Genomic DNA, 70,407 nt, shown 5'->3' with positions numbered 1-70,407 from the left:
TAAAATATTGTTTCCACTTAATAAAAGAAAATATGTTATCTTTATAAGATAAATATTCATTAATAAAATTTTATCTAAATATATCCATGTGTGATTTTGTTTTGAAGGATTTGTTATAAGAAATTTAATTGTGCAATCAGAATTTAATTTATATCTCTAGTTTAGGAGTTATGACTTTTTTGAATTCGCTATAACAATTTTGCATGTATAGGTGAGTAGGGCCTAGGTTGATGGGATAGTGTGTCATCGCGCAGTAAAAAAGACCACCAAAAGGATGGAAGTTGTGGATGGGTCATCTCCATAATTTTTAGTTGTAGAGATAAATATTCATTAATAAAATTTTATCTAAATATATCCACGTATGATCTTGTTTTGAAGGATTTGTTATGAGAAAATTAATGGTGCAATCGGAATTTAATTTATATCTTCGGTTTTAAAAGTTATGACTTTTTTAAATTCGTTAAAACAATTTTGCATGCATGGGTGAGTGGGGCCTAGGTTGATGGGATAGCCTATCATGACTAAAAGGGATGAGAGTTGTGGCTTCACCATAGTTGTGGTAGATGGGTCTTTTTCATAATTTTTAGTTGTAGAGATTGATACACTATACAGCCTACTCCTACATTTCTATTGTTCCATTTGCCGGTAGTTATAGCCTCAAGCTAGTCATCTAGCTTTTTTTTTAGTTAGTACGTATAATTTAGGCTATATATGTTCTATATAGGCCTGATAGAAGGCTGAAAGAAAGAAAAAAAAAACTTAATTAGTCGTCCTACTAGGTAGAGTCCCCTGAATGATGACGGTGGACGGACCGGGGAGGTGAGCTGTGTGGCTGGCCGCTGCTCCCAACCACTGGACTGGACACATTACGGGGTTTGTTCGTCCTAGATTCTTTGTCCGTCTCCATTGTTGGTTCCACCACCATTCCACGGCCGGCATGCCTGCATACCGCCACACCCTACAGTTCTTGTACAACGGACGGACGGCCGCCAGCCCAAGCTCTCTCTGCTCCGTGGACCGACGAGGACCACCAGGGGGCCCACCGTCCAGGCCTGTGGTCACCAGCTGGAGCTCGATATTTTCCGCTCGCTTAACAGCTGTCTCTCTTCGTGGCCACCCCAGGATTTTATTTTGGGACACCCGGCACCATGCATCCATATGAATGGACTGCCGTTAGGTTTTTGGAACTCTTTCTTGCGCGCCTACCCTCTCTTGGTTTCTCTATGGACGTGTCATGACACGTCGTGGACACGGTGAAAAAAAAACTCATTTCAGCGTAGGGGAATAATAGGTGGATCATTATCAATCGCCAGTTGCCGTCTGTGGTCTGACCTTTTAATTACGTACCATCTTATTATTATATTATTATTGTTATGTGAGGCATCGATGTAGTGCTGTAGCATTTTCATGCAAATGGGATTTATAGTTTAGAAAAAATATATAGATTGGAGAGCTAAGGACGTTTCGTGTGTGCTTACTGCTTAGTGCTTGCGTACACGCTTTCTGGATACTCACTGATAAAAGAATCAGAAAGGTATACGATCGTACTTCATTGATTAATAAAAAATATAGATACATAAAACTATTATATATTCTATCTTAGTGTGTTTACCATCCGACTTTCTCATTCTTATTTTTATTTTTATGACAAAATAAAAAAACTCTCTAATAGTTTAGGATCCTCCCTTCCTATCTTTCTTGACCTCGTAAAAATTTATTCCGAGTGCGCATATATGCACGTGGCTTAGGAGCGCGCATCCGGAGTTTTCCGGTCTATCTAGTAAATAGGAAAAAAGACAGGGTTCAAGGTGAGAAAAACACATAAGAGAAAGATTTGTCGGAAGGGTTTAAATGCATAATAAACAAATTCAGGTTCCTAGTACAAAATATGAGACCATGTCATAGAAAAAAGTGCCAGAGAAAAAAACTTTTAAAATAGAAATATAGGAAACTCTTGGAGATGACTTTTTTTTCCTCATACTAATTTAAGAGTTGGCAAACACTATATTTTAGAGAACAAAATATGAAGATCTCAACATACTCTTAGAAAGACGCCATCGCACACTATGCTTTTTAAGAACCAACCTTGGAGAAATACACTTCTTTTTTGTTGGCACTCTGCACCGTGAATTCACTCTTTTCAGAACGAACTTCGCAATACTATACTACCTCCACTATCATATTGTTGTTTCATATCACAAAAACACACATTTAAAAGCCTAAAATATGTAGTCAATCATGCAAATAGCAGATGGCATAAATGCCATGCGTGACTCGTTAATCTTATACCATCAAACATAAACTACTCCCTCCATTCGAAATGTAAGGCCATGTTTAAAATATGAAAAAATTTCTTTATTCATGTGTTTTTCTATGATTGTTTTGAAATTTTCATGTGATCTTTTTCTTAAAGAAACAACTGCGTCCCAAAAACATTGTGGCTAAAGTGTTTTTGGTTTTGTGTTTAGTTAAGCTTCTTTTACTTTATTCACTATCAACACATATTTTCAAGGTGTGTTTCACTAGTATAGGAAATACCTTTACTGACGGAAGACGGTATTTTTTATATTTCTACTGGCGCTTTTTATCTACTGCTAGTGTGGAAGACCAGTAAAGAACAGCAAACTTCCATTGTGAAAGGTCAGGAACAGCCACTATAAATATTTACACTGCATATACCGTAACATTTTCACGAGAAATACGCGCATATGCTTCTCTGGAATCGAGCTCAGAACCTTAGTTCTCGTGTGTCACACCTCTTATCATTGCACCTTAAAGTCATCTATGACTTAACACATAAATATACCTTTAGTATTCACTGTACCAAATTTTAAAATGGAGACTTGAAGCCCTAAACAGATTTATGAAAAACGTCTTAACTACAAAGTTTGAAAGCTCGTTGAGATCTACAATTTTGATTTTAATCGTTTTTCCAACCATTGAAATAATTAATTAATCTTAAAACATAATTTACGAGCCCTAAATGATTTCAAATGAAAAAGTATTCAACTATATAGTCGTAGACCTTTTCGAATACTATAACTTATGTTTAGACCATTTCTCCATCCGAGGGCCTTTTTTAAAAAATAAAATAAAATAAAATTATTTACAGTTGCACTAGGTTAAGAAAACCACCAGCTGACGGTAGACTTAAGAAAACAGCTGGTTTATAGCCATGGGCTCAAATTACATTTCTACTAGCGTCTATGTATTATGAACCATTAGTGAAAAAATCACAAAAGCTAACAAAAATCAATTTTGTACTAGTGCTCATAAAACTAATTTGATATTGTAAGTCATCTTGATTCAATCGTTGGTGTGGCGTACTAAGCTACACTATGCTATCGTGTCTTTAATGTGTGACACACAAGAGTACAATGTGTTATTTTTTTCATTGTGCGTACTGTATATATAGTACGTATACAGTAGCAGCTTTACGCATGGACTAGTTGATTAGTACTAGTTCGGTGGAAAGGAACAATCAAACTTTTTAGCTCATAATACATCACCGCAAGGCCCCCTATTGTATGAACGTGAAACTTCAGAAAAGCTAACGGGTCTATATGTCTGTCGGAACAGCAAACTTATTAGGAGAGTGTACTTTAAATGTCGGTGTACGTGGAACGAAGAAAGCTCAAATTTCTCCACGAGACAAGGCATACGAAAGTGAGCCAGGGCAAATATAATATTTATGCACGTTCTTCAGCACTTATCCTTAATAATCTTTAATGTCCATCAGTGGTGGATCTTATCTTCGATAATAATGCGTGACGAGGGTACAGAATGGCGTTATTAATGCATGACGATTTCTTGGATTTTGCATCTTTACAGAACACAAAAGGGAAGATTTATGCAACCTCTCCTAGAAAGCAATATAATTAAACCACATGCATTCCTCGGGAAAAAAAAATAACCCACATGCATGTGCTTCAACTAATGTTGAACAAATAGAAAAGACAATGTACTTTGCGTAGTACACTAACCTTGCGAGGTGTAGCGAAGCAACGTGCACCAGGGTTCAAAATTTAGGCAAAACTTCACCGAAATTTACGAATTTCAGTAATTTCAATGATGGCCAAAAGAAAAGTCTAAAGTTTTGTAATATACTAATACGAGTGATGCTAGATAATTAATGTCAATAACGACTCTAATCCGTTGTCACCTACTCCCTCTATCCTGTAACATAGTGTATCCTAAGAATTCTAAGACAAATTAAGAAATAACATAAAAGACACATGTGCTCTCACTTTATTTCTTAATTAGATAAAATCATCAACTTGATTAACGGTGATTGGTTGATAAATAAAAAGCATTTAATACAAAATTGAGTTTTGTCCTCTATAATGTATTATATTTGAAAACTAATTTTGAATGGTAGAATGAACTATATTACATGATGGAGGAATTATGTCCTTCATTTTAGCTATTGACCTCTACAACGCATAATCAAATTGGCAACATATGCTGATATCTAAAACCGATGTTTCCGAAGGCAACAAACTTGGGATGTCCCCTTATTGTAGATGATGCAGCCATCTTTTCCAATGCATTGGCTGCTGAATTATCTACACATAAAAAAAAAATCCTCCTCGCGTGTCACAATTTATATGACCAAAACAGAGATTTTCTCGATTCAAATGGAAGCAATTAATAGCAGTCCAACCACTCTTACAAAACTTTCTACCACTTTAGGCCTTGTTTACTTCTACCCAAAAACTTAAAATTTTTTCAAGATTCCCCGTCACATCAAATCTTTAGACGCAGCATGAAGTATGAAATATAAACAAAAATAAAAACTAATTGCACAGTTTAGTCGAAATTCACGAGACGAATCTTTTGAGCCTAGTTAGTCCATAATTGGACAATAATTACCACAAACAAACGAAAGTGCTACAGTGTCGCAAAATTTTTCACTTCATCAACTAAACACGGCCAACTTCAAGGCAAAATCTCAGCGTTTCCAGAGAACTATCTTGGTTTATCTCTTCAAACAGCTTTGACTACTGTAACACTTTTGTTTGTATTTGATAATTATTATCCAATCATAGATTAACTAAGCTTAAAAATGTGTCTTCTAAATTACAGGTAACCTGTGTAATTAGTTTTTATTTTTATCTATATTTAATGTTCTATACATACGTTTAAAAGATTCGATGTAACGAAAAATTTTGAAAATTTTTTAAAACTAAACTAGGTCTAAGGAAAATCATGGTGCAACCCTTGATTGACAAGGCTGGTAGTCGTTGATTCCTAGGATGTAAAGGAAAAATGCTGACAACACCGGGGCAAGAAACCTTGGTAAAGATTTTGTACCATCACAACGTATCTATCATCGCATGGTTTTCTTGGCTAAAAATGGTTGATTAAATAATTCAATAGCATTGGAAGGAGTTTCCTTTGGCATGGAGAAGAATTGGAGAAAGTCAGTGGTCGACATTGATCACTTATTAATTGACCAACAACTTGTTTTCTGAAGAGTGTTGAAGGGGCCTAGGGATCCCTGATCTCGAACGTTTTGCATGAGCACTAAGGTTGTGCTGGCTATGGTTCAAATGGTAGCACAAAAATAAAGCTTGGACTAATTTGGACTTTGGAGCAATGTGACTCGATAGTCCACAATCTATTCAATGTGTTGATAATAGTTAAAAGTAGGAAATTGCAAAAGAACATTTTGTTGGACATCAAGCTAGATCAATGGTAGATCAGCTAAAGACATTGCACCAACCTTATTTGCGAAAGCAATTCACAAGAATATCATAGTACAAAAGGCTCTAGTTGCTAACAAGTGGGCTGCTTAATTATATAATATAGCTCTGATTGTCACATCGACAGTGGTACAAGAATCTATAAAACTTCAAGAAGCAATCCAAGAATATAACGCGTCAAATAGATGTGGAGGATGAGATTAGTTGGAGATGGACTACTAATGGTGAATATATAACAAAGAGCACTTACCAAATTCAATTTAAATGAACCTTCACCAAGATCATGATCACGCCAATCAAGAAGGCCAGAGCAGAACAAAAATGTCATTTCTTTATTTGCAACGTAAAATACTCACAACAAACAATCTGAGCAAAAGAGGATGGCCACATTATCTAGTCTAGCCTGTAAGCTCTGCATCCACCCCAACAAACAGTATCTGAGCAGGATGCCCACATGATCTAGCCTGTAAGCTCTGCATCCACCCCCAACCCAAAGCATTTATGCAAGGATTGTCCTTTTATAAAGGAGGTCTAGTTCATCGTCGCTTGTTTATTTGGGTGATAAGTCATGGTAGAAAGTACTGTTTGCTGATTTATTGTGAGAGAAAAACACTATTGAATGGCCGACAGATTCAGCTGATTAGCGCAAGAATTTTTTTTTTGCAATTTACGCATTACGCATTATATTTGATTTGAGAAAACAATGTACTGTAGAGCAGAGAGATATAAGCCATCGAAATGGCCTTGTTTAGATCCAATTTTTTTTGAATTTTGACACTGTAGCACTTTCGTTTTTATTTGACAAACATTGTCCAATCATAGAGTAACTATGCTTAAAAGATTCGTCTCGTGATTTACATGTTAACTGTGTAATTAGTTATTTTTTTATCTATATTTAATGTTCCATGCATGTGACGCAAAATTCGATTGATAGAGAATCTTGTAAAGTTTTGGGTTTTTGGGTGCATCTAAACAAGGCCGCCGCTCGTTTGATTTGAGTAATGGTCCAAACAGAGAGATGGTGATCTTTTTGCCAACACCGTTGGTTGCACTGCACTGCACTCTAAACCTTTTTTGAGAAAATCCCCTGTGAGTTATTGTAAAAAATCACAATTTTTTGTTGAGCCATAAAAAAGTTTAATGGACTTGAGCACTATTGCTCTAATTTTTTTTTGCCCTTCATGTTACTACCGTTAGATTGGACTCTAACAGTGTTAAAAGATGAAAATATCCTTTTTGAGCATCTTAACAACTTCAAATGAAAGAACTATAAAGTTGTAGATCTTGTCGAGATTATTTTCATTTAATTTTGCAAAAAAAAAGATATGATTTGGTATGGTTAATATATATCTTAGAAAAATTATATGTTTTTGTGATATTGAATGGAAATAATTTTTATACAAAAATAGTATATCTCGATGAGATCTATAACTTTTTAGTTTTGAGTTTTTCTAGTTAAAGTTATTAAGATGCTCAAAAAAATTAACAGAATATTTAGAGTCTAATCTAGTGGCAATGGCCTAGAGGGCAACAAATATTTAGAGCAGTAAGCTTGAAGACCGTTAAACTTTTTTAGTGGCTCGTAAAAAATTATAATCTTTTATAGTCGCTCACAAAAAATTCGCTTTGTTTAAGCGACGGTCAGGTGCATGCCAGCCTTTGGCTGTTTGGCGGAGAGACAGAGACAAGGAGACCAGGAATCTCTAGGCGCCAATAGCCACTGCCACGTGGATTGCGGAGGGCCGCTAGTTTTTAGATATGGTTTAGTTGGTGAAAAATTTTATATTAAGATTTTTTTTTTAAATTACATTAATTATTTTTTATCTATAGTTAGTGGTCCATGTATGGGTCTAAAGATTTGATGCATGCTCAATTGTTGCCTTAGGCCTTGTTTAGTTCTCAAAAATATTTGCAAAAAGATTTAGATTCCCCATCACATCGAGGCTTTGTTTAGTTCCTTACCAAAAACCAAATTTTTTTAAGATTTTCCGTCACATCGAATCTTGTGGTATATACATGAAACATTAAATATAGACGAAAACAAAACTAATTATACAGTAATTTGTGAGACGAATCTTTTGAGCCTAGTAAATCTATAATTGAACAATATTTGTCACATACAAAGTGCTACAGTGCTCATTTTTTAAAAAAAATTGAAACTAAACAAGACCCGAATCTTAGGACGCATGCATGGAATATTAAATATAGGCCTTGTTTAGATGCGAAAAGATTTTGGATTTCGCTACTGTAGCACTTTCGTTTGTTTGTGGCAAATATTGTCCAATCATGGACTAACTAGGATCAAAAGATTCGTCTCGTAATTTACAGGTAAACTGTGTAATTAGTTTTTATTTTCATTTATATTTAATGCTTCATGCATATACCGAAAGATTCGATGTGACGGAGAATCTTAAAAACTTTTTGGTTTTTGGGGTGAACTAAATAAGATCATAGTTAAAAATAACAACTAATTATACAAGTTACCTATAATTTACGTGACGAATTTTTTAAGTTTAGTTAATCTATAATTGAATACTATTTATCAAATAAAAACGAAGGATTTTGCAAAAAAAAAGGCCTTAGGCCTTGTTTAGATGCATCCAAAAAACCAAATCTTTACAAGATTTCCCATCACATCGAATCTTGCGGCACATGCATGGAGTATTAAATATAGATAAAAATAAAAACTAATTACACAGTTTGTCTATAAATCATGAGACGAATCTTTTAAGCCTAGTTATTACTCCATAATTGGACAATGTTTGTCAAATAAAAACGAAAATACTACAGTATTAAAATCCAAAAAAAATTTGGATCTAAACAAGCTCTTAGGGCACTCACAATGCAAGACTCTATCACAGAGTCCAAAATACTTAATTACATATTATTTATGGTATTTTGCTGATGCGGCAGCATATTTATTGAAGAAAGAGGTAGAAAAAATAGACTCTAAATCTATATTGTTTGAGATAATAAATAACTTTAGACTTTATGATAGAGTGTGTGCCCTTAAGTCTCCGATGACAGGACGGCGAGTCGGCGACCGTACACCATCCCAATCCGACAGGGCAACCAGTTCACCAGACGGCTGCCGCAGATATTTGTGGGCAAAGCGACGATTCCCGCAGTTGTGTGCGCAGCAGCTAGCCGGTGGGCCCAATCCGCACCTGCCGACGGCAGCGGGCTACACTACAGGCAAGAAGCGCGGTCGGGAGAGGAGTTGCCTTTGGAGCGTCGCTGTCCATGGAGCCGCCTCTCCGTTGAAACGTCATCCGCTACATCATCACTGGAAGGAATCCGTATCAACAGCTTACCGGTCGGTTGGGACAACGGCGACACTTTCAGCACTAAAGATTCGACAATTCTGCCTTTTCTTTTCCGACTATTCCTAGTCACTAGTCTTCTCCAGAAGAGGAAAATTGTTTTTCGCATGCAGTAACACTAATAATTAGCGGTTAAAATTAGTAAGTGAAAATATAAACGGACTTGCTAATGGATCTGCTAACTATTTTCTTTGTCCTCTAATACAGTGCGTTCTAGGGATTTTTAGATAGATTAAGACAAAACACATAAGATACATATACTCACACTTTATTTTCTAATAATATTAGCGGATGGATCCAATCTTCCAGTAGCTAGCTAGGTAGCTAGCTAACTATTAATATTAGTGGATTCAAACAGTGTCTAACTTGTTTTTTCATGGGCACATAGCAAGATGGGACTCCCTCTTGAGGACCATCTCCAAACAAACAAGGGGCAAGAAAAGGGAGAGTGGTAACGCCTTCTAGCGACTTTCAAGTGTTTGTCCTAAAATATCACATCATGCATGCAAATCTTTCCATTATTGACGTTAACACTCTTGTGCTGACTTTTGGTCCTAGGTCAAAGGCATCTTGAAGGAAGTAGCTCGCCGATGGCTGGAATGTCGTTCCGCTTCTAAAATCGAAGTTATTTGTCCATACATGTTGCCCTTGAAAAGCTTTGTAGGGGCTGGTTGGATCGATGGTGGTGCCGATTATGTGAAGGTGATCGTTCTGCCATTGGACAAGAGGCGGTGGATCGAGACCTATTTGGATAGGGACGATGATGTAGAAAGAAGATGACAGTGGAAGATGTAGGGAGATGGCCGCTACTAGCGTGACAGGCTTATGTCTAAGCTTGATGGTGCCAGCACCACTGTGGAGCTCTAGCACGACTCTACCGCATCAACGGTAGAACAATGGTTGTCTAGGGCAAGCAAGAGCTAGGGGGTACATCGACAACAAGTTGGAGGAAGAAGACAATACAAAGCCTTTGGGTGGTGATTCAAAGGGTGAAAAAGGAAATAATGTGACAGCAAACTCTTTTGCCCGAGTGAGTAGGTGCCCTTCTTATTGGTGGGGCTCATGTTAATGTTCATTAATCTAGCATACGGTTGTCATCTGCATATGCGTGTCCCTCTCGTGCAATAGCAGGGGAAAGACCAAGATGATATTTCTATGCAAGAATCTCTTTTTTTATTCGAAACTCTTCTATGCAAGAATCTTGAGAAGGCAAGTTGATGGCACGTATCGTATCGACATGTCCGTGAGATTGCAAGCGGAGTATTCTCGGTCAATTGCGTGCTTGTTGCCTCCTATCTGCCATTGGTGGGCTCGGAGGCTGCATAATAAGCATGTCCTTGAAGCGTGATAGCTGCACGGCTCACCTTTCAGCATTGCGTGTTGTGCGGGGCACTGCAATAAACCGCTAGTGAGAACTACTCCCTCAGTCAACATATAAATGCACGTCTCGCTTTTCAAAGAGTCAAACTTTTTTAATTTTAATTAAAAATATATTAATATCAATATTTATATTTACAAATAAGTATAATATAAAAGTATATTTCATATTTAATCTAATGATATGTATTGAATATGATAAATATCAGTATATTTTTGTATATATTTAGTCAAATTTAAAAATATTTGACTCGTCGAAAAACGAGATTGCATTTATTTATAGACGGAGAGAGTACTCAGACTCAATTAGGTTTGGACGTGAACACATCTACAACGGGCTCTACATGCCAGCCAGACACAGACAAAGACACAGGAAGATGATTCCACCAGTGTGTGTGCGGCTGGCGACCATGCGGACGGGATCGGGAATTCGGGATTGCTTGCGAGATTCCTCCACTTGACTGCCGAGACTGGCCAGCGATCTCCAATCCACCAAATGACGGCAACTGACAACGACACGGTTTGAAGAAATTGTGAAAGAAACTTTGGATGGTAACGCCGGTTACTGATAGTTGATGAAATGAGAGCCGTCATTCGGGAGAAAAGAAAAATATGTTGCGCCAAAACAAGTCGACGAGCTGTCACGGGGCCCAATCGTTGATCGCTATAGCTCGCCTTGGCCCCATTTTCCTGTGTGTTGTGCTGATCCTCACCTCCAAACCTGTCCAAATTTTCTTTTTTGTGATTTGTACACTCTGACAACGATGCCTTCGTGCTAATTTATCTTATCTGGGGACACACAAGTCACTAATGTCCACTGGCTGATTAAAATACGTAGCAGAGTAAACTTCTCGCTTTCAGTGGGTTGAGTGAAGAAGGGTACCGAGTAGTAAAGGTGGATGTGGATGGCACCATCTGCCCAAAAAATGGGGGAAAAAATGTCAGCAAGGGACTCAAACATGAAATACTCCAGAATTTCGAAAGGCGGTTTCCTCAAACCATTATCACAAGAATTCCACTGAATTTCAGCCCCTCGTGGCCTCCATGTTTATAAATTTCGATGCCTCCAGGTTTATTCTTTCCTGCCATTTTGTTCTTCAGATCGTCAGGGGCTGGGTCTCTCAGAGTTAAATTTAACTACCCATGCCAAACAATAGCAAAAAAGAAATTGAGATGCACCATATAGTTTCAGAGGAAATAAATGTTGCTCCTCTAAATTTTGTTAGCTTGATTTTCTTTTCGTGCAGCTCATATGTGCTGCTTGATTTTTTTTTGGAATATAATGACTACACCATACGAAAATTGATAGGAACTAATGATATGCTTTGGTACCTGAAAGTCTTGTCGCCTGCAACAAGGGAAACATGTCTCACTCAATGAATATAGCCGAGTATGACATCTTTCTGCACTGCAAAATGTCTCGATGCAATGAACTCCCTTCGGTGCTTCAGTGCTACTTGCAACCAAGAGGACCGCATGCTACCAGGTATCATCAACATCAACGATTCAAGGAGATAAAAGGACAAATAGATGGCCACATGCCCACATCATTATGAAGGTTAGACATGCAACAAGATTCTGCAAAACTGGTCAAAACTGTACGCGAAGGAATCTTATGTGTTCGAATATATGTGGACTCAAAACTTATTGGATGATATTATTTATTCAAAATATCCTGCGGCTGCTGATGCTTAGTGTAAGTTCAATCATAGAGTCCCCACCATTCAGCTAAGCTCAAACAGAATATCTCAGAGACAAAACTGACGCCTAGCATAAGAAAAAATACTCAGGCTCTCTGCCTCAGCTAAAATATTGTACAGCAGGTCAGCAGCTATCTGTTCATGTCACTGTTTATCAGTTCGTGCCATAGACGCAACTCTAAAAAGGACATCCTATATAACCATCAACAAATAAATATTGTCAAACTGAAGCACGGTTCTTTCTCCAAGTTCACCTCAACACTGGCACCAATTTAGTGATAAAGACAAACAACTTGAAGCCTTTCAATAGAGATAACAGATAAACATTGACTGTCTCAGGTCTCAGCATGGCTACAATTTACCTGGGCTGCAAAGAAAAGGAGTTTCAGAGGCTATAGTTCGTAGTTTCACATGACTATCCTACAATAACAGGTCTATAATGACAATTCATCCTCTAAAGGATACAAAACTGTTCCAAACTTTGTTGCATAAAGGCACAATAGTATGTAATCCAATTTTCCTAAAAGGAAAAGGAGGTTAGTACAAACATATTTCCTCACTTGTTTAGGACAAAAAACCACATGTCTGATACCCTGCCTGTATGTACAAGGTGAAATCAACCTTCAAAGCAACCTTTTTTCTCCAAACTAACTAAGTAATCCCTCCATTTTTAAAATATACGATGTTTAGGACAAGCTAATTAGTCATTTTTATATATTTGTATAAACGGACAGAATACTAGTTCAATAATGGATGGAAGCTTGTGCTACTTACAATCAGAATTTACAGTTCTGAAAAATATTGTGCAATTATTAACTATTTAATATTAGCTGACATAGCTTCCTGTGAGATGCAATCTAAGCATGAACTGGTCTTTTACTTCACAAAAACACAGTGCATTGGATTGGTGAAGCACATGTTCCTTTCTTTGGAATTTTGGATGGCCAAGATGTTTATTTTCTTGAATCCTTCATTTGTCTTTTGATTCTTATTATTCTTTTTTTAGGAACATGTGTGTGCTTTTATCAACCTTTTCATTGTGATATGATTTGCCAGTACAACAAAGCAACAAGCAGATGACAGGTCATATTCAGAATAAAGTTTCAGAGTTTGATCAAAGCATGCTTATTTGGTTTCAGTTCAAATAGTTTAGTGCTAGTATAGTACAAAAACTTTTGACTGCATTAGAACGTCTGGTAACCCTTTTTACATTTATTGCTCAGAAACCTGTTAAGTGCATGTTCAAGATGCGCACAATACCTTGTACAATTGTCAACAAAACTAAATCTGTATGCTGCTGTATAGGTACAGTGACCGAAACCAGGTTGAATGCCATATGCAAAATCCTCTAAAACCAAATCAAATTGTCTCTGCTTTAGTTGTATGGAAATGTATTGAAAACTTACTGTAAGCCTCCAGACAACACATAATCTAACACACATATAATTGCAAGCAAGGGGGTACTCCACTCCCAGCTTTACTGATGTCTCCTGGGAAAGTTCCTGGCCACAACAGACATTACGTAAGTTTAGCCGTGAGATGTTAGAGAACTCAAGTTGATTCAACATATACCACATACCATAATCTGAAATCCTAATAAAAGTTGGTTTGCAGCCTACGCATATCTGCACATTAGGGTGATAACTGATATCTTGTCTCTTACTGATCCCTCAGAGGACAGTAAACTGATCCTCGGACAATCATGGCTTATCAAAGGAGGTACCTGGATGGATATGAACAGCTTATATATACAAAATCTTTCCTTTATCAGTTTTTGTGTCTTTGGCCAATATTCCTTGATGCTGTCTGCTGCTTCGAAAGGATTTCTGCTATAATTTGTTTTTGGCCAAAAAGTTGTGCATTCTTCAAAAGCAAGTTCCTTGATGACGAGTCTACAGAATAGCCTTGTCCAATCATCCAGTCCAAGAGGCACACCAGCAGCTGCTTCTTATCAGGCTTGCGGATGTATCTCTTGATTGCTCTCCCAAAGATGTCCTGCAAATGCAATGGTTGTGTTCAGTGTTGGAGGGAAGTTTAAGTTACCAAGCTTACTATAACTGTTCATATGTGGGGCAAGGACAGGCCTGACAAAGCCTGGTACTGCCAAAGCCAATCCTGAATGAAGTCTAAGAGCTTGACATATCAGGCCCAAATCAGGGAACAGGGGAATATAACACCCAAAGCACGAACAAGAAAATTTTGCAGTGGACAAGACCGGTGACTCTGGGAGTAAGAAGATCATCACAAAGTTATCAGAAAATGAGGCTTCAGGTACGAGCACATAACAAGATTTAGTGAAGAAATCAAATTCAACAAAATACAGAGTAATAGTGTATCAGAAGTTCATATCAGCCTGTGCAGGTAGTAGAAATAAAATTGCACCATCATAAAAATTTTCCTCAAAAGCTAATCAGTGCATTGCTACTGTCAGGAATGCATCAGAAAAAGAAGCATCATCAATCTCTCTTCTCCAAAATTAAGATTGTTTATTCTATTGAAGAAATTGAACAAAGTAAGTAAAGAATACGACATGCAAAGGCTAACCCAGCCACACGTTTTTCTAGATCATATAAGAAATCAGAACGAGATGATTAGGCAGGAAGCAGCAGCACAGGGAAAGACCATAAATAAGGCCAGCAGACTTGTGGTCACAGGGAAAGAATTGAGCCCGAGCCGCTAGATTGCGGTGGGCCTTCACAGTGTTTGACAACATCCTCTCTGGCCATCAATTTGGCCCAGTGATAAAGCAGGAGCCAGTGGCAGCCAAGAGAGCAGATAGGAGGATTCTTCCATCAAGATGATGAAATGCAGATTCAACTTTGAATATGGAATGTGGATCTGCCAATCTGGGAAATGACACTAAAAATATGGCAGCTGCGACTAACTGTACTTTTGCTAAAAGTTTCACTAACTTATTTAGTCTACTAGAATTGAATCTTCAGCTTCACCTGAAAACTTATACAGGTCACAAAATAAGTTTCCAACTGGTCCTGAGGAACACAATTAGCCTGGGAGAAAAGGTATAGGCCAGCTGTTGATCAACCAGTAAATGCAAGCTACCAAAAGAGAACCAAAAAAAGAGAACATGTACTGAACATTGTGGTGAAGTCTATAGAAACAAATTCTTATGTATGATAATTTATAAAGAGGGCAGAAGCAATTTCTTAGCCATCATTGTTTTCAGCCAAATCTAACATGCGCCAGTTGTTCCCAAAACCACCTAGTTAATGTTTTTTTAATCCTGGTTCTGAGATCTTATTACTCTGGTTTCTAAGATCCCCATTCACAGCAAACCATCTAGTATGATTACACCATTTTGAAATCCGCATTAAATTTAAAACAGGTACCAAAGGACACTATAGGTACAGAACCATCACCTGGCTGATACGCCATCCGGAGCGATTTAGGGCTTTCATGACATCATTAATTAGATTTATATTTCCTGATACCATGAAAGATTTAGCAAACTTCTCCAAAGAAGCAGGAGATATCAGATCAGCATTGTCCTGTCAATTCGATTTGCTTAGTGGGGACACAGAAAACAAACAAAAGAGATTGCCGTAGCAAATGTCAAAGCAGTAGAATTTTATTACCTTAACAACTATATAAGCTTCCTTGAGAAGTTCTGCTGCAACTAAGATGCCTAAGGCCTTCTCATGCAGAGATTTGTGTACTGTCCTTTTACTGTATCTCAACATATTATACAAAGAAAATGCTTCAGAAGGAAAACCTCCCTTTCCTAGCTGTACCATTACATGAGAACAAAGCTCCTGGAAAAGATATACAGATTTTTTTTATCAACTACATATAGGTTTCCTGCAATAAAAGGTTGAGTTGAAGTATATTATAGGAAGTTGTGTAATCATCACTCACTCTTCTAAAAGGGTGTCATGACTCAAAACAAGAGGCATACTCATTTTGATTCAATGGTTCAGTCAGCAATGGTAAATGGTTAAACATACGATAATGTGAAACTATTCGACCAAGCCAAAGCTATACTATGATGACAACAAAATTAGCCAACCAAACTACAAAAACCATATAAACCTATCATCTTGTTGCATTCCCACTTAATCTGTGCAATAAAATAGGAACTATAACCCCCCATGTGGAATACAATATGAGCAAACAAAATAATGCAAAGAAAACAAAGAAAGTTATGATTCTAATCAAGAATGGACAGAGTAACAAGGATGTGATAGCTGAGGTTTGATCCATGATAGAACTCACAAATGATTAGCGAGAATCAAATACCTCATTTAATTGATGACCCTTTGTATGCATATCTTCAACAGTTTTGTATGCTAGGTGATAAACCTTTGAATTGCAGAAGTACCTTATCAAGGTATTAAATGTAATATTATCAGGTGATATGTTCAATTCATCCATTTTCTTTAGCATCCTCATTACACTCTCCATATCATTGGTGCTGCAGTAAGTGCGCAGTGATGTATTAAGCATAACCAGATCATATGATGCATTCTCAGACTCAAATTCTTTTGCAAGCTGTTTTGATTCTTCATGATGACCACCTCTGTGTAATGCTGAAATCATGATACTAAATGCATAACCATCTGCAGAAACAAGAAGATAGGGCCACAGAAAATGTCAACAAGACAAATAGTTTATAGTGGAATCAGTAATACATAGCAATAAGACATTTACATGTGAGTGCATGGGAAAGCTCTAGAGAATTATTACTTCCTCTGATTTTTTTTCGCGAACACACAGGAGAGCTGAGTATCATTATATTAAGAAGAAAAAAGGGGCAAGAACCCTTACAACACATACCTGAGCACACTTGGTTTCAAATATAGGTCGGTTAGGGCAACGACAGTCACCAATGTGAAACTTTGACTTCCATTTTTTGTTGAAATATACCATTCTAAATAGTAAAAATAATATATTCTGAAAGTACTTTCCATGATGAATATGGTTTACATCAACCATGTGTTGTGAATATTTGTAACTCTCCATATATCGATTGTCCAAGTTAAAAAAAGTTTCACTGGATAAAAAATCCTAAAACTAAATTTTGGAATCAGAGGAAGTATTACGCCACACTACGCCACATAATAATAGGACTAGGGGTCCTACCAGAGTTGCTGTGGAGGGGATGGAAGAGCGGAGGACGAGGGCCAGGAAGTGGTGGCAGTGTGTTGGCGCCGTGATGGCTCACGGCGCTTGGAGAAGAGGGCGGCTAGGGCTCCCAGGGGAAGCCGGCAACTAAATTGTTGCTTCTGCTTAATTCCTTCAATAATGTTTACAATATATATATATATCTCCCCTCTAAGAGTCCCTATTTTAAGAAATAGCTAACCTATTTGGGGAAAATAGCAAATAATGAAACACAAGGATAACTGGGCTACTAGCCCATCTAATCTGAGATAAAACTTAAATAAAATCCAATGTGCTTATTTGAATCTAGTCCCCCTCCCTGGAGATTAGGGTTACACTAGTAGATTGGAATTTTCTTTTATCCATGGCGTGAATGTAAAATATTTTTATGGTGGGTGTGTGGTGTGAGTTGTAACAGGGCTCTTGCCCCACTTTCTTCTTCTTAATACAATGAAGCGCAGCTCTAATGTGTTTTCGAGAAAAATAATAATAATAATTATAGCCTAAAAGATTATATTATGAAAAATCATATCAATACATTTGCAACTAAAAACTAGAAAAAGAGAGTTTAATCTGTTATACAGCTATATTCCATACCAGATTTGACGCCTTTTTCTTTCATTTCATTAAATAGAATCTTTGCTTCCTGTATCTTCCCACCTTTGACAAGCCCATCAATCAATATGCAGTATGGCATCTGGATACAGTACAAGGATTAAGGAATCATGATAGCATGTAAAACCGGTTAGTTTCAAGGGATCATGGAAGTATGCACATTAAATACTTCTGTGTAGGAGACCACATGTTTTACCTCATCCTGTGCAAAGCCTGAGGCTTCCAGTTCAGTTAGCAGTTCCTTAGCCTTCTCAAAGAGACCGCCTTTAGAATACACCTTTAACAAAGTGGTCAATATAACCTGCAAGTGCAATGTAATTTTGAAGGTACTCCCTCACTTCAAAAATACAAGAAGTATTGTTTTCAAAAAAATCAAACTCTGCATGCTTTGACCAATAATTAATCAAATCCTAGGTATGTTCAGTGTATATACTATACAATTAGATTATTAGATCCATATTTCAAAGTTCTTTTTTGCACTAAATTGGTTTCGTAGCAATAAAAAATATATTTTGTGAGAAACCAATGATCAAAGTCTGACTGAAAATAAAATAACCCTATCTTTTCCCAAATACAGGAGAGCTGCATATCATTGCATTAATAGAAGAAAGAAGTCGTACAAGAAAGACTCCACAACCTAGATACACATGTATACAAGGTAAACACTAAACACCTTGAGTACAGGTCTCAGCTTTCCCACATAGAACTTCAAGAAAGAAATAAAAGATAATTGCAAATTTAAGAGGCTATTATAGAAACATTTAGGAGCACCAAGCATCAGTTTTCTCAATGACACTATAATCCGGTCTATAGATATGTGTCTAGGTTACAGAAACATACAGGAGCACCGAGCACCAGTGCTCTCCATGACACTATAATGCGGGCCGATCCAAGTCTCGCTCAACAAATTATGTATCATGCAGAAAATTATGATTGCAGCTAGATGGGATTTGCAGACACTTCCCCTACTTAATGTAAGAATATCCTTTGGCATATTACAAAAGAATAAACATTCAAGCTAATTAATAAAAGGACCAACAAACAAGAACAAGAAAGATGACCTTGTTTGGTGTTAATCCAGAGGACCTCAGATCTTTCATCAATAGCTCAGCTTTTTCATAATCAGAGTTTTCTGAATATGCATTCAACAGGGAGCTGTAATGGAACAGGTTAGGACAATGGCCTTCATCTTTCATTTTCTGAAAGTATACTTCAGCCTCCTCACAGTAGTTATGAGATGCACATATTGCCAGAAGAGTGCCATATATCACAATATCCATCTGAAGACCACGGGATTTCATATCATTGATCAATTCCATTGCCTTCGTGTAGCCCTGCTTCAACTTCATACACCCTGACAGCAGCTGGATGACACAAGAGAGCTATTTCAAAATCATGCCCTCCTAGCCGAACAAACAGGATTCATGTCACAATGGTAACAGATAAAGGGAAAGGGTCAAAGTCTCATACGGTGCTGTAGGTGAATGGATCAGGAGATAGACCTTCCCGTATCATCTCGTCATAGAGCTTGAAGCTGCTGTCCAGCCTCCCATTCTTCACCAAGCACCCGAGAACCGAATTACAGACGGAGACATGGACCTTCATCGTTTGGTCTTTGATGGCACCATACACTTGAAGCGCCCTCGCAGGGTCACGGCTTAGTCCAAGGTACTTGAAGTAGCTGCTATAAGATGCAGCGTTGGTCATCTCGCGCTCCTGCATCCACTCGAAGACCTGAAACACGCTAAGTTCAGTAGCTTGCTGTCTGTCTGTCTGTCTGTCTGTCTGTCTGTCTGTCTGTCGGCAACTCTCCTCGCTAGTCCCACAGTCCCACAGCATCAATTCACCAGAGAATGCAAAGACCCCAGACAGGCAGATGTTACCTTAGAGAGGTCATCCCAACGCCTAGTGTCCCCGCAGTGGCGCAGAATTATGTTGCAGTCTTGTGTCTGCAGTACCTCCTCAAACCTGCACACGGAGGGCGTAATTTGCAGGGTTCGGCTTCAGTTGAAATCGATGAGCACTGAACTACTGACCGCATCCTAACATCCCTCGTCTCTGCCACTGGAAGCAGAGCGCCAGAGCCAGCAGCGAACTGTGCTAGGGAGTACCTGTTGAGGGCGGCGATGGGGTCCGGGGCCCCCTTGACCTCAGCGACGGCGCTGCGCCTGGGGGACGGCCGCGGCGGTTTGGGCGCCTCCGGCGCTTCCAGCGTCTGTGTGGCCGCGCGGAGGAAGGGAGCGGTCCGCCGGGGGCATGTTGGCGCCAGCAGCGGCGGCAGAGACAGGAAGCGGGAGGCGGCGAGCGTTGGCAAGGGCGAGGCTTCCATCGCGGCGACGCGGGATGCTATCTGTTTGGGTTCCCGACTCGCATTGGACGGGGCCGAGATACGGAGTACTATACTAGACGGAAGGCCTCTCTCACTTGGCCGTTGTGAGTTGTGACTGGGAGCGGTGGCCACTGGCGTTTTTTTTCTTTGGACAACAACGCTCCTTCGTTGTTCCGCTTCCTCAATTGCCCCATCATTCGAACACAAACAACGAAATCATCAATTTACTCGAAACAACATGTACACATACGACGGTGATAGCCCTCATTGTCAAAAAAAAAAAAAAGGGACCGTCCCGTCAAATCTCGTCTCCAAACCAAACATGAAATGCATAGGCATCCTCTCTCACAAAACGGGAAAAAAAATATGCCAAAAATTGAAATGAAAATAAAACCCTCCCTGCTGTGTCAGCCCCTCTAGAATCATCAATTTCTAATACAAACAAGAACATAAATAGAAGAATGGGATGTTTCAAACAGCTGTGGTGCCCTTTGACATCACAGCTTGTACACACGCTCGCCACTAATCAAAAAATGATGCACAAATAGTCACTGAGGTTAAAAATTCAAGTTAACACACCATGTAAGATGTAAGAAGGTACCTCTACAACTCTGCCACTTAAAAAAACGAAAAATGGCCAGAACCTGTTCCACATGTTACACAGAAGCAAGGGAAACTATACTCAGAACTACAAGGCCTTGAAGTTATACATGTAGCTTCTCAATGTGCTGATATCTTGCATTGACTCCAGCAACACATGGTCCACATAAAGGCTCAGCGCACCAGCCCTGCATAGTAGCACATATATACAAGACAATAGTATGTTAACAATTATTCGTGAGTAGTCGCTGAAAGACTATTGAAGGGAAATTCAAGTCCATCATACATCAAAGGGCCGAGTGGGAGCCATGCAACATCCCATCGAATTCTTGGCAACCTACAACACCGACACCAACAGTCAGAAGAAGACAATACCTAGAATTGCTTGCTGTGTGTCAATGTAGCTGCAACAGCTAGAATAGTACTGTCATGATAGAAAATGATTGAGATGCTAACATTTTAGCAAAGCATTTGATTAATTGACGCAGGAAGGACAAAAGAGATGAATAGTTGACTCAGATGATATACCTTAATATGTAGTATGTCCAAAACATAGCTACCAAAATGCCAATATAGCACGAATACCACATCCATTTCTTTGATGGGCCTGAATTCTGTAGTAATCCTTTAACAGCAAATAGGCATGCTAGAGCAGCTATCCAATCTGCAATTTAACATGTATGTATCTTCAGATCAAAGTGTTGGGAGAACTATTTTGAGTTGGGTAATATATGCCTTTGTGCCTATCAGGCTATGAGCACTGTGTTCTCCATTTTATATGGGGATCCTAGGACAAAATGGGAAACCAGATGGAATAAGTTACTAACAAGCAGGTACTGGCAAGGCACCGGTATCATTCTTTCCCTAGCCTCTTTCAGACTCCTTAGTTACAACTATCTACTAGCAATTAGGATACTAATAAAATCGTAATCATGAACACTTGCTGAGAGTTAACGGCCTTTTGATGCAAATGACCAGGGAAACCCTGAAAGAACTAAGATAAGAAATAAGCATTGTGAATAATACAAATATGCAAAGTACATCCCTATATGATCAGCAATATTGTACAGTACAATGAATATGTGGTCTATAAATACATCTTCTGATAACATTGAGAAGCTCACAATTGTTTTGGGTGGTCAATGAAATTGTAAGTACTTAACACCATAGTCAACTTTGACTAAACAACAACCAGATCCAAAATAATTCAGTTAGAAGCATTAACATGTGGTTTGTTTAGAACTTTGCGAGCTCAAACTAAATAGTTGGAGATACCAAACCTGCAATTATGACCATTGGTGCAGGCAAATCTTCCATGAAGTAAGCATGGTACCGCTGTTAATTTGAGAAGCACAGTTTAAGGCAAATAGATAACTACACCAATAAGGAAAACTTGATTCTTTCAATAATAATGATTCTTCCTAGTGCCAAGCATACATCACTGACAAATTATTTTCAATATTGCAAGCATTTCAGTTATCAGGATGCTTAACGTGATATTTATTTATGATCCTAACATAAAAGGAACTCATTGTGCGGTGCCTGAATTAACTTGGGGCCCCAATTGATGGCAGGTGTACATCAACAATTGGGCATAATAAACGACCACTAAACGTCATTAGTTGATAGGAGTAAAAGCAACCAACCAGCTCCCAGGGAGACCAAGCGTGGTGGAAACTGGAGTAGACAAGGAAGGCCGCGTAACCTAGGAGGAACCCCGCGAAGACGCGCTGCGCAAAACAGTAGGTGATGTGAGCACGAAATCGCCAAATCTAGACACAAACCAGATCCCTGCGCCCACGGAAGGTCTCTCCTCCCATAACGCCAGGCCGAAGGAATCGGGAATCTGAAACGCACCCTCCAACGGCGGCTCTGCTGCGCCTGCTTCGCCTCCAGCGACCGGACCAGCTCCTCTTGCTCTGCAAAACGCATCGTCGCAGCAACAATTATTCGATTTTGTGGCGTCAGCAGCGTCTAAAACCCCAAGGGCGGCGGGGGAACGGGGAGGTGAGCGCGCGTGAAATTGAATCGTACCTTGGGTGTCCATGGGAACGAGGTCGTCGGGGTCATCGTCGCCGCCGTCGTGCCGCCTCCACCACCGCCTAGTCGCAGTCGTCGCCATCCTCGCTTCTGATTTCTGAATTTCTGATCGGGCACGAGGGCTCCGTGCGGAAGAGACGACGCTTCGACGGTTCGACCTTTCTTGCGCTCGCTGTTCCGGTGGGGGACTTGGGGCTGCGAAATGGAAATATATAATTAAATTGGTAATTATTATTACTCTGCTAATTTTCAGCCATTAAATTTGTAGCGGAGAAATTTGGAAATTTGTCATGAGCATCTGAAATCGCCTGAATTCTTGAGAGAATGATTTTAAGAGATTTGTCCAAATTTTGGTCGCAAAATCTACTCTCTCCGTCTTTAGAAGAGCATGATTATAAGATTTGTGCAAGTTAATAAAAACAAACACAAAAAAAACTTATGTTTTAGTTGAGTAAACAAAAGTTGAATCTCAAATATTGCGACACAAATTCTTTACAGAAGCTTCATATACAAAGGGCATGTTTGGTTCCCTTGCTAAATAAAAAAAATTTAGCTACTATTGGGTGACTAATAAAACTAAACTATTTTAGCTCTTTTTTAGCCAATATGTTTGGAACTTTATCTACTAAAGTGACTAAAGTTTAGCTAGCTAAAATTTAGCGAAGAAAACCAAAGAAGACCAAACTACTAGCTACATCACTTTAGTTGGAATAGTTGGAAAGCTCATAACCTTATATCATTCGTCTGTTTGGTATTGTTTGGACATTTCTTTGGAAGAGGCCCTTAGGTGTTGAAACCCTAGGGCCTTGTTAGTTCACCCTAAAAATTAAGAAAATTTCAAGATTCTCCGTCACATCAATCTTACGGCACATGTAGGAAGCACTAAATATAGACGAAAACAAAAACTAATTGAACAGTTTGCCTGTAAATCGCAAGACGAATCTTTTGATCCTAGTTAGTCTATGATTGAACAATATTTGTCACAAACAAACGAAAAATGCTACAGTGTCGAAATTCAGAAAAGGCCTGTTTGGTTCCCTTCTCATCCCAACTAGGCCAGCTCTAGGGAGCCAGGCTGTCTTTGGCCTGGCCGGATGCATGCATGAAGCCTAGTTTGGTTACATGTATATATGGGCATATATGGAGCCACACTCTGATTAGATGTTGTTTGGTTGTCTGTACGAAGGTAAGCTGTATGAGATAAAAATATTATAAGATTATGATTATAATTTTTATTTTTGTACGAATACACTCTACAGGTCTTATTTTATCTAATTATATCTTAATCAACTTTAAAGTACACTAATATCACTTGATATTTACTAATCACGCACTAATACACCATTAGCCACGTAAACGGCTGCATCTGCCTAGCCTGGCTGGCTAGGAACAGCCGATGCATGTATGGTCTCATGCGGACAACCAAACAGATCCAAACTTTTCACAACTAAACAAGGCCTAGCTTGAGCTATACTTCATTTTTTTTACAATAATGCTATACTTCGTTTTATTTCCTGTGACTATGTAAAGCATATACTCAGGATGTATAAGGCCTGGCAACTTAAAATACATGTCACTGTCATTTTTACCTAGCACTGAGCCAACAATAAACCTAACACGAAGCTGCAGTGCTGCTTCCTCTTTTCCAAATTATAAATCACTTTCATTTTTTTTGGTACATCAATTTTGCTAGTATCTAGATATAATGTGTCTAGATTTATAGCAGCAAAATATATGTACCAGAAAAGTCAGTGATTTATAATTTGGAACAGAGGTAGCAGATGCAAAGCCGCACTTTCTTTCTTCCTCAGTAAGTGTCGTGAAAAAAAAAATACATTATACACCCAAAACTTATATAACCACGATTTCCATTAACCATTGAATTCAGGCCCAACACTGGTTTCACTGAACGCAACAAAATCTCTATCACAGCAGGATCACGAGGATGATGTTTAGGGGGATAATTGCTACACTGCAGTGGCAGTTCATTAGTTCATACTCATGCTCTTGCAACTATGTGCCATTCCTTTGGGCCTCACAACTCATGATGAGGCATAACCTTTGAAATGCTTCAACTTTGTGGTTCTCCTTCGTGTATCTCTCCCTCTTCAAACAGATCGTCATAAGCAACAGGAGCACGAATTCTGTCCGCCAGTGGTTTGCGTTGAGTTCTATTGTCTGATGCAGGTGGCTCCCCCACATCATCCAACTGCTCAGGATCATCCAACATTTCCTTTTGCTCTTGCGCTTCAATTTCATCATCGATTAATGCACTGCCCTGTGAACTTGCATCTTCGTTTCTGCTAATCTGTGGTCGTTTTGTATACCTAAACTGCTTCTGCAAAGATGAAATAGGTATACCAGTTAATTTCATACAACAGATGCCAAAAAAGACCAGTGAATTAGTAAAAGGATCACCAAAACATGTATTTACTGACAGATGTCAAAAGAAAAATATCAATGCTAGTTAGTACAATGTTCAAAATAGTGTCTTGGGAAGAAAAGAAAACAAAGGAAAAGGAACAGTAATTTAGTCTCAGTTCTCAACAGGTTGAAGTTGTATTCACATCGACAGATTGGTGGGGTGGGGATGCCAGGGCTTAAACTCCTTCAATTATTTTTATCACTGCCTGTGTGAATTCTAGTCCACACAGGCAGTGATACCAAATGATGGGCATGCACAGTGAGTCCAAAGTTGTTTTGAAAAGGTAGAAGAAAGTTGAGGAAAATGACAAATTACTTGATATGAAGACAAGTTACTACATTTATTGCCTGTATATAGTTGCTAAAGCATATCTAGGTTATTTCTTTTTCCACTTTTGTGGGTCTTGTCAGGTTTCATCTATAGCCTACACCAGCTTGCTTGGGACTAGATGACTTCGTACCTGTTTTTATTGTTATTTTCGTAGTATAGGCATCATACACATAACTAATCCCTTCATAATAATAAAAAAGTGTACCTCAAGTTCCTTCCCCTTTGCCATTATTTCCTTGTAAGCCTTGGGTTCCCGTGACTTTAAGATGTTCCAGAGAATTCCACCGCCAGTGCGGAAACGGCTTCCATCAGCAATAGTCTGCCCACCACACTTCTGAATAGCCTCCACCTGGAATCAAATATATTTAGGATAACTATGGCAGAATAAACATACAAGTATCACAAACTACACATCTACAAACCAAACACCAGTTTTAACACAACTGATATACTAACTCCTAAAAATGAATGTTAATGACCTTTGCTTTTACATAATACAGAGTATGATATATACATATATGTTAACGTTAAGGAGTTCATAACATGGTAGCAATGAAATAGAAACTTAACTGCAAATTGATTTGTCACCAAATCAAGTATTGTAGATGGTAATATTTTTCAGAGATTCTCCTGAAATAACTCCAAATCTTTCAAGTACACAAAACAAACAAATCCAAGGAACTGCAAAAATAACCGACGCAGTGATGCTTGTAAGAGCAGTGGGCAACAGATCTCCAATGAAGGATAGGAAGACTACTATACTGGTCTACCATTGAAGTGCCAGGCAAAACAAAAGGTCAACAAAGGCTTAAAATACAAATATTCAATGGCATTTATACTGCTTTAGTAGAAAAGAAATAAGCTACTTATTAGTTAAAACTATTTCTTCGAAATAAACTTTGTTCAAAATAAGCATCGCATACCTCTCTAACAAGATCAGTGACAGCAGTGACACCAAGGCAGCCAACAGCATTCCAGACAAGGTATGACTTCTTCTCCTTCAAGCGCTTGCAAGTTTCAAGGACAAATCTGCATCAGGGATAAAAGGAGTTTTGTGAAATTCAGCAACCTAACATATACTGGATGCAAAAGGAGAACAGACTTTCCTGGGCCAAATCAGTGGTAACTGAAAGCACATTTTAAATATCAATACATGATAAAAAAAAATCACGATTCAAATAACTACAAGTCGTTTTTCAAACAAAACAGTCTGCCAAGAAGACATCTCAAAAGCTAAACTCTACCTCTTCAGATCTAAAGAAGTGTTGCCATGTAACATAAGGCACAACAACCTACACCATTTTTTTTTTCTCGAACATGCAGGAGAGCTGCATATGATGCTGTGGAACTTGATGCCTAAATTAGCAGACACATTTTTCGAAGGTTCTGTTGTGTGTGTTTATTTTCATTTTTGGCATGTTTTATGCAGCAGAAGTGCCCCTTGTGATGGAGTACCTGCATATGCTTGGAGTGGTCTACAGAGACCTAAAGCCAGAAGACGACCATGTCATGTTCATCCTCGTGAGGGAAGATGGCCACATCATGCTCTGACATTGTGTGTAGAAAGATATCATGTTATTTGCAGAGAGAAGATTGGGTAGTGAGAGGTTGAGTTTTCTGTGAGCGACAGTGACATCAATCTTGTTGTGTATACAGAGCAGTTGCATTTGGAAATACCATATTTCCAATCATCCAAACAATGTTTGAAATTGATTCTTAGAAAAGGATTCCATGTACATCTAAACAAGAAAATTGAATCGTATAAATTTCTGAGTAATTCTAAATTATTTTCTTGTTGAGTCTAATCTAATACCTAGAATCTAATTCCAAGAATGGGTTTCGATTCTAGGGATCCAAACAGGCCCTAACAGTTTTTAGTTCGAAATGTCCAAATCGTTTGCTGGGCTTGAACAAATTCTTCTAGTGCTATATGAACCCCGATAGCCATAAACAAAATACTACCAGTCGGTATCCAACCAAAGTTTGCATCCTCAATTCGTACATAGCTCAAAACACAAAACCCTAGGTGAGTAGTGCAAGGGGTTTTACCGATTAATGCCAGCGATGGTGGTGGGCGCCGCATCCTGCCTCCCTTTGTTCTTCTTCCCTTTGTTCCTCTTCTTCTTCTTCTTCTTCTTTCCCTCCGGTCCGTCCTTCTCCGCGTGCCCGCCACCACCGGCGGCTCCTCCAGTTCCAGCGGAGACCTCAGCTGCTAGGGCTTCCTCCGTGTCCGAGTCCGCGTCGGCCATCTCGACGTCATCGCCGTCGTAGTTTAGGGTTTCCTCGCCTATAGCGGCGTCTCCCAGGGCGCATTCGCCTCCCCCCATACCGAGCCCCACCCCTGGATGCGGTCGAGCCCTCTCGCTCCCGCTTCTCCCCTCTTCCGCAGGATGCGAGGAAAGAATGGAAAGCAGCGCAAGAGGCGGCGAGCAGAGCGAGGACAAAGGAGCCCGGAAGCTGGCTCACATTCACAGGTCTTTGGCGACTTGGCGAGGGAGGCGCCTAATAGCCTGGTAGGGGAGGGGCTCCGGCGAGGGAGGGTGAGTGGGTCGGCGCGAGGCGGCGGAGGAGCGGCGCGAGTGAGGCGGCCGGGGCTGGGGCTGGGGCCGGGGCCGGTGCGGGGCGGTGCGGAAAAGCTCCCTCGCACGGGCTTTCGGCTTCTCGGAGGAAGGGAAGAGAAGCCCAGTAGGCCGCGAGAAACTTTCCGTTTGGCCCACCAAACAGGCGCTAGGAGGAGGATGAATCGAGAGAGTTCTTGACTTGTGGGACCCATGGACAGCATGGAAGGTACCGTAGTGCCACGCCTACTCAGCTGAGAGTAAAATTAACGATTTTTAATGTGACTGTCAGTGGGGTTTCACCAAGATGTCATGCATATTTATTAGAGCGCCATGTCAGTAAAATTGCACTTTTTGTATGAAACAAAGAGGAGAGAGAAGAAAGTAGTTTCACCATGGTGAAACCCGGCGGACGTTGTTTCCCACGCGGTGAAATGGGATGAAATTCCCACTGAGAGCTAAATCGTTTCATCATCTTGCATGTGATCCAATAATTTTGTAGTAATTAAATACTTTGCCCAGCCTAGAAAACATCAAGGTAAAACTCATGCATTGTGGAGGTTGTTTCATTATTCGTTTCATTGATGCTCTGTCAGCGAATTTATTTTGGAAACAGTGCATTGAAATGGGCCACTGAAATTAGCCTAAGTAGTTGGAGACTTGTTTGACATAACTTAACTTTACTAGTATTTTTTTACTTTAGTTTTATAGTTTTTTTTCCTAAGCTAAAGTTGTTTCGGTGAACCGTTTAACAAAACAGTTACGTATGTAGGTCTTTTTTAAAGCTTGCTCTAATAGAATTCTACATTGGGCCTACAAGTATGAGATGAAGGCTTAAAGAGAATGACTTAAAGAGCTTTTATTATTTTCATCAAGAAGCTGTGAAACTATTATTTTTATTATTTTCACCCATCTTATTCCTATGTGGGCATGACTTAAAGAGCTTTTATTGGTGAAGCTGTTTGAAAAGAATTATTTGACAAAAAACAACTTCAAGCAGCTTATAAAGTCGGTGGTGAAGTTGTGCTAAGTAAATCCCGAGTACAAACATCTGGTAGTTAAATTGCTAAAGAAAAAAACAAATCCAAACAGGGCGTTAAACCCTCTAGCTCCATGGTCGTACTTTTTAATGTGCCTTATTTTGAGCTCAAGTCTATGTTCATCACTCCAAAACTTTTTCAAAAGCATTGGGTGGTTGAAAGCCCTAGTTTGGTTTTGGATAATTGATGAAACCCTAGTACTAACCTCTATGCTAAGTATGTGTAGACTTAATGAGGTTGGTACATGCCAAGTGATGAAGCAAGAGATGATCATGGTGATGATGGTGATGACCACAAGATGATCAAGTGCTCAACTTGGAAAAGAAGAAAGAGAAAAACAAAACCCTATGGAGATCAAGGCAAAGGTATTGCTTAGGGTTTTGGTTTTGGTGATCAAGACACCATAGAGGGTGTGATCACATTTAGGATAGATAGCCGTACTATAAAGAGGGAAATTCTTTGGTTAAGCGGTTATCAAGTGCCACTAGGTGTCATTGTTCATGTGCATGCATTTAGAACCTAGTGAACTAACTTATCTCCTTCAAAGAAAATGATTGTGAAAATGCTAACACATGTGCACTTGTTGGTTTACACATCGTGGTGTTGGCACACTTTGAGAAGGAGGTGGAGTTTGAAGGATAGAGAGAGGATGGGTTCCTCTCTCCCTCCCGCCGAGCTTGCTCGGCGGGATTCGGCGCTTTTCCAGAAAATGAAGTGCATATTTTCTATTACGCCGGTGGGAATTTTGGAGAAGTCACGGGAGTGTTTCTTCTCGCCGAGAAACACTCACCGGACGCTGGCTCAGAGGCACCGGACGCTGTGTCTGAGCGTCCGGTGTGCAGGCTGCCTGGCCCAGCTAGGGTAAGGCACCGAACGATAGGCACCGGACGCTGGTCTGTGCGTCCGGTGGTCCGTGTCCGGTGTGAGGTCCGTTTTGCAGACCTCTCTGGGTGTGAGTCCGGTGAGCACCGGACGCTAAGGGTGCGTCCGGTGGCTTGTGTCCGGTGACCCTGCGAGTTTGCGGAGCTCTTTGCGCATGAGTCCGATGTGCACCGGACGCTTGCTCAGCGTCCGGTGCACTGCAGGTGACCGTTAGACTCTGACACGAGCGTTTCAAAAGGCAACACGTGGCTGTTGTTGGAGCACCAGACGCAGGTGTTGAGCGTCCGGTGCCCCTTTAAGAGCGTCTGGTGACCCCGTGTTTCGCCCAGTGAAAGAGCCAATGGCTCTATTTGTTTGAGGGGCTATATATACATGTTTTGGCCGGCTTGAGGCTCATACTCTTGGCATTTCTAACATACTTGACATCCTTGTGAGCCTAAGCAAACACCTCCCTCTCATCTCCTTCATAGATTATACATCTTTGTGAGATTGGGAGTGATTCCAAGTGCATTTGCTTGAGTGATTGCATCTAGTGGCACTTGGGGATCGTTTTGGCTACGGTTTTCTTGTTACTCTTGGTGGTTGCCGCCACCTAGACGGCTTGGAGCAGCGGAGGAGGATTGGCACGAGTTGGTGATTGTTCGTGGCCATCTCCCGGTGATTGTGAGGGGTCTTGTACCTTCCCCGGCGAAGAGCCGAAAGGTAACTCTAGTAAAGTGCTCGTGTCATTGAGTTACCTCACTTGTGGGTAGGTTCTTGTGGTGTCCTAGTGAGGACGAGGTTCGTGCTACACCTCTTAGCCACCGAACCACCAAGTGTTGGTCGACACAACGGGGACGTAGCGTGCCGGCAAGCACGTGAACCTCGGGAGAAAATCGTGTGTCTTCATTGCGATTGTGCTTTGGATTTCTCCCGGTGATTGGACTTCATATTATTGATTGGTTCATCCCCTCTACGTGGTGGTATAAAGTTCAAACTATCTCTCTTACTTTCTTGCAAACTAGAGTAGCTTACATACTTGTATACAAACTTTAGGTAGCTCTCTAGTGTAAGTAGAGACATAGCTCTTGTGTGCCTAGTAATCATATCAACTAGAATTGTTGGATAGGTGGCTTGCAAACACCCCTTTAGAGCTAGAGCAAAAAGCTTCGCTTTGTTATTTACTAACCTCTTGCTCTAGTGATTTTGTAGAATTTTTAAATAGGCTATTCACCCCCCCTCTAGCCATATTAGGACCTTTCAAGTGGTATCGGAGTCGTGGTCACCGCTTTGTGAAGGCTTAACAACCTCGGTGCTCAAATTATGGCTCAAATAGTGTTCAACCATGTTGGGGGCAAACCACCATTCTTTGATGGCACAAGTTCTTTTGACTATTGGAAAAGAAAGATGAAAATGTATCTTGGATCAATCAATGATAGAGTGTGGGAAGTCACCGAAAATGACTTTGTGATTCTTGATCCGGCTAACCCCACCGACAATGAGAGAGCAAACAAGCAATGCAACACTATGGCTCTCAGCACAATTTATAATGGCATTGATTCAAAGGTATTTGAACAAGTCAAAGATCTTGAGAGAGCAAGTGAAGTGTGGACAAGGCTAGAAGAAACATATGAGGGCACTACAACGGTAAAAAGTGCCAAATTGTATATGCTCAAGGACAAGCTATCCAACTTCAAGATGAAGGATGATGAGTCTATACCCGAGATGTTCTATAGGCTCCAAGTCATCATCAATGATCTCAAGGGCCTTGGTGAGAAAGTGAAGGATGAGGACTTCATTCACAAGTTCTTAATGTGCTCGCCCAAGAGGTTCAAGACATTGAGAACAATCATCTTTAGAGGTGGATTGACCGGTGTATCTCCCAATGAGGTACTTGGAGATGTCATGACCGAAGATTAATACAATGACAATGATGATGATGAGGTCATGAAGAAGGATGAGGATGATAAGAATAAGAAAAGTGTAGCATTCAAAGCTAGCTCTTCATCCAAGAGCAAGAACAAGGGCAAGGCCAAGAAAGAAGAATCAAGTGATGAGGAGTGCTCCAATGATGATAGTGATGATGAAGCACTAGCACTTTTTGTCCGCAAATTTGGCAAGATGATGAAGAAGAAGGGCTATCACACAAGAAAGAGAAGAGATCACTTCAAGAACAAGGAACATGTGAGGCTATGCTACAAGTGCAAAAGCCCCGATCATATTGTGGCGGATTGTCCTTACAATAGTGACAATGATGAGCATGACAAGAAGAACAAGAAGAAGAAGAAAGAAAAGAAAGAGAAGAAGATGGTCTTCAAGAAGAAGAAGAAGGGTGGATCCTATGTTGTGACATGGGATAATGATGCTTCTTCGGATGATGATTCTAGTGATGATGACAAGGCATCCAAGAAGAAGGCGCTTGCAAGCATTGCTATCAACAAGCCATCACTCTTCGACACTCCTTCATGCTTCATGGCCAAGGGCCACAAGGTACAATATGATGAGAGTGAAAGTGAAAGTGAACATGAACATGATAGTGATAGTGATGATGAAAATGAATTCACTAATGAACAACTCATGGACATGTTGGAACAAGCCGATTCTCTCATTCAATCTAAAAACAAGAAGTGCAAAGAATTGGCCAAGAAGTTAAAAGCTCTTGAGCAATCCTTTGATGAGCTCAATGCTAATCATGAGAGGCTAGTGGAAGCCCATGAGAAGCTTGGCAAGGCTCACACCAAGCTTGAAAAAGCTCACTCCTTGTTGTTAGAAGAGAACAAGGAAAAGGTTGTTGCATCATGTGATGTGGGCACAACATGTGACTTAATTAAGGAATCACCCAACCCACCTATTGTTGTTGCCACTAACTCTTCTTGTAGGTCTTCATCCACCACCACCAACTCTACCTCTACTTCTAGTGTTAGTGTCACTTGTGATGCTTCACTAAAGATTGAGAATGAGACTCTCAAGAGAGAGGTGGATGAGCTCACTCACGCCCTAGGCAAGGCCTATGGTGGTGAGGCCCGCTTGCTAAAGTGCTTGGGTAGCCAAAGGTTTTCTCTCAACAAAGAGGGATTAGGCTATACCCCCAAGAAGGGCAAGAAAGCCTTTGCAACTCAGAAGCCTAGCTTTGTGAAGAGCAATGGTCGGTATTGCAACAAATGCAAGCAAGTTGGGCACCTAGAGCTTAATTGCAATAAAATGAACAAGAACAAGAAAATTGCTAATGTACCTTACATTCCTTTTGATTCTTGTTATGTGCTTATGAAGGATGAGAAGGGTGTGCATGCTAAGTTTGTTGGTACACCAATTGTGGGTCCAAAGAAGAAGGCCATTTGGGTACCAAAAAGCTTAGTCACTAACCTCCAAGGACCCAAACAAGTATGGGTACCTAAGAAACATTGATTTGTTTTGTAGGTAAACTATAAAGCCGGAGGAAGGCATTGGGTGCTTGATAGTGGGTGCACACAACACATGACCGGTGATTCAAGAATGTTCAATTCAATCAATCCAAATGATGACAATGGTGTTGATAGTATCACATTTGGTGACAATGGCAAAGGCAGGGTCAAAGGGCTTGGTAAAATTGCTATATCCAATGACTTGAGCATTTCCAATGTGCTACTAGTAGAGAGCTTGAACTTCAACTTGCTATCTGTAGCTCAACTTTGTGATCTTGGTTTCAAATGCATATTTGGAGTTGATGATGTAGAAATCATAAGTGTAGATGGCTCAAACTTGATATTCAAAGGCTTTAGATATGAGAATCTATACTTGGTTGATTTCAATGCTAGTGAAGCTCAATTGTCAACATGCTTGCTCACTAAATCTAGCATGGGTTGGTTATGGCATAGAAGGCTTGGTCATGTTGGAATGAAACAATTAAACAAGTTAGTCAAACATGATCTTGTTAGAGGCTTGAAAGATGTTACATTTGAGAAAGACAAGCTTTGTAGTGCATGTCAAGCCGGAAAGCAAGTTGGCAACACTCATCCAAAGAAAAGCATCATGAGTACATGCAAGGCATTTGAGTTGTTGCACATGGACCTATTTGGACCAACCACATACACAAGCATTGGTGGAAATAAATATGGATTTGTGATAGTGCATGATTTCACAAGATACACATGGGTATTCTTTCTTAGTGACAAGAGTGATGCTTTTGCAACCTTCAAATCATTTGTCAAGAGAATACACAATGAGTTTGAAACAACCATCAAGAAAGTAAGAAGTGACAATGGAAGCGAATTCAAGAATACAAGAGTTGATGAGCTTTGTGATGAATTTGGCATTAGGCATCAATTCTCGGCCAAGTACACTCCACAATCAAATGGTCTTGTTGAAAGGAAGAATAGAACCTTGATTGACATGGCAAGATCAATGTTGAGTGAGTACAATGTGAGTCATTCCTTTTGGGCCGAAGCAATCAACACGGCTTGCTACTATAGCAACCGACTCTATTGTCACCCAATGATGGAGATGACACCATATGAGCTCTTGAATGGAAGAAAGCCCAACATTGCATACTTTCGGGTTTTTGGTTGCAAATGCTACATATTAAAGAAAGGCACTAGATTAAGCAAATTTGTAAAGAAATGTGGTGAAGGCTTCTTGCTTGGTTACTCCACTACTAGCAAAGCTTATAGAGTTTGGAATTTGGCTAGTGGTACTCTTGAGGAGGTGCATGATGTTGAGTTTGATGAAACAAATGGCTCTCAAGAGGAAGATGAGAATCTAGATGATGTGAGAGGCACTCAATTGGCCGATGCAATGAAAAATATGGATATTGGTGATTTAAGGCCTAGAGAGGTGATTGATGTTGAAGATGACAAAGATCAAGTGATTCCTACCTCTAATGTGCAAGCTAGTGGTTCTCATGATCAAAATCAAGCTAGTACAAGTGGTACACAAGTGCAAGATCAACAAGCTAGTACATCATCTCATAATCAACCAAGTGCAAGCAATCAAGTGCAAATACTCCAACCAACAAATATTGCAAGAGATCATCCATTGGATCATATCATAGGTGATATTCAAAGAGGAGTGCAAACTAGATCAAGATTAGCATCATTTTGTGAGCATTTCTCCTTTGTGTCTCACATTGAGCCAAAGAAGATCGATGAAGCATTGAGAGATGTTGATTGGGTAAATGCTATGCATGAAGAGCTTAACAACTTCAAAAGAAATCAAGTATGGGAATTGGTTGAGAGGCCTAGTGATCATAATGTCATTGGTACTAGATGGGTCTTTCGCAACAAGCAAGATCAAGATGGGATAGTTGTAAGGAACAAAGCAAGATTGGTAGCACAAGGCTATAGTCAAGTTGAAGGTCTTGACTTTGGTGAAACATATGCCCCGGTTGCAAGATTGGAAGCAATTAGGATCTTGTTGGCCTATGCTTGTGCACACAATATCAAGTTATATCAAATGGATGTGAAGAGTGCATTTCTCAACGGCTATATCAATGAAGAAGTATATGTTGAGCAACCTCCCGGTTTTGAAGATGACAAGAAACCCAACCATGTTTACAAGCTAAGAAAGGCATTGTATGGTTTGAAGCAAGCACCTAGAGCATGGTATGAGAGATTGAGAGATTTCTTACTCTCTAAAGGTTTCAAGATGGGCAAGGTTGACACCACTCTCTTCACCAAGAAGATTGGCAAGGACTTGTTTGTGTTGCAAATATATGTTGATGATATCATATTTGGATCAACCAATCAAGAATTTTGTGAGGAGTTTGGCAACATGATGGCTAATGAGTTTGAGATGTCAATGATTGGAGAACTTAGTTACTTCCTTGGTCTTCAAATCAAGCAATTGAAGAATGACACATTTGTGAGTCAAGGCAAGTACATAAAAGACATGCTCAAGAAATTTGGTATGGATGATGCAAAGTCAATTAGCACTCCAATGGGAACAAATGGAAGCCTAGATAATGATACAAGTGGAAATATGGTGGATCAAAAGTTATATCGGTCTATGATTGGAAGCCTACTTCTATGTGACCGCATCAAGACCGGATGTCATGTTTAGTGTATGCATGTGTGCAAGATTCCAAGCCTCACCAAGAGAAAGTCATTTGAAGGCAACAAAGAGAATATTGAGGTACTTGAAGCATACACAAAATGTTGGTCTATGGTATCCCAAAGGTGCAAAATTTGAACTTGTTGGATATTCCGATTCGGACTATGCGGGATGCAAAGTTGAAAGAAGAAGCACATCAGGCACATGTCAACTATTGGGTAGATCACTTGTCTCATGGTCATCCAAGAAGCAAAATAGTGTTGCACTATCAACCGCCGAAGCGGAGTACATTGCGGCCGGTAGTTGTTGTGCACAAATCCTATGGATGAAGGCAACTTTGAAGGACTTTGGAATCAACTTCAAGCAAGTGCCATTGCTATGTGACAATGAAAGTGCCGTGAAGCTCACCAACAATCCGGTTCAACACTCAAGAACAAATCACATAGATGTCCGCCATCACTTCATTAGAGATCACCAACAAAAAGGGGACATTTGCATTGAGAGTATAGGCACCGATGATCAACTTGCTGACATATTCACCAAGCCACTTGATGAGAAGAGGTTTTGCAAGCTAAGGAATGAATTGAACATACTTGACTTCTCAAATATGTGTTGATGCACCCCCATTGTATGACATGCCTCTCCTTCAAGCAAAGCAAGGTAAAAATGTTTGACATGTCATCCATCTTTGGTAAGGACTTGTTTAGTGCATCTAGTCATTTCTTACATGTCCTAGGATCATTCATGAAAATCAAATGAATTTGATGCTTATATGGTACCACTATTGATTCTATGCTTGACTTGATCTAGTGGTAGCATATGACATGTTTTTGGGCTTGCAATCCTAGTGTTTGATCTAGAATATGAGCTATAAGTGTTTAACTCAACATGGTACAAGATAACCCTTATTTGGAGGTGTGAAGAAGCTTGTCCTTGGATCAAACCGAGTTGAAAGGATCAAGATGCCCAAGAGGGGGGGTGAATTGGGCTTCTCTAAAAATTTAAGCAACCTATAAGCTCCAATTCAACCCCTTATGCCTAGAGTGTCCTAGAGAGCTACCGGATAAAAGTTTTGCAACCTAGTTCCAATCCTATTCTAGCATGGCAATTCTAAGAATGTAAAAGCACAAAGTAAATGCTAGAATGTAAAGGAGTAGTGGAAGAAAGTGCTCGGCGATGTTTTGCCGAGGTATCGGAGAGTCGCCACTCTCCACTAGTCCTCGTTGGAGCACCCACGCAAGGGTCTTGCTCCCCCTTGGTCCGTGCAAGGACCAAGTGCTCTCTACGGGCTGATTCTTTGACACTCCGTCGTGGTGAAACGCCCAAAACCGCTCACAAGCTTGACACGAGCCACCCACAAGAACTCCGGGCGGTCTTCGTGCCTCCAATCACCACCGAACCGTCTAGGTGATGGCGATCACCAAGAGTAACAAGCAAAGAACTCTTACTTGACCCAAACAAGGCTCTAGAGAGTGGTGGATGCACACTTGACTCTTGGAACTCACTAGAGGAGGATTCTCTCAAGAAATCACTCAAAACTCAATCCTCTCTAGGCTCTTGCAACTCTCTTGCTCCACAACAAGTTTCTCTGATGTTCAAATGGGCAAGAGACCTCTCATGGACGAGGTGGAGAAGTATAAATACTATCCACGAAGTCCAAAGGTCGGCCAACCGTTTTCCACTGAAAACGGGGTCACCGGACGCACATTATGTTGCACCGGACGCACTGCACCGAGCGTCCGGTGCTACATAACGGCTAACTGTACTTCTCTCTGACAGGTCACCGGACGCTAACTTCCAGCGTCCGGTGCACCGTCCGGTGCTCGGGGAAACATTACATGCTCCCTGCGCATGGGACCGGACGCTACCCGGTGCGTCCGGTGCTAGCGTCCGGTGCTCGGGGAAGGCTTGCAACCTCCCTGGGTATGGGACCGGACGCTGCCCGGTGAGTCCGGTGCCAGCGTCCGGTGCTTAACCCTAAGCACGGCACTGTCCCAACGACTAAGGACCTCACCGGACGCACTCACAGAGCGTCCGGTGTAGCGTCCGGTGCCCCTTTGGGCACCCAAACTTCGTCGAAACGCGATCGCTCCAAAACGAAGTTGGTTCCTCTCGATCTAAGGACTATCTCTGAGCTGCCTAGTGCTAGGTTTACCAAGTGTGCACCACACCTAAACCTAAAGCCTTGCCTAAGTCAAACTACTAGATCAAAGCCCCTCTTAATAGTACGGTCAAAGGAAAACAAAGTCCTAAACTACTCTAAGTGCCCTTCTTCACCATATGGCACTTAGACCTAGTCTAGTCTTGACAATGTCCATCCATCCTTTGAAAACCAAAATGATTTCCACTATTAAGTTGGCATATACATCCCTGTCCATCGAGTACCTATTTACCATGACCTTACCTATGACTTTGCCTCTGCAAAACACACGTTAGTCATAGTAATCAATAATGTCATTAATCACCGAAATCACTAGGGGCCTAGATGCTCTTTCAATCTCCCCCTTTTTGGTGATTGATGACAACCTCGAGTATGAAAAGAGTTGAGGTTTTTAAGGAGACTTGGTTTCAATAAGCATGTAGCAATAAGAGCAAAGGGATTAGTCATGCTTATATTAACCAAGTTCAAAACCCTGCATCCAAATATGTGAGTGATATACAACAGGATATAAACATAAGGCTCATAAGTACATCGGAGTACAACGCGGAAGCAAAGGTAACATGAGCCAAAACACATGACATTAAGAAATCATAATAACCACAAGTCATGTCTCACAACCATAGTATCTCACACAAGTGCAATGCATGAAAGTAAACATGATGTATGATAAAGAGCACACATAAAAAGTATCTCAAAAGAATAAACTCCTAAACACCCTCTCTAGCTCCCCCTAACTCCTAACTCTCATACGCACTCTCTCCCCCTTTGGCATCAAGCGCCAAAAACCTAAGAAGTCGGTGGAGGAGGCGGAGCAGTGGAGTCCCTCGGCACGGCCACGAAGCAAGCTGCATCATCTGAACTGTCGGCCGTCGAGGCAGAGGAGGTGGAGTGGCCCTCTGAAGCTGCAGGAGCTGGTGAAGCAGTCCGGGTCTGCTCTAGAGCTGTCACAGGCTGTGCTGGCTGCTCGAGTCCGGCTGACGAAGCAGGCATGGGCTCGGTCGCGGTAGCTGTCGTCTCTGGAACGGTGGAAGATGGTGCAAGCTGCTCGGACGACGCTACAGACGACGACAGAAGCTCTGTAGTGGTAACTGACGATGTAAAGACTGCAGGAGCCTGCAGAGGAGGAGGCGTAGGGTCACCAGTCAGAGCACTGTAGGTGAAGCTGAGGTGCGGATCTGTCTGCGAATCCCACACAAGCTGTGACGCTGACGCTGACTGAGGAGTGAAGCCTGAGCGGAGAGGAGTAAACTGAGGTACCTGCTCAAAGCCTGAAGAGATAGCACCCTGAGAGACCTGGTGTTGTGGCGTCGAAAACGGCTGACTCTGAGCTGGTAGCGGGAGAGGCTGCTGAGACTGGCTCTGAGTTTGGGGCGCTGGAGTAGGTGGCCTGACAGTCGAGGTGCCTGGGAGCTGGATCTGCGGTAGCTGAATCCCGGAGGCGGCCATGAGAGCGGCCATCATCGCTGTCTGCTGGGCCTGGAAAGCAAGCTGCTGCTCCTAAAAGGTGAGAAATTGACGCTGGAGCTCATCCTGCCTGGCCTGCACTGCTGCATTGATGGCAGCCTGGTCCCTGTCTCACCTCGCCTGCTCCTCAGCTGCACGGCGCTGATCTGCCCTCGTACCCTCTAAGATAGCAAGAAGAGCTGGGTCTGAAGCACTAGAAGATCCCCCGGCCTCGTGGTCGTGAGCTCTAGGAGGGAGGTCGGACGCTGGCGGATGATAGCTATCATCCAAACTGTCTGAGGCGAAGTCAAACTCTCCCTCTGCCTCTGCATCTGCGAAAGCTCCAATCACTATGTCCTGCTGCTCCTCTAACTCTAGTACAGCTGCTGTACTGCGAGTGCCCCTAGGAGAAGGTGGGGGCACTGGTCCACGTGGTGCACGGGGAGGAGGTGCAGCTCAGAGGTCGTGGTGTGCTCGCAGCATCTGCCTGGGGTCGTAGTGGGGGAAGACAATGTCTGACTCTGTCAACTCTCTCTACAAGTGAGCTGGCAGGGGCAGTGGCCTAGCACGGAGAATAAGCAAGGTAATCCAATGTGCATACGGCAACTGATGTCGTCCCCTGAAGCTCTCTGAAATAGTATCCTCAATCTCTGAGACGAAATCCCACAAGTCGAACTCCGTCTGTGAGATGAGGTGAGCAACTAACCACTGCTGGATGCGAGTGAATCCATCTCTATAACCTGTCCTGGGGAGAAGAGTCTTCCTCAACACAAAGTCAAGGATCCTAGCTGGTCGTGTCAGGTCTCCCACTGTCCTGCTGGAGCCCTCTCCAAACGGTGGATGGAAACACGGAGCCACGAAGTCAACTGGTGGTATCTCACCACCATGAGGGCGTCGGGGAGGGTCAACGTTCCCGTAGCACAGCTGGTGAATCCTGGTGGGAGAGGCTCGCAGTCCAAGCACCTCTCTAGCCCTCTGAGCTGTCACTCTGTAGTCTGTCCCTGCCAGTGCGTAATGGATATAACTGTGATATGGAGAAACCCACACTGACATGTAGAACTCTCTGACCCACTGCTCACAGTAAGTACCAGGAAGAGCTAGCAACTCTGGGAGTCCGTGGAGGTAGGTGAAGTACTGACGGATGTCTGCTCCAACCACGTTTCCCAGAATCTCAAGGTCAATCACTCTGTCCTCCCTGAACTGTGACTGAGAGCGAACCAGTGCCTCGTAGATGTCCTCCTGGACGACTGTGTAGAACCTGGCACCGGCTCTGGGATCTCTGGCAGCTGGAAACCAGGTGGGAAACGGAACAAACCGCAGCTGCTGGATCTCTCTGGCTGACACAAGAGTGAGATCCCTGTGGATCCTGACTGGCCTATGTCGTGAAGCTGGAGTGCCTCTGGCTGGAGTAGCACGAGCAGTAGAGGTAGACTGACCCTGCGTACCAGTCCGAGGAGTGGCCTGGGTACGAGCACGAGTCGACCTCCTAAGTGTCTGCTCCTGCTCCTGTCCCTCTGCTGGACCCTCTGCCTGGGTCAACTAACAAGCATGCACATGATATGAGTTATAATTCAAAACTTTGAAAGTAAACTAAAACTTGTCAAGTTTGATCCAAGGTTAAGCTTTTTCAGACACACAAGGGGGTTATCTTAACCATGTTAGACAAGCCCTACATGCAAGTTGTATTTTAGATTTAGTATGCATGATATGCAAAGCAAAAGTTATTTACAAGTTTCAACACACAACTTTTATCTTTTAGTGAAGTTGGATAGGTCAAGCACATTAAGTTCATTTCTCAACATACAAAACCTAGCTTCATCTAGGGGTTTTGTGAAGATATCCGCCAATTGATTTTCCGTTCCCACATTCTCTAGGGATATGTCACCTTTAGCAACGTGATCCCTAAGGAAGTGGTGGCGAATGTCAATATGTTTTGTGCAGGTGTGTTGAACCGGGTTATTTGCAAGTTTTACGGCACTTTCGTTGTCACACAACAAAGGTACTTTGTCTAGCACTACTTCATAGTCTAGCAAAGTTTGTTTCATGTAGAGTATTTGTGCACAACAAGCACCGGCGGCAATGTATTCCGCCTCGGCCGTTGACAAGGCAACACTATTTTGTTTCTTTGACATCCAAGAGACAAGTGATCTACCTAGGAAGTGGCACCCTCCGGATGTGCTTTTTCTATCAATCCGGCACCCGGCATAATCCGAATCGGAATAGCCTACAAGTTGGAATCTTGCACCTTTGGGATACCACAAACCTAGGCAAGGTGTGTATTTTAGATACCTAAGAATTCTCTTGACCGCAATCAAGTGAGATTCCATAGGCATTGCTTGATATCTTGCACACATACACACACTAAACATGATATTAGGCCTAGATGCGGTGAGGTAGAGTAGACTTCCTATCATGGAGCGATAGAGAGTCTTGTCAATTGGGTTACCTCCCTCATCCAAGTCGAGATGCCCATTTGATGCCATGGGAGTCTTGATTGGCTTGCAATCCATCATCTTGAACCTCTTGAGAAGATCTTGAGTGTACTTCTCTTGAGAGATGAAAACTCCTTCCTTCATTTGCTTGACTTGAAATCCTAGGAAGAAGGATAGCTCGCCAATCATGGACATCTCAAACTCCTTGGACATCAAATCACCAAATTCCTTGCAAAAATCTTCATTAGTAGAGCCAAAGATAATATCATCAACATAAACTTGGCAAATGAAGATTTCCCCATTCATTTTCTTGGTGAAGAGTGTTGTGTCAACTTTTCCAATCTTGAAGCCCTTCTCAATGAGGAAGTCCCTAAGCCTCTCATACCAAGCTCTAGGAGCTTGCTTGAGACTATAGAGAGCCTTGGACAACCGGTAGACATGCTTGGGGTACCTAGGGTCTTCAAAACCGGGGGGTTGCTCAACATAGACAAGCTCATTAATATAACCATTTAAAAAGGCACTTTTCACATCAATTTGAAATAACTTGATATCATGACTAGATGCATATGCAAGTAGGATACGGATTGCTTCAAGTCTTGCCACCGGTGCAAAGGTTTCACTGAAGTCAAGACCTTCCACTTGTGAAAAGCCTTTTGCCACAAGTCTTGCCTTGTTGCGCACCACTTTGCCTTGATCATCCTTCTTGTTCCGGAAGACCCACTTTGTTCCAATCACTCTTGCATCTTTGGGTCGCTCTTCAAGTGTCCATACTTGATTGCGCGAGAAGTTGTTCAACTCCTCTTGCATGGCCATGATCCAATCCGCATCACGAAGAGCTTCCTCTATAGTCTTTGGTTCATCTTTAAGAGACACAAAAGCGTGATGTTCAATAAATAAAGCATGTGTAGAACGAGTAGTTACACCACGTGATGGACTCCCGATGATGAGATCTTGAGAGTGATCTTGGAGGAGATGTGATGTTCTTCTTGGTGCCACTTGAGGGGTTGGTTGGGGAGCATCAACATCTTGTGCTTGTGCCACCGCTTGCTCATGAGTGACTTGAGTGTCTTCATGAGCATCTCTCACATCCTTGTCTTCATCTTGTGGATCTTGTGAGGTGGATGGTGGCTCAATGACTTGCACATCATCATCATCTTCTTTTGGCTTGATGTCTCCCACGGGCATGTTCTTCATGGCATCCCTCAATGGTTCACCACCTACATCATCAAAATTATCACTTGCTCCTTAGGAGCCATTAGTTTCATCAAATTCAACATCAAATGTTTCTTCAACCATGTTTGTGGCGTGGTTAAAGACTCTATATGCCTTGGACTTTGATGAATAGCCAACCAAGTAGCCAATGTCACATCTTCTTTGGAACTTTCCCAAGTGTTGGCGCTTCTTGTAGATGTAGCATTTGCATCCAAACACTCTAAAGAATGAGACATCGGGCTTCTTCCCATTGAGCAACTCATATGGTGTCTTCTCTAGGAACTTGTGAGGAAAGAGCCGGTTTGAAGCATAGCATGCGGTGTTGATTGCCTCGGCCCACATCTTCTCTGAAGTGTTGTACTCATCTAGCATTGTTCTTGCCAAGGTGATCAATGTCCAGTTCTTTCTTTCTACTACCCCATTTTGTTGTGGTGTGTATGTTGAGGAGAACTCATGCTTGATTCCCACTTCATCACAATACTCTTCAATGTTGGTGTTGTCAAACTCCTTGCCATTATCACTTCTAATTTTCTTGATCTTCACATCAAATTGATTTTGGGCATTCTTTGCAAACTTCTTGAATATTGATGCAACTTCGGCCTTGTCTTGCAAGAAGAGTGTCCAAGTGTACTGGGAGAAATCATCAACTATGACCAAGCAATATTTGTTGCCTCCAAGACTAGCATATGTGGTTGGTCCAAACAAATCCATGTGAAGTAGCTCAAGCACTCTTGAAGTAGAGAGATAGGCTTTGGCTGGATGTGTATTTGCAACTTGTTTGCCCGCTTGACATGCACTACAAAGCTTGTCCTTTTCAAAAGTCACATCCTTCAAGCCTCTAATCAATTCTTTCTTCATCAACTTCTTGAGTGTACCCATTCCAACATGTGCTAACCTTCTATGCCACAACCACCCAAGTGAAGTCTTGGTGAATAAGCAAGTCTTGACATCAACTTCATCGGATGAGAAATCAACTACATATAAGTTGTTGTGCCGGAAGCCTTTGAATATCACTTCATTGTCATCTTCCTTGGTCACAATTACTTCCTTCTTCTTGAATAGGCATTCAAATCCAAGGTCACATAATTGTCCAACCGAGAGCAAGTTGAAACTCAAAGATTGCACATAGAGCACATTAGTGATGGAGTTGTTATTTGATATAGCAACCTTTCCTAGTCCCTTGACTTTCCCTTTTGAATTGTCACCAAATGTGATCTTCTCTTGGTTGTCAACATCTTCATCAAGAGAGGTGAACATCCGGGGATCTCCGGTCATATGTTGAGTGTAACCACTATCAATTACCCAATGTGATCCACCGGTCTTGTAGTTCACCTACACACAAGAGATCAAGCTTGAGATTTAGGGACCCACACTTGCTTAGGGCCCTTGACCTTCTCTACTAGTTGCTTTGGCACCCAAATCTTCTTTAGCCTTTGCTTGTTAGGCGGCCCCATGAAGCTAACCTTGACCTTGCCACACTTGTCTTTCCTTACAATGTAATGAGCATTGAAGGCAAATGGTCTTGCATGCTTGGGCAAGGGTGGTGGTAGTGGTGCCTTACATTCATGAGCAAAGTGTCCCTCTTGCCCACACTCAAAGCATCTCTTTGGCTTTGGCTTGCTTGGTTGATCATGAGTGGCTAGAGACTTGATGAGCTTTGTTTGATGAGCCTTATAGCCAATCCCACTCTTGTCCATCTTCATGACGGTGTTCATGAAAAGCTCACTTTGAAGGTCCTTCCCCTTTGTGAACTTTGCTAACCCCATGGTTAAATGTTCCTTCTCTTTCTTGAGCTTGTTGTTCTCTTGAGTTAGCTTCTTGATGATTGGGTCATTATTGCTAGCTAACTCATCCAATATGAATGTCTCATCTTCTTCTTGCTTGTCATACATTAAACCAAGCTTGAGATATTGATTTTCTTCTTTGAGTAACTTGTTCTCATATGCAAGCTTCTTGTCTTGATCAAGTGACTCAATCACAATGGTCTTGTGCTTGGCTTGGTCTTGCAACTCTTTCTTGAGCATAACAATTTCATCCTTGAGCTTGATAGTGTCCTCATAACTCTCGGCCACTACCACTTTCTTGCCCTTGCAATCAACACATTTGCTTGTGCTCTCCACAAGTAAGTCATCACAAGATGTGGCTACATCAAGCTTAGCAACATTGTTAGTAGCAACATGTGTTTCAATTGCAAGTTCATAAGCAATCTCAAGGTTGTCATAGTTTGCTTTTAGAGTTGTTAGCTCTTCTTTCATTGCTCTATATCTAGTGATAAGCTCATCATGAACACTCTCAAGTTTATCATGTTTTTCTTTGAGCTCTTTTAGAGAGAGTTTGAGCTCCTTGAGCTTAGTGGTCATGATCTCATTTTGATCTCTAAGCTCATCACTAGACTTAAGCTTTGCTAGAAGTGTGTCATTTTCAAGTTCAAGCTTTTCATTTTCACTTCTAGTTTTTCTTATGACTTTTGTGTACTTGTTAAGCAATTTTACAAGTTCATCATAATAAGGTGATTCATATTCACTATCACTTTCACTACTCTCATCCTCAGTTTGTACCTTCCGGTCACCCTTAGCCATGAGGCATAGGTGTGTAGAGGATGTAGATGGTGGTGATGGAGCATCGATGGCAATGGCGGCAACCTTCTCATCATCACTTTAATTGCCGGAGGAGTCACCACTTGAGCTCTCAATGTCGGTGAGCCAATCACCAACAATGTAGGCCTTGCCATTCTTCTTCTTGTAGTGCTCCTTCTTCTTGCCACCTTTCTTCTTGTATTGCTTCTTCTCATTCTTGTCATCATCACTTGAGTCATCTTGCTCTTTGTTCTTCTTCTTGTATTTGTCCTTCTTGGGCTTTGGACATTGGTGAGCAAGATGACCAAGTTCACCACAATTGTAGCAATCCATCTTGGAGATGGGCTTTCTCTTGCTACTTGTGAAGAACTTCTTCTTCTTGGAGTCAAAGTTGACTCCATTCTTGTTGAGCTTCTTCAACATCTTGGTGGTTCTTCTCACCATGAGGGCAATAGATGCATCATCATCACTTGAAGTTGATGACTCAACTTCAATCTTCTTAGCCTTGCCCTTGTCAGAAGCCTTGAGAGCCAAGTCCTTCTTCTCTTTCTTGGCGGATGAGGAGCCATCTTGAGGGTTCATGTGCATGTACATCTCATGAGCATTGATCTTCCCCAATATGGCGGTTGGTGTAGCGGTGGAAAGATCACCTTGGTGAAGCACCGTTACTATGTGCCCATATTTCTCAATGGGAAGCACACATAGTATCTTCCTTGCTACATCTGCCGCACTCATTTGAGTAAGCCCAAGTCCATTTAGCTCCTCTACAATGACATTCAAGCGAGAATACATTTCATTAGCATTTTCTTTAGGAAGCATCTCAAATGAATTAAGCTTGTTCATCACTAGGTGATAGCGTTTCTCGCGTTCACTCTTTGATCCCTCATGGAGCGCACAAAGTTCCTTCCAAAGTTCATTGGCCGTTTTGTGGCTCCGAACGCGGTTGAACACTTCTTTGCAAAGGCCTCTAAAGATGTGGTTTTTGGCCTTTGCATTCCACTTCTCGTTTTCTTGCTCTTGTGGAGTAAGAGCGGTGGCTCTTTCCGGAGGGGCAAACCCTTCGGTCGTGGCTTTTAGGCACTTTACATCGCATGCCTCAAGGTATGACTCCATCCATATTTTCCAATACAGGAAGTCATCCCCATCAAACATGGGTGGCGGTCCATCCCCGTTAGACATCTTTCTCTAGGCGGTGAAGCCTAAATAATGAGCACTAGGCTCTGATACCAATTGAAAGGATCAAGATGCCCAAGAGGGAGGGGGGGTGAATTGGGCTTCTCTAAAAATTTAAGCAACCTATAAGCTCCAATTCAACCCCTTGTGCCTAGAGTGTCCTAGAGAGCTACTGGATAAAAGTTTTGCAACCTAGTTCCAATCCTATTCTAGCATGGCAATTCTAAGAATGTAAAAGCACAAAGTAAATGCTAGAATGTAAAGGAGTAGTGGAAGAAAGTGCTCGGCGATGTTTTGCTGAGGTATCGGAGAGTCGCCACTCTCCACTAGTCCTCGTTGGAGCACCCATGCAAGGGTCTTGCTCCCCCTTGGTCCGTGCAAGGACCAAGTGCTCTCTACGGGCTGATTCTTTGACACTCCGTCGTGGTGAAACGCCCAAAACCGCTCACAAGCTTGACACGAGCCACCCACAAGAACTCCGGGCTGTCTTCGTGCCTCCAATCACCACCGAACCGTCTGGGTGATGGCGATCACCAAGAGTAACAAGCAAAGAACTCTTACTTGACCCAAACAAGGCTCTAGAGAGTGGTGGATGCACACTTGACTCTTGGAACTCACTAGAGGAGGATTCTCTCAAGAAATCACTCAAAACTCAATCCTCTCTAGGCTCTTGCAACTCTCTTGCTCCACAACAAGTTTCTCTGATGTTCAAATGGGCAAGAGACCTCTCATGGACGAGGTGGAGAAGTATAAATACTATCCACGAAGTCTAAAGGTCGGTGAACCGTTTTCCACTGAAAACGGAAAACGGGGTCACCGGACGTACATTATGTTGCACTGGACGCACTGCACCGAGCGTCCGGTGCTACATGACGGCTAACTGTACTTCTCTCTGACAGGTCACCGGACGCTAACTTCTAGCGTCCGGTGCACCGTCCGGTGCTCGGGGAAACATTACATGCTCCCTGCGCATGGGACCGGACGCTACCCGGTGCGTCCGGTGCTAGCGTCTGGTGCTCGGGGAAGGCTTGCAACCTCCCTGGGTATGGGACCGGACGCTGCCCGGTGAGTCCGGTGCCAGCGTCCGGTGCTTAACCCTAAGCACGGTACTGTCCCAACGGCTAAGGACCGCACCGGACGCACTCACAGAGCGTCCGGTGCCCCTTTGGGCACCCAAACTTCGTCGAAACGCGATCGCTCCAAAACGAAGTTGGTTCCTCTCGATCTAAGGACTATCTCTGAGCTGCCTAGTGCTAGGTTTACCAAGTGTGCACCACACCTAAACCTAAAGCCTTGCCTAAGTCAAGCTACTAGATCAAAGCCCCTCTTAATAGTACGGTCAAAGGAAAACAAAGTCCTAAACTACTCTAAGTGCCCTTCTTCACCATATGGCACTTAGACCTAGTCTAGTCTTGACAATGTCCATCCATCCTTTGAAAACCGAAACGATTTCCACTATTAAGTTGGCATATACGTCCCTGTCCATCGAGTACCTATTTACCATGACCTTACCTATGACTTTGCCTCTGCAAAACATACGTTAGTCATAGTAATCAATAATGTCATTAATCACCGAAATCACTAGGGGCCTAGATGCTCTTTCACGAGTTAAATATCTTAGGCAAGTAATCTAGATTGGACCAATTTGGTAAAATGATCTCACTTCACATGGTTTCACACTAACTTATCTAAAATTTGAGCTCACCTTTTGTGGTCATTGATGACAAAGGGGGAGAAATTATAGGAGAAGTACAAAGATAGGGTGATAAAAGAAGGGGATCAATTAAAATTTTGAAGCACACAAGTAGGGGGAGCAAGCTCATAAACTTGTATGTTGCATTTGTATGTGCATCACATATGGTTGCTTGCATTTGCATTTAGCTTTAGAAGCTTTCTCTCCGATGCCTTGCTTGTGTGGTGTATGCTAGTTGTAGGCTTGATTGATGAAATGAAGAACTAGCATGCATAGATAGTGTAACTAGACTTTTAGTTGTTTCACAAGTGGTACTAGAACCTTGTTTATAATGTTGATCTCACGAGGTGTTCTAGTTTTGTGAATGTCTAGTTACTAATGGTGCTAAGGATGGTATATATTGGCAACTCCGATTGGTATCACGCTTCAAAGGTCCACTCTTTACACCTTAGCATCATTTGGTAGAAATTGACTCCTATATTTCCTATTCAAGCATATGTGCAAGCTTTCAATCCAAACTCTTAGCACATATGTAAGGGGAGCAATTGCTACCAATTTGGTTTATGAAACTTGTCCATAACCTTTGCACATGGTAAAATGCTTGGACAAGCAACATGAATCCAAGAAAATTTTATTGAAAATCTTTGTAAAAAGGGTTGTCATCAATTACCAAAAAGGGGGAGATTGAAAGCCCTAGTTTGGTTTTGGATAATTGATGAAACCCTAGTACTAACCTCTATGCTAAGTATGTGTAGACTTAATGAGGTTGGTACATGCCAAGTGATGAAGCAATAGATGATCATGGTGATGATGGTGATGACCACAAGATGATCAAGTGCTCAACTTGGAAAAGAAGAAAGAGAAAAACAAAACCCTATGGAGATCAAGGCAAAGGTATTGCTTAGGGTTTTGGTTTTGGTGATCAAGACACCATAGAGGGTGTGATCACAATTAGGATAGATAGCCGTACTATAAAGAGGGGAATTCTTTGGTTAAGCGGTTATCAAGTGCCACTAGGTGTCATTGTTCATGTGCATGCATTTAGAACCTAGTGAACTAACTTATCTCCTTCAAAGAAAATGATTGTGAAAATGCTAACACATGTGCACTTGTTGGTTTACACATCGTGGTGTTGGCACACTTTGAGAAGGAGGTGGAGTTTGAAGGATAGAGAGAGGATGGGTTCCTCTCTCCCTCCCGCCGAGCTTGCTCGGCGGGATTCGGCGCTTTTCCAGAAAATGAAGTGCATATTTTCTATTACGCCGGTGAGAATTTTGGAGAAGTCACGGGGAGAAACACTCACCGGACGCTGGCTTAGAGGCACCGGACGCTGTGTCTGAGCGTCCGGTGTGCAGGCTACCTGGCCCAGCTAGGGTAAGGCACCGGACGATAGGCACCGGACGCTGGTCTGTGCGTCCGGTGGTCCGTGTCCGGTGTGAGGTCCGTTTTGCAGACCTCTCTGGGTGTGAGTCCGGTGAGCACCGGACACTAAGGGTGCGTCCGGTGGCTTGTGTCCGGTGACCCTGCGAGTTTGCGGAGCTCTCTGCGCATGAGTCCGGTGTGCACCGGACGCGTCCGGTGCCAACTTGCTCAGCGTCCGGTGCACTGCAGGTGACCGTTAGACTCTGACACGAGCGTTTCAAAAGGCAACACGTGGCTGTTGTTGGAGCATCGGACGCAGGTGTTGAGCGTCCGGTGCCCCTTTAAGAGCGTCCGGTGACCCCGTATTTCGCCCGTGAAAGAGCCAACGGCTCTATTTGTTTGAGGGGCTATATATACGTGTTTGGCCGGCTTGGGGCTCATACTCTTGGCATTTCTAACATACTTGACATCCTTGTGAGCCTAAGCAAACACATCCCTCTCATCTCCTTCATAGATTATACATCTTTGTGAGATTGGGAGTGATTCCAAGTGCATTTGCTTGAGTGATTGCATCTAGTGGCACTTGGGGATCGTTTTGGCTGCGGTTTTCTTGTTACTCTTGGTGGTTGCCGCCACCTAGACGGCTTAGAGCAGCGGAGGAGGATTGGCACGAGTTGGTGATTGTTCGTGGCCATCTCCCGGTGATTGTGAGGGGTCTTGTACCTTCCCCGACGGAGAGCCGAAAGGTAACTCTAGTAAAGTGCTCGTGTCATTGAGTTACCTCACTTGTGGGTAGGTTCTTGTGGTGTCCTAGTGAGGACGAGGTTCGTGCTACACCTCTTAGCCACCGAACCACCAAGTGTTGGTCGACACAACGGGGACGTAGCGTGCCGGCAAGCACGTGAACCTCGGGAGAAAATCGTGTGTCTTCATTGCGATTGTGCTTTGGATTTCTCCCGGTGATTGGACTTCATATTATTGATTGGTTCATCCCCCCTACGTGGTGGTATAAAGTTCAAACTATCTCTCTTACTTTTTTGCAAACTAGAGTAGCTTACATACTTGTATACAAACTTTAGGTAGCTCTCTAGTGTAAGTAGAGACATAGCTCTTGTGTGCCTAGTAATCATATCAACTAGAATTGTTGGATAGGTGGCTTACAAACACCCCTTTAGAGCTAGAGCAAAAAGCTTCGCTTTGTTATTTACTAACCTCTTGCTCTAGTGATTTTGTAGAATTTTTAAATAGGCTATTCACCCCCCCTCTAGCCATATTAGGACCTTTCAGTGGTCCTTGAACTTGTTTGGCTATGTTATTTTAGACCCTACGCTCGTAAATCAACTGTTCAAATCATCAAACTTTTGTTTATCATGGTCCCTAAACTCTCTAAAACTATTTAGATCATCAAACTTGTTTAGTTGTGTCATCACGGTCCTAAATACCGTAAACTTGTAAATTCAATATATTTTTATAGAATGGTCCAAAAATTATAAATCTAATTTAAACTACTGGTAACATATACTTTAAATTAGAATAAAGAAAATCATCATGTATTTTATAATTTTAACTTTATAGTTCAATAACTATACATTTTTAGGATTTATAAAAATATGCGTGTCTATTTTGTCCTTTAACTATAAAATTTAAAATAGAAAGTACATAGTGATTTCTTTTATCCTAATTTAAAGTAGGAGTCTAACCAAATGAGATTTATAATTTTTTAACAGTTCTATAAATATATATTAAATTTATAAGTTTACAATATTTGCAGCATTTAGGATCGAGGTGACATAATTGAACAAGTTTGAGGACCTAAACAAGTGCTTTACGAGTTTAGGATTGAGATGACACAGATGAACAAGTTTGAGAACCTAAATAATCAATTTGCGAGTTTAGAGACAATCAATTTGCGAGTTTAGGGACCGAGATGACATAGCCGAACAAGTTCAATAACTGCTACTGGACTTTACTCTTCTAAAAATATTATTTTCTTGATTTAGAAAAGTATTATTTCTACATTTTAATAAAGCATTTTGTGAAGCCATTTTTAGAGCCACAACAATATTGTATTTTTTTAACATAACAACAATATAGCATTCCCCGATTCTAAATACAACTTATACGAATCACTTTATCATTGTAATGTGACAAAGTTTTTCAATATATTAAAGGATAAGTAGATTGACAGCGTATTGTTTGACACTAAGATCCATCATGAAAAGATTGCCATAAACTAATACTCGCTTCGTCCACGAGACAAACCCCCACACCGATTCTTGTGGCAACCTGAGACCTTGTTTAGTTCTAACATTTTTTACAAAATGGATATTGTAACACTTTCGTTTGTATTTAAAAAATATCTAATTATGGATTAACTAGACTCAAAAGATTCGTATCGCAAGTTACAGACAAATTATACAATTAATTATTTTTTAATCTATATTTAATGCTCTAGACATGTGTCGCAAGATTCGATGTGACGAGAAATGTGAAAAATTTTACAAATTTTTTGGGAACTAAACAAAGCCTCATTGATAAAATAAGGCGCTTACAAGTAGAATGAAATTACTAAGCAAACCGATCTAATGGAACAAATTGAATGAACTAGGATTAAACTTAAACTAAACCTAAGTAAGCACCTATCTAAAATTATTGAGCCACGGAGCGGGGGAAGGGGGGGTGTTGTCGTTGCACCACCTTTCTTCACGCATTCGATCAATGCGTTGCAATCCTTAATAACAAAAGAAAAATTTGTGTCGCAATCATAAGTTGGTTTGTTTTAAAGCTGTTTGTTCTTGTACTGGTTTCAAATTCAAGTGCATCAAATATTACGTGGCACACATCGATGTCACAAGTTCCGCTATTTGAAGTGGACGCCCAAATACGCTAATGCGATATTGGCATTTTTTCCACGATTATGCCTAGGCACATTTTTCGTTAAGGAGAAAAGAGTTCTGTTACAACAAATTAGTAGCTCCGGTAATCGCGAGGTTACCAAAGCCCTAGCAGCTTTGTTCGTACGAGATTGTAATTATGTAGCACCTAATCGGCGATAGAGGTAGTAAGCTAGAAGCGTGAAAGTGGCGCCATCAGTGTCCTCAATTAGTTGTAACGGGCAAGCACCATGCGACCACCTCCTCCTAGATTGCCAATCCCAGCTATACAACCGAGGTTGTGACTCCACTGAAAGTGCTCATAGATCACGAACACTTAGACCGTCCTCAACCCTACAGTGTGGATGGTGGTCTCAAGTGCCACATGTGCACCAGGTGTCTAGATCAAAGCCGTCTTGTAGTCTCGTGGATGTTCAGAGTGGCCTGCAGAGGTAGCGAAGGCTTACTGACAAAAGCATGAGGCATCTGCTGAAGCGAGCGATGTGAGGATGGAGAGAACAGAGAGCCTGAGGCACGCCCAACGCTAGCTAACAACATGTATGTCCCAATTGAATTTGGTCGATCCACGCATGCAAGCAGACACTAGGGGGTGTGTCCTCCATCGCGGGGGGAGATGTTCGCTCGAGCTTATCAGCTAAATCTGCCAGCCATTCAATAATGTTTTTCTCTCACAACAAATCAGCCAATAGTACTTTCTGTCATGGCTTATCAGCCAAATGAACAAGGCGGCCCTAACACGTTTTTTATTGGTTGCATCTTCTTTTTGTCAGTTGAGACTACCAGCTCCTCTGCTGGAGACTATGGGCACTTTTGAGACCACTACTCCTAATGACATGGAACCAAGATGCCTACATAGAACGGGGTAGTACGCCAACGTGTTGTATTGGGGAAGCCCTGACAAACACGTGGGTGATCCACTGAAAAACAAAAAGTTGCTTCTTGCTGATGCACAGAGGTGAGGCAGCAAGGCTAGTAGTCTGCACTAGAAAGACTAGGTCTTTGATCTTGATATCTAGCTGGAGTGCTGGACATACTTTTCTGTGAGGCTAAGAGCGTCTCCAGGTTCTCCAATACTACTTCTCATTTCTATAAAACTATCATATTGGGAGAGATATGCTACTTTTTCTTCTCCAATAGTCCTCCAATACCTATTTCCGTTTTTTATGGCCACCAATATTTCTCTCATCTCTCCTCAAAGGAACGGAGGAGATACAACTCCCTTGATACTATGAGGATCATCCTAACCATCACTTTTCAGTCATATTTTATCTTATACTCTTATGAAACCCGCCTTTCATATGGATATTGGGGGAGATATATTGGAATACTTCTGCAACATCTCTCCTAATAATAGCTTGTTCACTTAAAATTATCTGCCGAATCTGCTAGCCATTAAATATTATTTTTTTCTCATAACAAATCAACGAACAGACTATAGATCATAAGTAATATTGAACTACCCTAGTACTATTTTATTGGAAGAGTTTTGTATTGAAGATGCTTTATCAACTTTTTGAAGGCGCGTTGGCCTGCCCTCAGACGACATTGCAACGTGTGCGGTTACTGAGCCCCCACATGCTTCGCATGAAACTCTCACAACAAATCAATCAACAATACTTTCCACCGTTGCTTTTCAGCCTAACGAACAACATTAGTGTGACATAGAAAGGCGCTGGAGGTTAAGTCTCTAGCGTGTCCAGCTCAGCCATGTCAAGGTCCAGCTCAGCGATACCGGCTCTAGATGGTTTTTCATGCAGATTATTTAAATAAATGGCTACTCCTATTAATTCATTTATTTATCTTATATCAACATTGTTTTTCTCTCAAAAAATTAATAAATAATATTTTTAGTTATAACTTTTCGGACAAACGAACGCACAAGTTACCTTAGCACTTGTATTGGATTTCAGTGCCGTCGCCCGGCTTCCGCAACCACAAGAGTTTGCATGATCACACTGGAGAAATATCTACGGTAACCGCTTCAGGAAAATGGAATAAAGCTACCAAAAATAAAGTAACAACACACGAGACCAACTCTGATGATAGCATTAGCAAACCGGCTACAGCGTCCACGGGTACAGAGTTAAGTGCTCAAAAGTCAAGCTAAAAGTCTACCAGCTGGTATTATCTATTTATCTTATTCTTGATTGATGGGAAGCGAGGTTCAAATTTTCCTTCAGGCAACGCAGTACCCAGCTTCTGCTTCTCACGCTCTGTTGAGGATGCATACCCAACTATTAGAAAATAAACAGAAATGAGAAAAAGAAGGCAAGCTAGTATCCTCAGCCGAGAAAATTGAGCTTGTATGCTTTGGAACAGCAGATATGCCTCACCTTGTATGATGTCTACTCGACATGCGAGAAACCTCCTCCAGTCTCAGATTTTGTTCTGCACGGGAGAGAGAGAAATGGGATCACACCTGGCCTCAGTTGCCAGCACGACAAGCTAAAGCGTTATCACTTGTTAACAATGAGTGAAGCAAATCATTTTCATTAAAATATCCTTATCGCTAGAACTCAGCAGTTAAGATGGGTCAAAGATGATCATTTATTCCCTCCGTAAAACTCCCAGTCAAATGTTACTCCCTCCGTTCACTATTGATTTGTCCTAAGTTAAACATCTCTAACTTTGGTTAATACTTTAAAAAAATATTAGCAGTTAGATGGGTCAATGGTGATCATTTATTCCCTTCGTGAACTGGGAAATGTTACTCCCTCCATTCCAAATTATAGTTCACTTTAGATTTGTCCTAAGTTAAACATCTCTAACTTTGGCTAATACTTTTAAAAAATAATTTCTTAAAGTTCAAATAAATGCACATGGAGAATTTGAAACAAATTTGATGTTATAGATGTTGCGTGTATTTTTCTATAAACTCAATCGAAGTTAAAGAAATTTGATTTAGGACAAAAACCAAAGTGAACTATAATTTGGAACAGAGGAAGTAGCATAGTCAAATGATGATGCAGGTTGATTTAACAAAATAACAATATGGAAACTAGGGTTAGAAAGGAACCGGCAGCTCCACCTACCACCTAGAGGTGTGCTTCAAGAAGGACACGATTTTAAGCCTGCTGGAAGACTGGAACAATTTTATGGGACTAAGAACCTTCTCTTCCTATTCTGAGGCACCTTAGCAAAATCACTAACTTGAACACTTCCTAAAGCTAAAGGGCTAAAGGGATATGGACTCTGGAGAAACTATCTAGGTCATACAACATTATAAGAAGTCAAATTTCCTTTGTGCAACTGTACTACAATCAACACTAGAAGACTTGATGTGAAACATTAAGTAGCTCAAATATTATAACAAAGCTTACTTGTGATCTGAAGGATTGGGCATGACTTCATATACAATTGTCGCAACTACATCCCTTTTGTTCTGGGACAAGCAGTGCAAATCATCAAGAATCAGTATCGCATTCCACTATGTTTTTTCTTTATTATACATAAACAGCGAAACAAAACTTAAGTACCTGAGTGGCTTCACCACGTAGTCCAATGTAATAAATCTTAGTTGTATCACCACCAAAGTTGTCAGGGAAATGCAGAGTTAGGTTAGCCACACCTTGGAACCTTGAATATCTGAGAAACATGGGAGAACAGTATGAAGAGCAAATGAGAAATTATTCTGTGTACAAACTACAAAGAGAACTTAAGAGCATAATACTCCCTCCATTTTTTTACATGTCACATTAGTTTTGTCCTAAGTCAAACATTACTAACTTAGACCATCTATTGCAAAAAAAATTCTTATGGTTTCACAATATATAAATCTCTACAACTAAAAATTATGGAAAGGACCCATCTACCACAACCATGGTGAAACCACAACTCCCATCCCTTTTAGCCATGATAGGCTATCCCATCAACCTAGACCCCACTCACCCATACATGCAAAATTGTTTTAGCGAATTTAAAAAAGTCATAACTTTTAAACCGAAGATATAAATTAAATTCCGATTGCACCATTAAATTTCTCATAACAAATCCTTCAAAACAAGATCACACATGATTATATTTAGATAAAATTTTATTAATGAATATTTATCTCTACAACTAAAAATTATGGAAGAAACATAGAGTACGTGGATTTTAAAACCCGTAACAACGTACGGGCATTAACCTAGTTATATATTATGGAAGTATTCTCATAGTGAATCTAAAAACATAAAACTTACGCCATTAATCTATATACTTATTTTGAAAATCAATGGTCAAAGATACAAATGTTTGACTTAGGACGAATCTAATACAACATGTAATATAAAATGGAGGGAGCAGTTACAAGCCATTCAGTAGACAGAAAAAACAAAAGTGGCCTAGAGTAGTCGAGTACCTATATGCAAAATGTCTATTAATTTGCACAAGATCAGGCAAAAATCTAATGAATTTGAGTCTATCACAAGCTTTATGAGTGTTTATCAAATGGAACATATGTTCAGAAAGACATTTGAAGCTCTAACAATGTGATTTAACAGAAAATATTTATCTGTTACCAAAACCAAAGGGCACTGGATGAACAATTACAGAAACAGAACATACCTTGTTTGGTACTCAAGAGCTCCTTGCAGGTTCTCTGCTAATTCCCATTCCTAGGAGAAATGTACATTATTAAAGTAGAGTTTACACTTATGGCACGGATAGGGAAAAAAAGAAATTGAATACATACCTGCACAGGCTGCATGTTTTGAGCATCGGAAAAGTCAATGCCTTCTCTATTGATAAACCTGGATCATGTCAAGGTAATCTTCATAAATATCATGCCATGAGAAAGAGAAGGACAAGGAAAAGAAAAGATATATCTCTAAACTAACGCTCTCATTCTTGACGGGCTTGTTCCATCAGCACCACCAACAACAGAAATGCTCTTGATCTTAACATCTGATGTGAACCTACAACAAACAAGAAAACATGATTACACGTGTTTAACATTTTTTGGATGAGAATTACACAAAAGAAGGGGAAGGTAATTCTTTGCTCTGAAACCAAATAAAGATATATTCCACCAAAAGTGAAATATCAACATACAGAAATTCATGCAGGTCATGAATTCAATGCAATTATACATACAGACTGAAGAAGTAAAGGGCATGCGATATCAACTTAACATAGTGCCTGATGCTTTAAGAGCCTGCTTGGTTCACGACCAAAATCTGATTTGGCAAACCAAAAGTTGGGCAAAAAAAGTTGTCAAAGGTTAGGCGAGCCAAATATGAGAAGTTGGCAAGTTTTGGTAGCCAACCAAATACTAGCCAAAATCATGACTTGCCAAATCTTTGGCATGGCAAATTTTGGTCACGAACCAAGCAGGCCCTAAGGGGGCTCATACACACTAAAAAGAAACATTCTCGTGGATGTGCAAAAAGGACATAATTATAAGTCTTAAAAGTACAGATTGACATGTGTTCTGCAGACATCATTTCAACGAACTATTTCAGGGTATGTGGGTATTAAACCTCTGAAAGAAGTATTACTAGTAGTAGCAAACTCCAAACCACTAAAAGATTAAAATAAGGGAGAAAGGAGAATAAATATCGATAATTACAACATGTTCGAGCACTGCCCTGGAGTGAACTGTTGTCTGTTGAGTACAATCACAATACAAAAGGGCAAAAAACCGATAAACTATTCCCTATAATAAATATACTTGTTCCTGAAACACCGCATAGTTCATAAACTGAATACTACTCAGCCAATCTTATGTTTGAGGAAATTACTTAAAAAAACACTTCATCACATTGCTATACTTCAACTAGAAGTCATGAAGCAACTTAGAATTACCTTTTCAAAATAAAAAAAGGAAAACAAGTAACAACTTGGGAGAACATGTCTATACATCAAACGAGCAAGTGACTTACGGGATGAAAATAAGTAGCTCAGGGTCACCCTCATTACTCTCCAGAAAACCCTGGTGCAGCAAGAATGCTCATGAGAATGCATATTTTACCAATGACGAGGAACTTAAGGAACAGGATCTGAGCTAAAAAATCACTAATTATGTAAATACAAAAGGGAAACTTGCTTGTATAACACTTCCGAAACGTTTTGAAAACATACCACTCTCCAAGCCTACTTTTCCATTTAGCACTGTTTAGTTACTTGGTTTTCCTCTGTGATACCACTCCTTCCCTTCATCCTTCCCCTCCAGCTTAGTCCAACACTCCCACAGCAGTTAAACCCAAGCCCCAAGTTCCCATCTTCATTTCATACATGCTGTCAATCCCGCATGCTAGAGCATCAAGCAATCACGAAGGAGCCTCCAACAGAATCAATTGTAGCTTGATTCGCTCCGCAGCCACTCAATTCATGCAATGGGCCCAACTGATTTGCTCTGCATATTCCGGATCTAGTATGTGGTTTCTTCGGCAAGCACAGTGCAGCCTCACCAAGGGACAGCATCAGGTGGCCACCCTGGCACTGTGTAAAGTTTGACCCACTCCTACAAGGCCATGGCTGCCATGGTAGGTCAGGCGCCACCATCCATGTGTAGGGCAGCTAGCATAGAGGATGAACATGGGGACAGAGAGGGGAGGAAGGCACGGGGGTGGCATGAAACAGGAGACAAGATAAGGAGAATGAGCCTCTATAGCGAGGCATGGCAGTACTGGGATTGCTGCTGCATTGACAAAAATTGAGAAGTTAATGGTTGTGGAGCATCTTGGGCAGATCTATGTCATCCATGCGCAATCGGATTGCTGCAGTGATACATGGAACAAAATGGAGAAACTAACCAGTGCTAAACAGTAACCCAAGCTGGTGAAGTAGTATGTTTGCAAAACAATTATGAGAGAGTGCTATACAAGCAATCCACCCCCCCCCCCCCCCCCCCAAAAAAAAAATGCAGAACACAACATGAGCAAATGAAGCTCCCTGCAACCCATGCTGTTATTAATATACAGGAAGAATTATGACTTCTCTATACCATTCAATGAAGAACATACATTTCAAAAAGTTCCATTAGCTACCAGGCAGGTGCAGACATGCTAGTTACCGCTTACATTTCTCCTATATTCTGAGTCTCATATGTCTACTCTCGTTAAAGCTTTACACACATTTTACCCCCTTACTTAAGAAGGGGTAATCCTCATATACTAATAGAATCATGAATAGTTACCCAGCATGACTGTATTTACAAGTCAAAAGATATACAAAACTTTGAAGGAAAGTTGGCAACTATAAATTCCTTGAATGCAGCATCAGAATTGTGGCAGTGACAGCTAATCTATATAATTCTTAAACACGTGCCATATTTCACAGATGACGATAATTCACTAGATAATCCTTCGTTTTGGAGATTTTAGATCACAACAAGATGCATTCTCGACAAAGGAAGAAAAGGTCATTACAAATTTATCACTCGTAAGTGGGATATACACATCCTGCATCTCCTAACTGAGCCGGTGAACCCTAGCTTCCAATAAAGAAAAATAAGGCAACGTGGACATGAAGAGGCATTGATACATACCCCCGAAGTGTCAAGGCGCTGCTCCCAGGGCTTGAAGACGGACTTGACGCTCCCGGGCACAGATTCGTTCAGAGCCACCACCTGCGCGAACGAGAAGGTGTCAGCCGCGGCCCTAAATCCTTGTTCACAGCCTATTGTACTGTACACTGTCGCACAATCCGATGCGCCGCGTGGTACCGACGCAATCTTACGAAGCCGGTCGAAAACGAAGGCAGAACAAGGAGGAGGAGGGAGGAGGGGGCAGCGGATCAATCTGGCAACAGGTGAGAGGGAGTGGGGGAGGATTACAGGACCTTGGGGACGTCGACGTGGTTGTAGAGCGACCAGTCGGCGGCGCAGTTGTGATCCTCGCAGCTGTGATCGTGCAGGCAGGCCATCGCTCCTCGTGCGCCTCCTTCCCCCGACCCCGACCCAATGCGGCCGCCAGCAGCCGTGTCCTGCTTCGATTTGCTCTCCCTCGTCTTGTCGGCTTCCGGAATCTGGACTCCTTGCGACTCCGCCTAGTCAGTCAGTGGGCGGGGCGCGTATATAGGTGGGTGAGGGTGATTGCTTGGCTTGCCTGCCTGCCTGCCTCCGCTGCTCTTTTGGCCTCGCGGGGGCTGAAGAGAAGTCTAGAGGGATTCTTTCTCCGTCGTGCCGTGGGGACGCCGGTGTGGTTTGGTCGGCGCGGCTCGTGGGTGGGAGTGGGACAGTCAGAGACCCGCCTCCTGCTCCTTTATATCCGAAACTTGTACGTGAGGCCTCGTGCTGTTCCCACGTGTCGTGTCACATTCTTCCGATGGGGTACAAATCAGACGCTGGACTGCTCGACTACTATCATTCACTTTGGATGATTGCACGTCTCGTCTCGGCTCAAATACTAGTAATGCACACGAACAGTACATGTGTATGGCAATCTCAACATCGGAGCTGTCAGATTCAGGCCTTGTTCAGTTCATGAAAAATATTTTAGTTTTGACTACTATATATTTTCGTTTATATTTAACAAATTTTATTCAATCATAGACTAACTAAGCTCAAAAGATTTTTCATAAATTACAAACAAATTATACAATTAGATTTTATTTTTATCTACATTTATTGTTTCATGCATACGTTCAAAGATTCGATGTGACAGATAATCTTCAAAAAAAATTAGGAAATTTTAAGACTGAACAAGGCCTCAACTGCCTCAAGTTAGCTAACCTTTGTTGGCTCCAGAAACGAATCAGAGAGAAATAAAACCACCAACGACAGACAATAATATACGTACATTCTGGCAAAATCAAGATGCCTGCCCATGCTCAGACACCGTCCTAGCCAATATGAAAACGAGCGGAGCAGCAGAAAGAAATATCACATTTCCTGAGCTGTCCACAGATGGGACCAGTAAAGCGATCTACAATGTTGGGTTTCCAGTTTCCACCATTCTACCACAGTTGCCACTACTTCAGTGATTCAGTCCTGCCTAATCAAATGGGAGGGTAGCCATTATTATACACCGACGACTAATGCACATGTGCAGCGGTACAACGAATGAGGTTACAGGACTACACGCACACATGCGGCAATGAATCTGTTAGCTAACAATTTTGTCATAGTATAGCCTCTTTTGTTATCAAATCTCCAAACACCGGGTAGGTGCTCAGGTAGAACAAATATCTATTGACAGCTCGTATATCAGTACCCAACCTGATCCTATTCCAGATCTGACTGGAAGTCCCAAAAAACGGTCAGTTGTATCAGACACTATGATTTTAGCGCGCTACGAGAGTATCTCCACAAACTCACGGCCAACACCAGTGCACCAGCCATGCCAGCAAGAATCTGCAATGTAGTGGTTCTCAGGTTCAGCAAGGTGAAAAGAGAATAGGATGTTGCAAAATAAATGAAAACTTTGATTCCAACCTTAGCATCTCTGCTAACCCCATTAGAAGTCCAGCTAAGCATTGACTTCACTGATGCCCAACAGGATGACTTTGGCATAAGAATAACCACAGTGTACTGATTTCTGCAAGGGAAAGGTATAACTCTTTGCAAGGCCGATTGCATAGTCTGTGGTGTCAAAGCATCCCTAACCTTTATGCGCCCCTCCTCTTGGAACTGCACAAAGAAAAACAAAGGAGCAACATTTCAAATGTGAAGTTCACCGCAAAACTAAAAGGCAGACCCAAGCATGTGTAACAGTCAACAGCATTGCTTGTAATGCAGCTAAAAAGCTAAAAGCATATGGATCTCCTGATCAATGTTTGCTGCCTTTCACTGAAAACTCGGCAGGAAAATGTAAGTACACATACTAGAGCACTGAACCAGAAAAAAGGAAATCAGTATTACCGCAAAGGTGGATCCAATATCTCCAGAAAAAAGCCTTGACTGATAGCTCCGCAGAATACGATCCAACCAGAAGTAATTCTCCTGCAATTTGTAAAAGATGCAAAGAGCTGTAACTAAAGTAATAACTACCTATGTGCATCAGCACTAATTGGAGCATTACAGATTCAACTAAACCTGTAATCCATTTTCATGAGCTCTTTGTTCAATTTCGAGGATGGTCAATACATCTTCTTCAGAAGGACCTTCCACCTGTAGGTATGATATCTCCTCCAGAACAAAATCAACCTGAAGAAATTCTGAGTTAGTAAACTCAAGCTGCATAAAATATAATTGGATATACGTATTCCAAAATGTAATGACTTCATGTGACATACCAGTTTAGATGATATGTCTGGATCACATGAGAAATTCACGCTTATGTCTCCACGAACATCTCCAGTTCTTGAGGGTTTGTTTCCACCCAAGAAGACAGCTACATTAACTGAATAGATCTGCATGACATAGAGATTTGTTTAAGGAAATCCAGATTCTAAACTCCACGTTTAAGGAATTCCCAATCTGGATTTGCATACAATTGATATTCCTAACCTGCCCATATTTGAAGCGAAGTACTTGCATGATTCTCGTTTCCAGAAGTTTACTAAGAAACCCAACATAGTGAATATCTTCTGTCTACACAAACAAAAGAATATAATACCTTAAGATGGGAAATACAACACTTCATCATTATTAATAGTAAAAAGAGACTGTTTCGGTTGCTAGTCAGTAGTCAGTACTCACCATCATTGTGTTCTTAAGAACAACAGGAAATGCTAGTTGTACAAAGCACTGTGCTTCAACCATAGGGCTGCGTACAACTTCTCTGGAAACAAGGTGTACACAAAGATTATCAGTAACCAAAAAGGCATAATTCAGGGAAAAGAAAGAGATTGCTTGCTTAGATCTGGACACAAACATATATAGATAAGTCTTCCAAAGCATATAAATGCAAAACAGAACACTGGAGTACCTAATGATGGTTGCAGGAAACTTGAATGGCAATCCTCTTAGATCATCACGACTAAGTGGTTGAGTAGCATCCTGTACCCTAGGTATTCCACCCTACAAAAAGTTGAGTTAATGAGCATTATTAAGTGTTGCTTCATTGTTTCAGACAATAAGAAAAAGGAACAGAACATACCAAGTACTGCAGAACCAGTGGAAGTGAGATAGCTGGGTCTATTTTTCCAACTATTACCACCGTAAAAGCTGATGGATCCTTGAAACAATTGTTGAAATATTCACATGCTCTGATTGGATCCACCTTCTTCAAGTCACTTATTCTAATTGGCTGCATTATATAGAACTAAAGTAAATTTCTAGGATATGATATGACAAAAGAAAAAAACGGAGTAAAGTTTTGCCCAGTTAAGTACCTTAAAAAAGTATGAGTTCCCATAGTTTATTTCACGAACACGATTCGCAAATGCAGTGTATGGATCACGCTCTTGAGCATAGATTGCTTCCTCTGCCATTTGCATCACTATTTTTACTTCTTCCTCCCTTGGCTCCACATTTGTTGTAAATAGTTGATAAACAAGCTGTACCCAGTCAAGTATGAGCATTGGTCCACATTTTGATGAAAACAAGAAACAGGTGCTGTTATCGCTATAGGTAAACTGAGTTTCTTTGAGCAAGTATTCTAAGAATGCTTTAACAGAAGCATACCTGCAAAGCTGTCTCAAGATCTGAAGGTGAGCAATCGCCAGAAAATGTTCTCATGTAGGCCCCCACTTTTGTACCAACTTCGGCTCTCTTGCCAGCAAGCATGTCCATCAAGACAGAAGGTCTGTAGCCAAAAGTGCCAATTTCTCCTGCTATGGTTGAACCCATTGAGCATGAAGTATACTCAGCTTCAGATAATTCCGACAGACCACCATAGGCAAAGCCAGTAAAAACAACCTGAAAATAAATAATAAGCATATAAACACATGAAGTATATCGCTAAATACTGCAGCAGAAGCAAAATTGTAAATGCACCTCTCTGAACAAAATGATAAATGACCCATGAAAACTAGACTGGGAATTTACTATAATGATGATAGTATGCATTAGGAGAACAAATGATATCTTAAGGATGATTTAAAAGTTGCATGTAATATAATAAAATGAACTAATTTCCTGATTCAAAGGTGCCCTTTCACAATAATAGACCTGAACAGGCCAAACGAAGTTCAAATGACAGTATCAGATGCAGTTTTCTTTAACTAAAGGACAGTGAACTTGGTCGAAAAATATTGAAAAAGAAAGGGTAAATTGTTGTTCCTACAATAAATGTGTAAACTATTGTTTCTATACAGTGCATAAGTTCGCATGGTAATTAGATAGCATGAAACTATTCCCTTCCAGTATATATTGAATATTGCATATGTTTCTTCCTTTCTAAATTTCATGTACAGGTCACTTGTTTGATCTTTTCTTCAGTATAGCACAATAATAAAAAAAAATAAAGTGCCTTGAGAGCTTAAAGGAACAAGGAAAAGCTTGGCACCATCAGTTATACATCTAAGAAAAACCTGTAGTAGCTTACTTTTATCGATATGCATAAATTTAGTCCTAGTGAAACAACTGTTCCATGTGCAAATACAATATATTCATGTGATTATGCTAAACTGAAGTACAAATGAACATGCAAGCTGTTTTTGGGGCAGAAACAATCACACAAACTACTTCCCTCTGTTCATTCATCATAAAAAAATGGGAAACTATATTTTTTATATTATTATTAGATGAATATATTTCAGTCTAACAACAAAAACACCCCGAGTCATGTTGATAATTACTTCCCTTGTAAATAGAGTCAGTTCGATAACATATCATATTTAAACTTTAGATTTAGGATATATTTCAGTCTAACAACAAAAACACCCCGAGTCATGTTGACAATTACTTCCCTTGTAAATAGAGTCAGTTTGATAACATATCATCATATTTAAACTTTAGATTTAGGAAGCTGAGCTAGATCAGTTGGTTGACGGTGTGGATGTATGCCGAGAATAGTTTCATACCTAGTCCTCGTCAAGGCGAATTTGGGTGCCTATTTTTGTCTTAATAAAATGCCACCTAATTCCTCCCAGGTTAGTTTTTTTTCAACTTTAGATTTAGAAACATCCCAAGACCAACAAATGTAGCTGTGGTCCTCAGAATCCCAGAATACTTAGAACTAAGAACCGTCAGATCTATTCCATGCATGTGGTAAATGATAGTAGGCATGGAGAAAAAACTAATGCAGATATACAGTGTGGCAAGCAGTTGATGTTCACATAGAATAAATTGTTCAAAATGTATTCTAGTTCTAGATGTCTATACTCTATATCAGTGACTAAATGATTCCACAGAATAAAGATGGGAATGCCTGAAGTAGTAGGCTGCAAGGTGGCATAAAATTAATAGATACTACTAACCTGGTCATCAAGAAAATCAGTATACTTGTAACAAATCCGCATGCCATTTGAAAGTATCATCTCAGTGGCACCTATGCCTGGGTGCTCCACTTTATCAATTATAGTCCTACAATGAATTTGGTAAGTACAATAGCGGGCATCAGTCACATACTAAAATAAAATCCTCAAACAGCAAAACAAAAAGTAGAGAATGATTTCAATACAGCTAGTTAAGATTTATAAGAATCAAAGAATGAGAAGATGGTAGATTCAGATAATGATGAAAATAGTACAGATGAATGAGACAAAGATACCCTGGCTCTGGAGCTTGGGCAACAATTTCTTCTGGAATTTGCTCTTCATCCCATGGAGGAATAGATTTTTCTTCTTCCAGACTGTTGACTTTCAACACAACTGCTTTCAGATCCTCCAAAGAAGCATGAGCTCGAGGTTCAACTATCTTGATAACACAGCTGCTGGCTGTTGAAAAGTTTTCTGCAAATTTTGCCACTTCCGCAGAAGAAATATCTGGTCGAAAGTAAACATATATAAATATATATGACTGAACAACTGTGGTGATGGTATGTAGATCTATAAGAAATTAATTGGTTATAAAGGTTTATGAAGGAGAGGGTAAATAACATCAGGAATTTAACACCTAAGCTTTTGCTAGAAAACACAGAGGTATGCTTACGGGGAAGCAGAGTCTTTTGTAACTGTGCTTCATATTCAATCCCGACAACAGGTTCCTCACGAAGAAAATGCTGCAAGAAAAATACAAATTGCATTAATGTGCTTAGAAGCTGTATAGATGGGGGATCCTGAAGTTTCACTTAAATAGTCGACCAACATGTTGAGTTGTGGACTTAGTACAAGTCAATATTATGGAAGTAAAGTCATTTGAAAACAGAAATTCAGAAGGTGGTACATATTTTGATTTGCAAGATGAGATAAGAGCAGAAGAGTAACTAGCATGCATATGGTATAAATTTAAATTAATTTTAGTTCTATTAAATTAAACAGCTATAAAATTTCAAACCTGCAAAAACTCATCCCGTAAGCTGGTTGATTGCATTTGATCACGCTCCAAATATGCAGACTCCATCTCTGACATCATTAGGGCACGTACAATTGATATCTCACGGTCAGAAAATCCATGGAGCCGTACCCTAGCAACCTAAAGAAGCATCCTGTTAGAAGGATGTTTTGAAACAAAATGCCACTTTGAAATTGGAGAAACTGGCGGTGGTTATACAGCAGCCTTAAATTCAGATATCTACATTACATATGCCTGTTAATGTGCTAATTATGAATCATCTGCCGCACTAAACAGATGCAAACTAAGAGTCTAAGACTGAACTGATTGTACAAGATCTAATCAGTTGATGACATGGCACACTAGATTATGTGTTCTTATACTACTATATATGAAGGGTTTTACTGGGAATGAAAACTACCCTTAAGGAACATGACCTGTTTTCATTTGGTATTTGTCTGAAAGACATGATTAATATCTGATGTCGAGAATCTGCATGGCTATGAAACGTACCATGCCCTATAGTTGATCCTTGCAGCCTCACTTAGGGAACTTCTAAAGCTTTTAGAGCCAAATTTCTCATTCTTTCGTCTTTTCAAATTTTGTGGCACTTACACTGAATATTCACTCATAAACTTGAATAATGCACTTTGAAAGAATACTAGATTTTATCTTTATTATTTCAGAGATCAAGGTTCAAAAATACCTCAAGAAGCATGGATTCAAGAGCTTCAACTGTTCCCCTCTCACGACAACTAGATGTCATAATGTAAGCCTTAACTGGACAGACGAGAGCATCTGCAGCTGAGGAACAAGAGAAGTAAGGCGGATCCTTTCTACGAGATATTTTGAAGAGCCTCTGGTTTAGCGCACAATGAAACATGGACTCTGCCAGTGAATCCTTGTAGTCCTTTACTGTTTTAATTCCACCAGCAGGCATCTTGCAGCTGATAACAACAGCCGACTGTTTTTGGTACAAAGGAAAACAAAAAAGTACATTATTATACAAAGCTGATATTAAAATATATCAAATATGTTTAAAAGAATATGAAATAACAACCCCTGCGGCTTCAGATTCCACAAAACATGAAAAGCGAGGTTCCTCATGTGATGGAACTGGAAATTCTGGTATAACTGGAGGAGGGTGGGGAGCTGGGGCTTTGTGGTCAAAATGCTCTTTTATCAACTCCACGACAGCCTGCAATTTTAAGTCATGAAACATAAAAGGATGGTAAATACCATTGCAGATACTTCTCTAGTTTCTTATTTGTCGAACAGATACATGTGAAAAAGATGTGCATTATCCAAACCTGTGTATCTGGGAAATCACCTACTGCAAATACCGCCATATTGCTTAGATGGTACCACTTCTGATAAAACCGCTTCACAGTCTCATGTGTAACAGTTCGTATCACCTTCTCAGTACCAATCGGCAGGCGTTCTGCATACTGGTAAAGAGTAAATTAATAAGAATACACCATTTCCAACCCCAAACAGAGTGACACAAAAGGCAGAAAAAGGTAATCCAAATTTAAGCACCCTTCAGTAATGCAAGTTTAACCTATTGTGACAAATGGTATATGATGGAATAAGTGATTCAATCGCAACACAAAGAATTTTTTTCATTTATACGAAAAATGGTATATGATGGAACAAGTGATCTCATCGCAGCACAGAGAATTTTTCACTTATATGAAGACAGAGGCTACTACCTTAGAACCTTCAAACAACAGTGCCCAGTGGGAGTCCTGCATCCGCCCTGCTGCATTGCGTCCACCCCTGTATTCCTCCAGCACAGCACCCCTCTCTTTCTCCAGATCCTCTGCAGACACCCGAACCTGGTGTTTTGTGACCAACATTAGTTTCCAGGCATCAATCAGACATTCAACTCTCAGGCATGCATCAATCAGCCATTGAACTCTCAGGCATCAATCAGCTGAGATTGCAATAAAAAGCGAGCAATAAAAATCTGGAACCGTGCAGTCACCTCGGAGCTGAACTCAGCGAGGACAGATATAGCCTGGGAGAGCAGGCCTGGCTTGTCGACGGGTACAAGCAGCTCGTAGATGGTCTCATCCGATGAGGTGAGCGCGTTCTGGCAGGCACCAAACTCGGCCCCGATGCTCTCGAGGAATTTGACGATGTCGTGGTTGGTATATCGCGAGGTGGCACTGAAGGCGAGGTGCTCGACGATGTGCGCCACACCGCGCTCGTCCTCCTCCTCCACCACCGACCTAAGAGCGAACCAACCGAGCGATGAGCACGACATGAAAGTCAGCAAACGCGCGGAAGGGGGTAAACAGGGGAGCCAAACTAGAGGCGCGGCGAGAGTAGCAGTACTGACCCGACCTTGACGGCGAGCGAGAGCGCGGCGCGCATGCGTGGCTTTGGGTTGGAGCGGACGTAGTAGGTGAGGCCGTTGGCGAGGCGGCCGTAGGTGGCGCCGACGGGGTCGACGGGCAGGGTCTCGTCCATAGCAACGCTGACCAGCTTCAGCGACCGGAACCCGACCCCACGGCGCAGCCCCCTGCCCGACCCCCCGGCGCCAGGGCCGCCGGCGTCCGGCGCGTCAGTCGGCGGAGGGAGCAGATCCATGGCCGCTGGTGGCAGGTGCCGCTGCCGCGCTGCGGGAAAAGGGGAGGTGGGGGTGGGGATCCGACGGCGTGCGGGCGCGGGTGGTGCCGCGACACGTGACAGACTGGCTGCGCGGTGACGTCGAACGGCACCGTCACGGAGGCCGAGGCCGAGGCCGAGGCGAGATTTGGTTGCCTTTTCTGGGCTGGATAAAGAGGGTTGAGCTGGATTCTGTGGGCCGGACCGCGTGGTCTGTGCTGGCCCAAAAGAAGCAAAGGTAAAGGTGACAACGGGTTGCGTCATCGTGGACAGTGTCTTGCTATGCTAATGAGCTGGGCCTTGTTTAGTTCCCAAAAATTTTGCAAAATTTTTCAAATTCTCCGTCACATCAAATCTTTAGATGTATGCATGAAGTATTAAATATAGATAAAAATAAAACTAATTGCACAGTTTGGTCAGAATTGACGAGACGAATCTTTTGAGCCTAGTTAGTCCATAATTGGACAATATTTGTCAAATACAAACGAAAGTGCTACTATTCCTATTTTGCAAAAAATTTTGGAAGTTTGTTTAGTTCCCAAAAAATTTTGCAAAATTTTTCAG

General features: G+C 41.2%; 5 protein-coding genes across 10 annotated transcripts; all 5 read right to left on the bottom strand.

Moving 5' to 3' along the window:
* Positions 10,657 to 20,506, bottom strand: LOC8078600 (pentatricopeptide repeat-containing protein At1g10910, chloroplastic). Of its 5 annotated transcripts, XM_021456515.1 has the most exons (15): positions 19,950 to 20,506; positions 19,722 to 19,806; positions 19,309 to 19,572; positions 18,900 to 19,202; positions 18,035 to 18,139; positions 17,821 to 17,920; positions 16,360 to 16,679; positions 15,699 to 15,875; positions 15,483 to 15,611; positions 13,685 to 14,100; positions 13,512 to 13,607; positions 11,738 to 12,472; positions 11,405 to 11,487; positions 11,289 to 11,320; positions 10,657 to 11,126 (listed from the first exon to the last, which is right to left on the bottom strand). In XM_021456515.1, exons 1-10 carry the CDS (start codon positions 20,165 to 20,167, stop codon positions 13,873 to 13,875), a joined length of 1,929 nt encoding a protein of 642 aa, XP_021312190.1. In that variant the 5' UTR covers positions 20,168 to 20,506; the 3' UTR covers positions 10,657 to 11,126; positions 11,289 to 11,320; positions 11,405 to 11,487; positions 11,738 to 12,472; positions 13,512 to 13,607; positions 13,685 to 13,872. The 5 variants fall into 5 exon arrangements, with proteins under 5 accessions (XP_021312190.1, XP_021312189.1, XP_021312188.1 ...); XM_021456514.1 differs by having other exon boundaries at positions 11,289 to 11,487; XM_021456513.1 differs by having other exon boundaries at positions 10,657 to 11,320.
* On the bottom strand, positions 20,635 to 23,002 carry LOC8078599. Its single transcript, XM_002455755.2, has 7 exons — positions 22,802 to 23,002; positions 22,625 to 22,686; positions 22,414 to 22,497; positions 22,048 to 22,102; positions 21,296 to 21,431; positions 21,054 to 21,104; positions 20,635 to 20,955 (listed from the first exon to the last, which is right to left on the bottom strand). Exons 1-7 carry the CDS (start codon positions 22,887 to 22,889, stop codon positions 20,856 to 20,858), a joined length of 576 nt encoding a protein of 191 aa, XP_002455800.1. The 5' UTR covers positions 22,890 to 23,002; the 3' UTR covers positions 20,635 to 20,855.
* Positions 24,623 to 28,202, bottom strand: LOC8078598. The gene is made up of 4 exons (XM_002455754.2): positions 27,612 to 28,202; positions 26,486 to 26,591; positions 25,768 to 25,911; positions 24,623 to 25,145 (listed from the first exon to the last, which is right to left on the bottom strand). Exons 1-4 carry the CDS (start codon positions 27,887 to 27,889, stop codon positions 24,879 to 24,881), a joined length of 795 nt encoding a protein of 264 aa, XP_002455799.1. The 5' UTR covers positions 27,890 to 28,202; the 3' UTR covers positions 24,623 to 24,878.
* LOC110434026 (PITH domain-containing protein 1) lies at positions 54,874 to 61,142 on the bottom strand. 2 transcript variants are annotated; one of them, XM_021457534.1, is made up of 10 exons: positions 60,753 to 61,142; positions 60,460 to 60,540; positions 58,853 to 58,902; positions 57,809 to 57,886; positions 57,664 to 57,721; positions 57,537 to 57,586; positions 56,468 to 56,576; positions 56,312 to 56,373; positions 55,325 to 55,379; positions 54,874 to 55,225 (listed from the first exon to the last, which is right to left on the bottom strand). In XM_021457534.1, exons 1-9 carry the CDS (start codon positions 60,834 to 60,836, stop codon positions 55,337 to 55,339), a joined length of 615 nt encoding a protein of 204 aa, XP_021313209.1. In that variant the 5' UTR covers positions 60,837 to 61,142; the 3' UTR covers positions 54,874 to 55,225; positions 55,325 to 55,336. The 2 variants fall into 2 exon arrangements, with proteins under 2 accessions (XP_021313209.1, XP_021313207.1); XM_021457532.1 differs by having other exon boundaries at positions 54,874 to 55,204; positions 60,753 to 61,141.
* Positions 61,779 to 69,927, bottom strand: LOC8075018 (zinc protease PQQL-like). Its single transcript, XM_021457076.1, has 21 exons — positions 69,575 to 69,927; positions 69,218 to 69,464; positions 68,943 to 69,068; positions 68,541 to 68,678; positions 68,291 to 68,428; positions 67,937 to 68,194; positions 67,234 to 67,371; positions 66,889 to 66,958; positions 66,509 to 66,722; positions 66,216 to 66,321; positions 64,480 to 64,713; positions 64,188 to 64,352; positions 63,953 to 64,102; positions 63,782 to 63,873; positions 63,553 to 63,634; positions 63,361 to 63,444; positions 63,147 to 63,263; positions 62,947 to 63,057; positions 62,773 to 62,853; positions 62,347 to 62,541; positions 61,779 to 62,265 (listed from the first exon to the last, which is right to left on the bottom strand). The coding sequence occupies exons 1-21, from the start codon at positions 69,823 to 69,825 to the stop codon at positions 62,188 to 62,190; spliced, it is 3,075 nt and encodes a 1,024-aa protein (XP_021312751.1). The 5' UTR covers positions 69,826 to 69,927; the 3' UTR covers positions 61,779 to 62,187.

The sequence above is a fragment of the Sorghum bicolor genome, chromosome 3 (assembly GCF_000003195.3).
Source record: "Sorghum bicolor cultivar BTx623 chromosome 3, Sorghum_bicolor_NCBIv3, whole genome shotgun sequence".
Classification (NCBI taxonomy): domain Eukaryota; kingdom Viridiplantae; phylum Streptophyta; class Magnoliopsida; order Poales; family Poaceae; genus Sorghum; species Sorghum bicolor.
This window is presented reverse-complemented; position numbering and strand designations above follow the sequence as displayed.

Excerpts from the sequence above, each read along its gene's own strand:
- LOC8078598 (XM_002455754.2), bottom strand. The coding sequence starts at position 27,889 with ATGGGGGGAGGCGAATGCGCCCTGGGAGACGCCGCTATAGGCGAGGAA. Across the intron at positions 26,592-27,611 it reads ACCATCGCTGGCATTAATCG|ATTTGTCCTTGAAACTTGCA; the intron begins GTAAAACCCCTT and ends TCCCTGATGCAG. Across the intron at positions 25,146-25,767 it reads CAAAGGGGAAGGAACTTGAG|AAGCAGTTTAGGTATACAAA; the intron begins GTACACTTTTTT and ends TCATCTTTGCAG.
- LOC8078600 (XM_021456512.1), bottom strand. The coding sequence starts at position 20,167 with ATGGAAGCCTCGCCCTTGCCAACGCTCGCCGCCTCCCGCTTCCTGTCT. Across the intron at positions 19,573-19,721 it reads GTTGGGATGACCTCTCTAAG|GTCTTCGAGTGGATGCAGGA; the intron begins GTAACATCTGCC and ends AGCGTGTTTCAG. Across the intron at positions 15,876-16,359 it reads AGGGTCATCAATTAAATGAG|GAGCTTTGTTCTCATGTAAT; the intron begins GTATTTGATTCT and ends TATCTTTTCCAG.
- LOC8075018 (XM_021457076.1), bottom strand. The coding sequence starts at position 69,825 with ATGGATCTGCTCCCTCCGCCGACTGACGCGCCGGACGCCGGCGGCCCT. Across the intron at positions 66,959-67,233 it reads TACGGGATGAGTTTTTGCAG|CATTTTCTTCGTGAGGAACC; the intron begins GTTTGAAATTTT and ends TTTTTCTTGCAG. Across the intron at positions 62,542-62,772 it reads ATATTGGATCCACCTTTGCG|TTCCAAGAGGAGGGGCGCAT; the intron begins GTAATACTGATT and ends TTCTTTGTGCAG.
- LOC8078599 (XM_002455755.2), bottom strand. The coding sequence starts at position 22,889 with ATGGCGACGACTGCGACTAGGCGGTGGTGGAGGCGGCACGACGGCGGC. Across the intron at positions 22,687-22,801 it reads CGTTCCCATGGACACCCAAG|AGCAAGAGGAGCTGGTCCGG; the intron begins GTACGATTCAAT and ends TGCGTTTTGCAG. Across the intron at positions 21,105-21,295 it reads TGGACATACTACATATTAAG|GTTGCCAAGAATTCGATGGG; the intron begins GTATATCATCTG and ends TCGGTGTTGTAG.
- LOC110434026 (XM_021457534.1), bottom strand. The coding sequence starts at position 60,836 with ATGGCCTGCCTGCACGATCACAGCTGCGAGGATCACAACTGCGCCGCC. Across the intron at positions 60,541-60,752 it reads ACCACGTCGACGTCCCCAAG|GTGGTGGCTCTGAACGAATC; the intron begins GTCCTGTAATCC and ends TCGTTCGCGCAG. Across the intron at positions 58,903-60,459 it reads AGCGCCTTGACACTTCGGGG|GGTTTTCTGGAGAGTAATGA; the intron begins GTATGTATCAAT and ends TTGCTGCACCAG.